Source organism: Aulostomus chinensis, chromosome 5 (genome assembly GCF_037954235.1).
Source record: "Aulostomus chinensis isolate RoL2024-O1b breed Wild chromosome 5, RoL_Achi_v1.0, whole genome shotgun sequence".
Taxonomy (NCBI): Eukaryota; Metazoa; Chordata; class Actinopteri; order Syngnathiformes; family Aulostomidae; genus Aulostomus; species Aulostomus chinensis.
The window spans coordinates 3,526,522-3,597,963 of record NC_141324.1 but is presented as its reverse complement, the minus strand read 5'-3'; the positions used below and the strand labels follow the sequence as shown (position 1 = coordinate 3,597,963).

Below are 71,442 nucleotides of genomic sequence, written 5' to 3'. Positions count from 1 at the left end.
CTCAGTCGTCAGCTGCTTTGTCGCTCAGACCACCTGTCTGCGAAAACACTCGGTGATCTTCTTTTGCTGGTCTACTTTTGCACTGACGACCGTTGCATTGTCCTCAGCATCTTGCAGTCTGACGGCCAAATCCAGTCCTTGGACCTCCATCCTTGTGCGCTTGTCTGTATTTCAAACTACGAATGCGGCGTTTCGATGTGTTCAGGGTTTTGCTGTCAGTCCGTTTTTGATGGTTTTCTTTGATTGCTGACACAAACTGACAGTCTTTGTGATGTCATAATGAGCGACGTTCACATCATAGAGATGAGAGACAGGCAGACAGATGTCTCTGATGACATCATAGAGATGAGAGACACACAGACAGACGTCTCTGATCCCATTAAAAATGGCTCCCAATGGTCTGGTGATGGAGCAGCGCCGCCGTGAGGCTGAATGTAGGCCCTTCGGCTGCACCACCTCAACAGCTCCTCCAGTCATGAACGTGTTTGTCTGCTCGTTGCTGCAGCTGAATGTTTGAGCTTCACTCGCTATGCAGAGGTTTGACATGAATGAAGAGAAAGAGAGAATCATTTACCGATGTACCACTAAAAATAGGACTTCAAGGTTCAGGCCGACCGGCTCCGTTTGTGACACGTTTTAGAAGCTCATCCACTCCGATGTTCAGCATCCATATTACATCATTTAGCTGGAGGAGACGATTTGTTGACACCAGTTCACCGTACAAAATTAAAGAATTTGCCAATCACACATAATATTCTCTTCTGCTCTTTGTTTCCTTTTTTAATCACAGAGATGAAGAAGCTTGGATTTTAAAGCGATGCTTCACCCAGAAAGACTGCCACACCGGAAGCCTCGGGGAGCTCAGGACACGTACTCATGACTGGAAAGGTGTATAAGTACATGTGAAGTATTACCTTCAACAGCAGTGGTACAATTTTACAGTGTACTTGGGGAGTACAATGGAGAACTATCTTTGAGCTTGTTAGGTCAGTTTAAGCCTTTGGGAACCAGAAAAACAACAACAACGACATAAGTTTGGGTGTGAAGTCCTATTTTCTTGTCAAACCCTCCATTTGTGTTCATCAAAATGACAAATGACTCTCCTACCACTGCACTGTGCCAGTTAGCTGCAGGTCATCATGTTTGCTGTGCATCCAGATGTTAGGGTACATGTTCTTTAACAGTAATTTGGGAACTTTCACACTTTTTCAGCATTTTTATTTCTTCTCCCTGCCTCTCTGACTCCCTGCTCCCTCTCCCTGTGCCCTCAGCATGGTAGCACTGTGGTTCAAGGCCTCCCTGCGACTGCTCCCTCTGGCTCCAGCACGCCTGGCCATTGTCGCAGCAGCTCCCACAGACGCCGCTCACTCCTTGTCCCGCTGTGGCCTATAAGACTGCCAACTCCTCGCCTCTTTCACCTGGTGGCAACTCTGTGGTGATGGGACAGCAGAGCCGTTCCATGTGGTGGCCCTGATGAGTCCTCAATCCCCGTCACTCGTATCGGTTCAGACCCTAACTTAAAACGGCAGCCACAGGGAGCCCTCAACAAACTCTCTTTGAAGAGACAGAGGATTTCCAGGATGCCGTGAGCAGCCAGGGAGGGGGACTCCCTGCGGGGGCCGCCACCTCAGCTCAACGTCAGCGTCACACGGAACTGCTTCTTTATGTGGCTGAAAACTAAGTGCCTCGTTTTTCAAGATGTATTAAGAAGCAGTGTGGTTTTGGTTCAGATGGACATGAAGAACCTGACGCATGACGGAAAATAAATGAGCAGAACGGAACTGTTAGAACCTGGTATCATGAACAGAATACAAAAAAAGACCTTTTGTACTGAATCTTGTAGGTACAGATCAGTGACGTGGTGAGGTTCATGGCTGGTGAGGCACCGACTTCATCACAATCAGATCTGTCAACATATGAAAAAAAATGTAGTTTGTTTAGCAAAAGTACTTGAACATTTTAATGGCGCCATAGAAAGAGACAGCAATACGGGCTCCCTGCGTAGCCAGCAGCACAGTTAGCAGAGTCATTGCGCAGTCCCTGGGGAGGCTCGGCTGCCTGCTGCCTCACCGCACGTCTCTTCTCAGTATTTGAACGATGAATATGAAAAATCTGTGATTTTGAATAAAAAATAACGTAAAACTGGTTGAGTTAAAAGCAAAATAACTTTACAGTACAAATCAAAGGATAAATACAATAATTACATTTATGTTTTTCAATTTACATTTTTTTCTTTCCAAAAACAGGTGAGGTACGGCCTCACTTGCCTCCCCTGACCGCACGTCACTGTTGGTGATGACCATGGCGTTATACAGCCACATTCCAACCAGCACACTGAAGCACAACCGGCCGGCAGGGTCCTTGACAAAGTGGGGCTTCATGATGGTGGACTGATGGCTCTACCTGCTGCTACAACACAGGCTTGGGGTTTCTCCTCTGGAGCACACAAGGTTGAGGTGGGTTTTCTAGCCCAGCCTGGAAGGCTCTCACACACTCACCAGAATTCAGTTTCTTTGATGTGTCCTGAGATCAAAGACAGAATTCTAGGATCAAATACACTGGGAAAGCCCCCTGATGACATCATCAGGAATCTGCCGAGCCTCTCCCACAATTTTGGCTCGCCGGAATTGTCTAGTTAATATTCATGTATGTGGAATTAATATTATTTCATTATTAGGGACACTTGAATGACAAAAGCTTAGTCTATGAACTTTATGAAAAAGCTTGACCTGATATGTGAAGAGGCCTGCAATTTGCAGGAAATATTCTATATCAGGCATGGAGAGACCATGGCAGACATGCAAGAGTGTCCTGAAGATCAATTATTTAAGAGTCAGGGACATCCCAGCTGAACCAGAGCGAACAGAGTTTTTGTTGCTTTCATCTGATCAATTCATGAGACAGAATAAACACATTGTGATTTAGGTTGCAAAAAATAGCTGCTTGAATGTGAGACCTGAATTCAGATCATTCATTTAATAGACTATGTCATTGCTTTTGTTCTAATGCTGTTTTTTAGCTGAACAGAACCCTTGCAGTTCCTGTTTGACAGGGAAATCCAAAAGGAGGTACAGTAAATAGTCTCCAGTCTAAGATACCCTACAGTACCTCAAATTATGTTTCCATGCCAAATCTGTGGACATCAATGCACTACTTTAGTGACCTGTGGGAAACACATGCGTATTCATAGCAATGTCCCTAACATAGTATTTAAGGGTTGCATCTCTGAGTGCACAAGAAGCTTCCTCAGATTTGCTACTTTGAAGTCACATCTTTACATCACAAGGAGCCTTCTAGATTGCAGCAGTGTCATGCAGTGGACCTTAAATGCCATGTTGACTTGTGTAGTACAAAATGTGGTACAGTGAGCCGGTTGTACTCCCATCTCAGAGTGCACATCAAAGAGGGACGGACAGTGGCATGCCCCTTTGTTCAGGGTGACAAATCTTTCACTGCAATATCATCATTTCCATCCCACCTGGCAAGACAGCACAACCATTCAACAAGGGAAAACCTGATTATTCCATTGTTGCCACAGCAGAGGTGAATGAAGCTGAGACCTCACAAGATAATGATTGAGATATGACATCAGAACCACAAACAAATGCAGAAGAAGATTTTGAGGTTGTCTAGAGAATGTCCACCAGACCTTTTTTTAAGGAATCTCGCCCTCTTTTATTTGAAACTACAGGCGAAATTACTGCTTCCACCCTCTGTCGTTCAGACGGTCATTGAAGACACCGAGTCAATTCACAATATCAACCAGTCGCACTTACTTTTGAAACTTAATGAGAAGTTAGTTGTACTTGGGGTTCCAGAGGCTTCCATTCATGACATCATTCATGAACGAAAAGCAGAAGATCTCTTCCGGCCAAGCAATAGCCATACATTAAAAACAGACCAGCGCAGAAAAACATTGTACAAGAACAGCTTTAATTATGTTGAACCTTTGCCTGTTTGTCTAGGACAGAATGAAGATGGCAAGGAGTGTTTTGCTCAGTATGTCCCTCTAAAAAAGAAGATTGAAGTGAGGGAACAGTATAGCCAAGTACACAGCTGTACGCAGTCAGATTATATTTTCCAAGATGTGTGGGATGGTGAAAACATCAGAAACAACGTGACAGAGACAGGAAGGTCATCTTTAGGCTTGATACTTTACCAAGATTCATTTGAAATTGGAAACCCACTGGGGTCGGGAAAAAAGAAACATAAAATACCGGCCATGTATCTCACACTTTCAGACCTTTTGCCACACAACCGGTCGAGTATTGACCAGATGCAACCTGTTCTGCTGTGTAGAGAAAAAGATTTGAAGTATCTTGGTCAGGATTTAGTCATGGGATGCTTGATGAAAGACCTAAAACACCTTGAAACCAATGGGGTTGTCGTACCTAATGGGCAGAAATGCAAAGGAATTTTGCAAGCCATTGCTGGAGACAACCAGGGCTCACACAACATTGGAGGCTTTTTGGAGAATTTCAATGGCAAGTACTTCTGTCGCTACTGTGAAATTGAAAAAGACGCCTTTCAGACGGATCCTCTCTCCAGAGGCAACACTCGCACACCAGAGTCATACAAAGAGCATAGTCAAAACCTTGGTGATGATACAGTTCACAGTGGAGGTATACCCCGAGCTCATCATTCAGTTTGGGCCTCTTATACGTTGTGGACTTTGAGATTGGAAAGTAAGCACACATACTTCAAACAGTGTGCAAGAAAACTCCATAACTTCGGAAATGTGTGCTCAAGTCTGGCAGAAAGACATCAGCTTCTGCAAGCACATCATAGTACTGGCAATCTATTCCCACCCACAATCGTTGTGGAAAAAGCAAATTAATTTTTCAAAGAGGACGACAACGATCGCATCAAGGATTCGGTTCAAAGTTATGATTTTCAGTCCACAAATACTCTGATTGCTCATAAAGTAATTGTTAAAGGACCAAAATAAAGAAAAAACCTGTATGTTGTCATTGGCGAGGGTGAGGATGGACTTGAGGTTGGTAAGTTAGCCGCATGCGTTCATTCCATCGCTGGATGTCTAGGTGGTGCTTAGATAACAACGTGGCTTACATAGACAATTGGAGCTCCTTCTGGGGAAAGCCTGGTCTGATTCGGAGAGATGGCGTCCATCCTACTTTGGATGGTGCATCTCTCTTATCTAGGAACATAGGCCAATTTATTAGCAATACTAATCCCTGACAAGCAACCAGAGTTCAGACCAGCAGGCAGAGCTGCAGTTTAACACGCCCCTCTGCTGGTTCCTTCGTGTTGTCACCCACCCAGCCTATAGAAACTGTGTCTGCCCCGAGGCTTTATAAGCCTGCACCCAAATCTGGAGGAGTAACTTATAGCAACTTAGTTAAAATTAAAACCACTGCTCCAGCAAACCAACCCAGTAAAACTATTAAATGTGGTTTGCTTAATATTCGATCTCTTGCATCCAAGTCTCTCCTAGTGAACGATTTAATTACTAATTATCAGATTGGTGTATTAGCACTCACTGAAACCTGGGTGCAGCAAGATGAGTATGTTAGTTTAAATGAATCTTCCCCTCCTGGTTACATTAACTACCATGTACCTCGCACCACTGGCAGAGGAGGAGGAGTAGCTGCAATCTATCAGTCAAATTTGGTGCTTAACCCTCGACCTAACAGTTCATTTAACTCATTTGAGAGCCTTATTGTCAGCTTTTCCCACCCAGACTGGAAAGCAGAGAAACCACTCTTACTTGCTGTGGTGTACCGTCCTCCTGCACCTTATTCTGAGTTCTTAGAAGAATTCCCTGACTTTCTGTCTAACTTGGCATTGAACTCAGACAAAGTCATTATAGTGGGTGACTTTAACATCCATGTGGACGTCAATGATGATTCTCTGGCCACTGCGTTTAAGTCGCTTCTTGATTCTGTTGGCTTCTGTCAGAGGGTAAACAAACCCACTCACACTTTTAATCACATCCTTGATTTAGTACTCACTTATGGAATAGAAGCTGACCGAATCACAGTTCTTCCTCAGAACCCTGTCTTGTCTGATCACTCCTTAATTACATTTGAATTTACTTTAACAAATTATATTCTACCTGGGAAAAAGTCCCGCTTCAGTAGATGTCTATCTGACACTGCTGTTTCTAGATTTAAGGAGCTTATTCCAGCAGAGCTTGCTGCCACATCTTGTAATAATATATTGGGCAGTTATGCTGATTTCACCCCCTGGCAGGTAGACTATCTTGTGGACAGCACTGCAGCAGCACTCCTTGGGACACTTGATGCCGTAGCTCCCCTGAAGAAGAAGGTTATCAACCAGAAAAGAATAGTTCCCTGGTACAGCCCAGAGCTGCGTGCCTTAAAACAGAAGACCAGACAACTGGAAAGGAAGACACATTCCAGCCAGCACGAGGAAGTCCACCAAGCCTGGAAGGAGAGTTTATTAATATATAAAAAAGAACTCCGTAATGCCAGAAGCGCTTACTACTCGTCCCTGATAGAAAAGAATAAGAACAACCCCAGGTTCCTCTTCAGCACCGTGGGCAGGCTCACCAAGAACCATAGTGCTGTTGAGCCATGCATCCCCCCAACTCTCAGCAGTAACGACTTCCTTTCTTTCTTTACTGAAAAGATTGTGAATATTAGAACGAAGATTGCCAGTAATGGAGGACAGACTACAGTCCCCATAGAAGCACCTCCCAGACTTGGTGCATACTTGGACAGCTTCGCCCCCATTGACCTGTCAGAATTAACTTCTGCAGTCGGTTCCTCCAAGTCAGCCACTTGTCTGCTGGATCCCATCCCAACAAGCCTCCTTAAGGATGCCTTCCCTCTTGTCAACACTTCTATATTAAATCAAATTAATCTTTCCTTAGTCACAGGTTATGTGCCACAGGCCTTTAAGGTGGCTGTCATCAATCCTTTACTTAAAAAACCTTCTCTTGACCCAGATGTGTTAGCCAACTATAGGCCAATATCCAACCTCCCCTACATCTCCAAGATCCTTGAGAAGGTTGTCCTGGAGCAGTTACATGAACATCTGCACAGCAACGAGCTCTTTGAAGCCTTCCAGTCTGGATTCAGGGAACACCATAGCACTGAAACAGCACTGGTCAGAGTCTCGAATGATCTTCTTATAGCTTCAGACAGAGGTCTTGTCTCTGTGCTTGTCCTTTTGGACCTCAGTGCTGCATTTGACACCATCGACCACAGCATCCTGCTACAGAGACTAGACCATGACATTGGGATTAAAGGAACTGCCCTAAAATGGTTTAAGTCCTACTTATCTGACAGGTTTCAGTTTGTTAATGTTAATAATGACCATTCGGAGTATAGCAGAGTTACATATGGTGTACCACAGGGTTCAGTTTTAGGACCGATTCTCTTCACTCTTTACATGCTCCCATTAGGTGACATAATCCGGAAGCACTCGATCAACTTCCACTGTTATGCAGATGACACACAACTTTACTTGTCGATGGAGCCAGACGACACAAGCCAGTTTACTCATCTGCAAGACTGCCTGAAAGACATTAAATCCTGGATGTCTTCTAACTTCTTAATGCTCAATTCAGATAAAACTGAGGTAATCATTTTTGGACCTAAACACCACAGGGACACACTCTTGAATCGGATCTCTACTCTAGATGGCATCACCCTAACTTCGAGTACAACTGCAAGGAACCTTGGGGTCATTTTTGACCAGGACCTTTCCTTCAGCTCCCACATAAAGCATGTGACTAGGACCGCCTTCTTCCATCTTCGAAGTATCGCTAAGATTAGGAATATCCTTTCCCAGAGTGATGCTGAAAAACTGGTGCATGCATTTATCACTTCTCGGCTGGACTACTGCAACTCTCTCTTGTCAGGATGTCCTAAATACTCTCTAAAGAGTCTCCAGCTGGTCCAGAACGCTGCAGCGAGGGTTTTGACGGGAGTTAAGAAGAGAGAACACATCTCTCCCACTTTAGCTTCTCTCCACTGGCTTCCTGTAGGATCTAGAATCGACTTCAAAGTCCTTCTGCTAACTTATAAGGCTCTCAATGATAAAGCTCCATCCTATTTGAAAGAGCTCATTAGTCCCTACTGTCCGACCAGAGCACTCCGCTCCCAGAATGCAGGTCTTTTAGTGACTCCCAGTATCAATACAAACAGACTGGGAGGTAGAGCTTTTAGTTACCGGGCTCCTTTACTGTGGAACCAGCTCTCTCCATGGGTCAGAGAGGCAGACACTTTAACTACGTTTAAGTCCAGGCTTAAGACCTTCCTCTATGACAGAGCCTTCAGTTAGGACTGGTTCAGGTAGCTCTGAACCATTGATAGCTATGCTGCTATAGGCTTAGACTGCTGGGGGACACATCAGGTTACATTGAGCCCTTCCCTCCTCTCCTCTCCTCTCCCCCTCTCTCCTCCTCTCCTCCCTGCACATTTTACTTGTTGCACTTTGTAGTTTGGCCTTGGTGTCTCGCAGTCTCTCTGTGTTTCCACAGATCCACCGGAGCCCCAACCGCCGCCTGCATCGCCCCCCCCCCCCCTTATTCCCTACTGTTACACCGGCCTGCGCTCCCCTTCCATGAACAAGTCTGCCATCCAGTCCCCCATCAAGCTGGCTTGCTCTCCCTGCCTCCCCTACCAGAAGCTTCCTTCTTCAGCTGTTATTAACATTTCCGTGTTTCCCACATTTTGTATTGTAATCTGTTTTCTTGTCTGTAACAACATCTACTGCATGTCTGTCCGTCCTGGGTGAGGGATCCCTCCTCTGTTGCTCACCCTGAGGTTTCTCAGATTTTTCCCTGTTAAAAGGGTTTTCTATGGAGTTTTTCCTCAGTCGATGTGAGGGTCTAAGGGCAGAGGATGTTGTTATGATGCCATGTGAAGCCCTTTGAGACAAACTGTTTGTGAAAACGGGCTATACAAATAAAATTGCCTTGCCTTGCCTTGCCTAAGTTTACCACAATGCTGATTCTCAATCGTTCAGAAGTCTATTTCATCACTGAAAAGCATAAGGCTTTGTGTCTACACGATGTAGGTGTTTATTCCCTCACACCAAACAGGAGCTGTTACTACTGGGTTAAGCAGGGGGAACTGCTAGATTATTACCCTCTTCCCGAGTACACAATTTGTGACATGGCACTCATAGTCCTTCATCATTCCTTTCCCTCATTGTAGTGCAATGAGTGCAGTGGTTGAAGAACTGAGGGTTATCATCCTCGGAGCCTTGCCAACGATTTCCGAAGACATCCTACAGACATTAATAAACAAGATAAAAAGCTGTGGATTAGAATCCATAGAAGACCTGAAATGTGTTACAGTGGAAGATATTGTCGGCATACTGCCTGCCATTCAACTCCAGAAGCGACTGGAAGCATTTAAAAATGGTAATGCTGAAGTAAATGCCAATAAATCTGTGTGAAACTCTACTTTAAATTCTTAAATAGTGGTCTAACCTTGTGTATTTTCGGTGAGAACTTCTCGTTGAAGATTCAACATGATTTTAATCTCAAATGCTCGCTTCTTGTTTTCATCTTTTCCATTTCCAGAGACAACGGTGGTCACTTTGGAACCGCAAACACTGCCACACCCCAGCCCAGGAGTCAGCAGTTCGTCACCAGATCCTTTCTCCAGTCCATCGGTTGCGCTGTCACTCTCAAATTCAGAACCTAGCAGTGCAGAAGACTGCGAGTCCCCTTTCAACATCAGGAAAACATGGCCGGAGATATTCCAGGTGCCATGGAACCTCATGCCTCAGGAAATCATTTCAGCCATTTCTAATGGCAAGAGACCTCTACCTGCTGCACGGCGACAGATGATCAGAGTTGTGGCTGTTATGAAGGACTGATGGCTGGTCATTCTCTCGGCGCGTGTACCGCTCATGTCTCCGCTCGGGTGACGAATCAGAGAGCGAGCTGGGCGATGCGCGTGCTGTGGAGTAACCAGCGACAGAAGGCTGCGGACTTTAGTGCGGCGTAACGAAAAGGAGTTGGCTGGGTGTTTCATTGTTGTACAGGAGTTGTGTGCGTTCAAATACCTGTGAGTATTTCATTGCTGTATGTGTTGTTGCTATTAACAGCACTATTTAGCCGATATAGAGTTAATAGATTGCGAGCGCTGGAATGCCACGTGTCGCGGTAGAATGTAAATGCGCATTATTTATTATTTAATTAGCTAAAATTATCGCGGCTATATTTGCCATTTCTTTATGTTGTAAACATTTACTTTATGTTGTAGTCGGTTATGCAGTTAGGTAGTAATGCAAGGCATGCTTCTCTTCTTACAAATATTTAGATATTAAACTCTATGGCTGCTGCATAGTTACGATTGTTACTGGCCTTATATGTATAGGGTGAAGTTATAAGCAAAATATCTTCCTTTGTTTCTTTACAGAACCACACATATATACACCAGCATTCCTACATGCCTATGTTTATCTCCAATAAACCTTATTTCAAGTGGACATCTTCTACTGCATTTTTATTGGATGCACCACAGCGGCTTCTAAGTCATTTGTGACCAGTAGATAGTCTCTCCAAAACAGTGGCTGATGAGATGAGGAGGTATGAGGCAAACCCAACACGCTCACAGTGCATGACCGTCTGTCAAACAATTATCCGGCAGCACCCTCAAAGTTTTGCTGATCTGCAGAACAATGTGGACTCTTGGGAACTGGCTACACGTCACTTTTAATTCAGCTGAAGAACAGAATTGAAAATCTTAACTGGGACAGCAGTTTTAGGCACCACGTTCATCAAAAGATGGACTAAAGAGAGGGCCTATAGGCCCACTCTAAGAAATGATTCATGGAGTTAGTAGGTACAGCTCAAAATCAACAGCTTTTTCTGTATAAAAAAACACATTTGTTATGTTTATACATTATAATGAGTTGATAACTTAATTTAATAAGTTTGTCGAACTGAAAATAAATAAAAAAGTTGTAACTCAACCATGCATGGATTTCTCAACTCAGCTCAACATGTAGGTGTATTCAGTTGGCACAACTTAAAAATCCATGCCCGTGTTACTTATGGCTGAGCGCCAACAGACCATGCAGCAAGATGGAAGTGGAGGACACGAGTGACCACAGCACACATCTGCTAACTTTGCGGTTTGGTGAGTACAAATTGACTTACATTAGTCACAGCGGTTAATCAGTAGTCAGTATAAGAAAAACGTTTTGCGCAACACTAGGTGGTTTTTCTTGGTCAGCAGTGCTACTGTGTCAGCTAATTCGGTCTAACCGTTTTGCTTTTTAGGTTGCAAATGTTGATTGGCACTGGTTAACTTTGTTTCTTTCAAATTTATTTAAAACTTGTATTGTTTGAGCAGCAATCGTCTCATGGCTAGGCCGCGGTACGTTACTGCACTCATTCAGTTTGTTTTAGTCAGCCACTGAAGCACCAAAATCCACATTGACGACGAGAGTATTGACGCCTTAGTTGCTGTTGTTAACAGCGCATGTGTATTTCTCCCTGCCCATTTCGTTGCAGTAGTTTGTGTGAATTTTCTTTTGTTTTCCATCTTGAAAAAAACAGTTAAATCAAATTTATTGTGATTAAGTTGCAAGTTGTAGGCATCATAGCCTTCTGATTGACCTTAATTGAAGTTATTTGAACAGAACTCCGAGTTTTCAAAAATGAAGTGGTCCTGTAAAATGTGCAAATTTGAATCACCAAGAAAGAAGGATCTGCTAAAGCATTATATACTTAGACATGGTCATGGTGGAGAATCTCTCCCTTGCCTTTACTGAGAGTGCTATTGCTCATGTAAAACATGGGGCAGCCTGCGAACCCACCTGTCAAGAAGTCACTCCACCCGTGAGACAGAGACAGTGCCCACTGTACTGTCATTTAAATGTCCATGTTGCCCCTTTAACACTATCTCCACAGAAAGAGAATACTTTGAGCATATTGGCCGTCATTTAAAGAAACGGGAAACCGTGTGTTGTGTTTTTGAAAATTGTCCTTTCAAAACAAACATTAGTGGAACATTTGCTTCTCATAGGAACCGGAAACACACTCCTCACACCATTGATGACTTCAAGCCTGAGCTTTTGATGAGGTATGTCAATCCCCCAAACGCAGGGGATGATCCTGTGGATGAGGTTGATACTGAGGGTGAAGCTGCTGAAGATGATGGAATGAGAGAATTGCCTAATTTAATAGAAAAACATGTAGCCCACCTGCTGCTTAAATTGGAAAGCGTATTCAATGTGCCACAATGGTGCATTGATGAGTTAGCTGAAGAACTGCACTTTAGTTCTTCAACAGCTTCAGGTCCTATTATAAAAGACATTTTACAGACATGCTTCAGGAAACATAATTGTGAGGTTGATGATGTGGTCATCTCAGAAATGGTGACAGACCTATGTGAGTGCAACCCAATTACATCAGCCCTAAAGAGGAATGGTCCTCTTTCCACCTCCTACAACAGAAGAGAGTAGTTTAAGGAGCATTTTTCTGTGGTAGAACCCATTGAGTATATACTCAGTGCCAGGGAGCAGAGAAGTTTCCAGTATGTGCCTATTTTGAAGTCCTTGCATGAGGTTTTGAAAAAAAAAGAAATCCTGGATTAGCTCACACACACCTGTGAAACAGGTAGCAGTTCTGAAAGTCAATACAGTGCATTTCAGGATGGCACATTTTAAAAACAATTCATTGCTGTCAGAAAATAATCCAGCCATTTCTCTTATTCTTTATGTGGATGATTTTGAAGTGTGCAATCCACTTGGCACATCAAGAAGAAAACACAAAATAACTGCCGTGTATTGGGTTTTAGCAAATGTTCCACCACTGCTTGGATCCTCACTGACATCAATATACCTTGCAATTCTCTGCAAGGCTGATGATATCAAAAAGTGTGGCTATAGCGCTGTTTTGGAACCTTTGTTAAAAGATCTTGCCAGCCTTGAAGAAGAGGGACTTCACATTCCTTCATTAGGCATTCAGGTTAAAGGTACTGTCTGTTGTGTTGTTGCAGATGACCTTGGCGCTCACTCCCTCGGAAGATTTGTGGAGAGCTTCTCAGGAACACACGTCTGTAGGTTCTGTAAGGGAGAAAGATCCCAGTTCCAGGTAAGTGAAGTCAGAGCTGGTGCATTTCATCCGAGGACAGTACAAGAGCACAGGGATCATGTTCAGACAGCACAGACAAGTGGGTGTCATTGTAATGGAGTAAAGAGACAGTGCCCACTGACGGACAAGCTAAAATATTTGGATGTTTTATCTGGCTACCCACCTGATTTACTCCATGACCTCTTCGAAGGTATTGTACCTTTAGAATTGGCACTGTGCTTAAATGTCTTGATCAAAAGAAAATATTTCACACTTGACGAACTTAATAAATTGACCGAGGAGTTCCCATACAGATAAGCAGACAAGTCTGATGAACCACAATCAGTTCCACTGACCTTTGCTGCAAGAAAGTCTGTTGGTGGGAATGCCCATGAAAATTGGGCTTTGCTTCGCCTCCTTCCCTTGATAATTGGAGAAAGAATACCAGAGAGTGAACCCTCATGGCAGGTCCTTCTGAACCTTAAGGACATAGTTGAACTTGTCCTGTCTCGTGCTCATACAGAGTCAACTATTTGTTACCTTGAAAGCAAGATCTCTGAGCATAGACATAGATTCATGGAGACGTTCCCACAGGAAAGACTCATTCCGAAGCATTATTTTATAGAACACTACCCACAGCAGATAAAGGCTTTTGGTCCACTTGTGTCGCTGTGGACCATGTGTTTCGAGGCCAAACACAGCTGTTTTAAGCGTGTGGTCAGGCATACCCACTGCTTCCGGAACATTCTGTTGTCTCTTGCGGGAAAGCATCAGTTAATGGTTGCACACCATCTACATGGTGGTGCAGTTGTTCCACCGTCTCTCCAGGCAAAAAACTGTCAATGGTGGATTTGACTGTGCTGAGAGAAGACATTAAAAAAAAGCACTGCAAATGAAATTTCCCAGCGTGTCATTCGTCCAGATGGCAACCACGGTGTGTTGCCGTGGCACCAGTTACTCCACTGGAATGATATTGGCACATGGTTCAACAGGTTGTCTTCCAGATTTTGTGGAGTTGATTCAGATTGCCGTTGTAAATGGGAAGGTTGGGTTCATTGTTAAATGTTTAAATGCATGGTTTATTGAACACCTTAGAAGCTTTGAACTCGAAAACACAGGAAGTGTTAAGGTGATTGAGCCAAATGAGCTGTCTGACATCTTCCCAATGGCAGCGTGCACTGTGGCTGGGAAGCCTATGGTTACCCAGAAGCGCTACATTAATGTTGATATATTGTGGCCATTAGCACAATATCATTTGTTTGACTTGACCTTCAAGGAAATTTGGGAAAATGCAAAATGAGAAATGTTATTCAGTAGTCCTGGGATTTTATTACAGTATGTTTCAATGGGAATCCTTGGGACGCTGCAAAAAGGCCCCTGTTATTTGCCATAGAAATAGAGGATTTAAACATTTAGTCGGACTAAAAGATGCTCAGATTTGCAGGTGTCCGGTTTTGACAAAAAGAAGAAATACAACTTATATACAGTAGTGTGTAATATTAAAGTTGATGATTAGAGACACAATAACCAGTGAAATTACTTACTCCACGCAAGTTAATATTGCAAAGTTGATGAAAAGTCTGTACCACATCACTGGTAATTATCAATGTCAATGTTCTCCTCTGATACATAATGTTTAGTAGAAAAGAAAAATGTGAATGTATTCTGTAAATCAAACTAAAATGGTGTCTTTTCTCTTACAGTTACCCCCATGTCTCATCCAGCCAAACTAAGGGTCATTCTTCAGGACCATGATATTCGGAAACTTGACTTACCTCATGGCCTTCCTGGGACTGTGGTTGAACTTGAATCTGTTGTGAGAGAAACTTTTGGGGTTCAAGGGAACTTTACTTTGCATTATAGAGATGCAGACTTTGGAGATGAATGTTTAAGTCTCACCTCAACAAGTGACATAAAGGACAGAGACACAATAAAGGTGGTTGACATTGAACCTCCCACATTCACTCTCAACTTAACTGAATTGAACACTTCCTTTGAAAGTGAATCAGGAATCTCCACCTATAGTGCAGCATCAGTGCTCTCAGACAGTACTTCGATGACTACCGTCAGTTGCTCCTCCAGTTCCCAGGATACACTGATTCTATCACCTGAACATGGGATTCAGCGATCAGAACAGTGGCCCACTGCATTTCCTGTACCTCGGTTTGCATATGATACCGAGCTGATGCTCACTGCAGGAAATGAGGCTTACAAGCACAATGCAACTCCACTCAACTTCACCTCAATCCTTTCTGACATCCTCGAAAGGCTGGCAGAACGCGTCTCTCAGTATGTGGCCTGTCCATCAAGTTCACAGTTTTCAGATGTTGCTGAGGCGTTGATTTTGAAGTATCCTTGCCTTAAAGAAGCAGGGTCATACAACGGATGTTATGGATGGCAACAGCATCTGAAATATAAGATGGGGAACTATAGGTCCAAACTCAGAGGGCTTGGATGCCCTGAAGTTGATGTCAACTCCCTCAGAAAGAAGAGACCACATGACAAAGCGCCTGCAAAGAACATTAAAAAGCCGAAAAAGTCAGAAGTTAACTATTTACCCCCTATTCCACAAGAAGAAACAGAGGAAAGTTTGGAAGGTGAAAGATTGGAGCTCCTCAATGAAGTGAGGAAGAAGAACAACTCGCAGATCATCGGTGACAAAATAGTTCACTGATTGTGAATCAGGAACCATCCGTCTGTGACCTCAAAGAAAGATGGCCTGCTCTTTTCAACGCAGCTCAGGTCAATATTTTTCCAAGACAATTCACAGTTTCTCCTCCTGGAACCGTCACCTTACCGTGGTGGAGGAGTTTGAGTGCCCTAGTGACCATAGGAGCTATGCTGTCGGGGGCATTTTGCCCCTGGTAGGGTCACCCAAGGCAGACTGGTCCTAGGCGAAGGGCCAGACAAAGAACGGTTCAACAGACCCTTCATGGAAAAACCAGCAAGTGCTACATGTACCCTGCCCGGAGGGGCACCGGGGCCCCGCCCTGGAGCCAGGCCCAGGGTGGGGGCTCGAAGGCGAGCGCCTGGTGGCCGGGCCTTGGTCCGTGGGGCCCGGCCGGGCCCAGCCCGAAGAGGAGACACAGGCACGTCCTCCCTTGGACTCATCACTCATCAGGGGAACCGGAGGGGTCCGGTGCAATGTGGTTTGGGTGGCAGTTTCAGGCGGGTGCCTCGGCTGTCTGAACCACAGACATGGAAGCTGGCTTTTGGGACATGGAACGTTACCTCTCTGGTGGGGAAGGAGCTGGGGCTGGTGGAAGAGGTTGAGCGTTACCGGCTAGATATAGTCGGCCTCACCTCGACACATAGCTCTGGGTCCGGAACCCGAGTCCTTGAGAGGGGTTGGACTTTCTCTTTTGCTGGAGTTGCTCCGGGTGAGAGGCGGAGGGCGGGGGTGGGCTTTTTGGTTGCCCCTCGACTCTCTGCCTGTACGTTGGGGTTTACCCCCGTGGACGAAAGGGTTGCTTCCCTGCGCCTTCGGGTCGGGGAACGGGTCCTGACTGTGGTCTGCGCATATGCGCCGAACACTAGTTCAGAGTACCCACCCTTTTTGGAGTCCTTGGGAAGGGTACTGGATGGTGCCCCGGCTGGGGACTCCATTGTCCTACTGGGAGACTTCAACGCTCACGTGGGCAACGACAGCATAACCTGGAGAGGTGTGATTGGGAGGAACGGCAGGCCCGACCTGAACCCGAGTGGTGTTCAGTTATTGGACTTCTGTGCAAGTCGCAGTTTGGCCATAACGAACACCATGTTCGAGCATAAGGATGCCCACCGATGCACATGGCACCAGGACACCCTAGGTCGCAGGTCTATGATCGATTTTATAGTCGTATCATTTGACCTGCGACCGCATGTTCTGGACACTCGGGTGAAGAGAGGAGCTGAGCTGTCAACTGATCACCACCTGGTGGTGCGTTGGATCAGATGGCAGGGGAAGATGCCGTGCAGACCTGGCAGGCCCAAACGAGTAGTGAGGGTTTGTTGGGAACGCCTGGCAGAAGAACCAGTCAGAACGATCTTTAACTCCCACCTCCGGCAGAGCTTTGATCTCATCACGGGGGTAGTGTGGGACATTGAGTCCGAATGGGCCATGTTCCGCTCTGCCATTGTCGAGGCGGCTGCTGTGAGCTGTGGCCGCAAGGCTGCTGGGGCCGGCCACGGGGGTAATCCTCGAACCCGCTGGTGGACACCAGAGGTGAGGGGAGCAGTCAGGCTGAAGAAGGAGGCTTACAGGGCATGGCTGGCCTGTGGGTCTCCAGAGACAGCTGACCGGTACCGGCAGGCCAAACGGTGTGCAGTTGTGGTGGTCGCCAAAGCAAAAACTCGGGCGTGGGAAGAGTTCGGTGAGGCCATGGAGAACAATTATCGGTTGGCTCCAAAAAGGTTCTGGCAAACCGTCCGTCGCCTCAGGGGGGGAAGGCGGCAACTTGCCCACACCGTTTACAGTGGGGGTGGGAGGCTGCCGACGTCAACTGGGGAGATAATTGGGCGGTGGAAGGAATACTTTGAGGAACTCCTCAATCCCACCAGCACGTACTCCGTGGAGGAGACAGAGTCTGGGGAGTGCTTGGGGGGGGGGTCGTCCAATCTCCGGGGCAGAAGTCGCCGAGGCAGTTAAACAACTCAGCGGTGGCAGAGCCCCGGGGGTGGATGAGATCCGCCCTGGGTATCTCAAGGCTCTGGATGTAGTGGGGCTGTCTTGGCTGACACGTCTCTGCAACATTGCGTGGACATCGGGGGAAGTGCCTTTGGAGTGGCAGACCGGGGTGGTGGTCCCCGTCTTTAAGAAAGGGGACCAGAGGGTGTGTTCCAACTATCGGGGGATCACACTTCTCAGCCTCCCTGGTAAGGTCTACGCCAGGGTACTGGAGAGGAGGGTCAGGGCGATAGTCGAACCTCAGATTGAGGAGGAGCAGTGTGGTTTTCGTCCTGGCCGTGGAACCATGGATCAGCTCTTCACCCTTGCTAGGGTGCTGGAGGGGGCATGGGAGTTTGCCCAACCAGTCCACATGTGCTTTGTGGACTTGGAGAAGGCTTACGACCGTGTTCCTAGGAGCATACTGTGGGGGGTACTCCGGGAGTACGGGGTGGATGGCCCTTTACAAAGGGCCATTCGGTCATTCTACCGGAGGAGTGAGAGTCTGGTCCGTGTGGCCGGTAGTAAGTCGGACTTGTTCCCAGTGAGGGTTGGACTCCGCCAAGGCTGCTCTTTGTCACCGGTTCTGTTCATAAATTTTATGGACAGAATTTCTAGGCGCAGCCGGGTGGTGGAGGGGGTTGAGTTTGGTGGCGGGAGGATGTCGTCTTTGCTGTTTGCGGATGACGTCGTCCTCTTAGCGCCATCAGGCCACGACCTCCAGCTCTTGCTGGGACAGTTTGCAGCCGAATGTGAAGCGGCTGGGATGAGAATCAGCACCTCCAAGTCTGAGGCCATGGTCCTCAGCCGGAAAAGGGTGGTTTGCCCACTCCGGGTCGGGGGGGAGGTCTTACCTCAGGTGGAGGAGTTTAAGTATCTCGGGGTCTTGTTCACGAGTGAGGGTAAGATGGAGCGGGAGATTGACAGGCGGATTGGGGCGGCATCCGCAGTCTTGCGGTTGCTAAACCAGTCTGTTGTGGTGAAGAGGGAGCTTCGCCAAAAGGCGAGGCTCTCGATTTACCAGTCAATCTACGTTCCAATCCTCACCTATGGTCATGAGCTTTGGGTAATGACCGAAAGAACAAGATCGCGAATACAAGCGGCCGAAATGAGTTTCCTCCGCAGGGTGGCTGGGCTCTCCCTTAGAGATAGGGTGAGAAGCTCAGTCATTCGGGAGGGACTCAGAGTAGAACCGCTGCTCCTCCATGCCGAGAGGAGCCAGTTGAGGTGGTTCGGGCATCTGGTGAGGATGCCTCCTGGGCGCCTCCCTCTGGAGGTTTTCCAGGCATGTCCAACTGGGAGGAGGTCTCGAGGCCGACCCAGGACACGGTGGAGGGATTATATCTCTCGGCTGGCCTGGGAACGCCTCGGGATCCTCCCGGAAGAGCTGGTTGAAGTGGCTGGGGAGAGGGCAGTCTGGGCTTCCTTGCTGAGACTGCTGCCCCCGCGACCCGGACCCACCGGATGAAGCGGAGGACGACGAAGACGAAGACGAATTCACAGTTTATGATATTTTGTTCAAGTAAATTGTATTGATTATCATGTTGTGCCTATTTGTGCCTTTTCTTTCCATTCAGATTAACCAGGAATTTTAAACGCATCACGACTGCGAGCCTGGAGACAACATTTATAGCAAAGCTGGACTACTACTCCTCAAAAATTATGTCTTTGCTGTCCTCGAGGGGGGGGGGGGAGGGGGCTTCAAAAATGAAGATTCAGCACTTACAGACCATCCTCCTTAAGGTGTGAATAAATGAAATGAAGTTACTTACAACAAGGTGATATTAGATCTTTGAACATGACTGTACAAGTGACCAACAATGCAATTTAACATCAATTGTAAGATTGTATATTGTATTCAAGATGTAAACAACTCTATTTCATTTCAGGGAATATAATGTCAGATAATTGTTTATGCCCTAGTCTAAGGAAAAAATATATAAATAAGAACTAAATTACAAGTGAGATGACATACATTAGGCCTCACAAACCTCATCATTCTGTCTTTATGTAGCGACCAAAAACACATCTTCCTGTTCAACATTCTTTTTCTTTTTCACAGGACAATTCTGTGGAGGCAAGGAGGGAAGTTGCCATCCGTGGCTTAATGGTGTACCTTAGGGAAAAGGAGGAGGAGCTCTTTAAAGACGGGGTAAATCAGATACTTTGAGGTCACAGAGACAGAGTGTGTTTTTTACAGAGCTGCGCATGAGCAGAGCAGAGCAGCTACTCCCCCCTTGTGGACCCACAGTCTATGGACATTAATGTGAATTTTTTTGAGAGCTAACTGGTGCTGTGTAATGTGTTCTTCGTTAATGTTGAGTTAAGACATGTATGGCATCCTCAAATTTCTGCAAGAGGACATGTTAAATTATTTGCAATGTGTATAGGCCTTGTGCAGTTGAGTTTACACCTATAGTTCGAAGCAATGTAGGCTATAACTTAAAATGTCACACTGCGCAAATGTTCACATCTGAGATGCTGGCTGTTTGAATAAAAAGGTCATAAAAGTGGCATTTCAAGGAGTGATATTTTATGACTTAGATAAATAAGTTCTTGTTGTGCTGGCTCAACATAAAAAAATGAGGTAACAATTTCCATGGACATTTCTGAGTAGAATGAAAGGAAAATAAATAAGTTCGATGAACTAAATTAAATAAGCTTGTAGAGGAATAGGCAAATCATGTTCATTGAACTAAAGTAACTGAGTTTGCCGAACTAGAAAAGTCTTGTGGCATGTACTTAATACTAGCTAAGTTGAAATAACTTAAAAATATCCATGGAAATTTTTACCTCAGTTTTTTTGTGTTGAGCCAGCACATCATTTGTTAGTGTGTAAAACTCTGCCGTTTCTTTTCTTCTCTTCAACGCCTCCCTCTCCACCTGCTTGTGTCACTGTTCAGAGACACTTTGACTCCCTGCCTGTCTGAGGGCTAGGGGTTCAGTATAAGGTAAGAGTACCACCCCAGGGTTTGGGTTAGGTGAAGGAATAGGGCCCTGTCCTCTCTACCGAGGACAAGGGAAGGCACGGTCCTTCCCCCCAGCTCCCCTCCCCTCCCGGGTTCCAAATGACCCGCAACGGTCTTGCCACTGGGGTCTGAAATGCTGTGCTGGCTGACGGGAGCGACCCCTCCTCCCGTAGCGCACAACGGTCCACCCTACATCATCAGTGGCCAGTGCCATCATGAATGTTGGAAGTGTGTGAAATATTTTTTGTATTGTGTTTTTTTCTATTAAAAAAAATTAATTCTTTTTTCTTTTTTATTGTGTTTTGTTTTTGAAGTGTTTTTGTTAAAAATGAATGAGGAAATAAAATAAAACGAACTGAAAAAGACTCTCCGAAAGAGCTATTTATTTATATTATTGAAATATAAAATCAAAATGGCAAAGTGAAATAAATTAAATCAAAAACGTCAACATGTGCCCATGTGAGGTTTCGACACAATTTGTGTCTTCCTCAGGCTGGGTGCAAAGGAACAAAAGTGGCCTCCAAGCACCCGAGCTAACAGCCCCCTCTCCATGTACCTGTTTTGATATGCATGTCTTTTAGGGGTTGAACTTGAGCGTCGGACAACAGCAGAGACGAGTTGGACTTGTATCTGTCCAATATTTGTGAAACCTTCCAGTGTAATTGCACAAGGATCATTTTTACTTATTACTTGACTCATCATCTTCTTTGTATGTATTTCTTGGTGTGTGTGTGTCTGTTAAATTCAAATGTGGATAGAATAGGAGTAGATTTTTGTAGTCCACCGCCTGTAGGTGCTAAAAGGGACTGCCATAGATCCTCTCAACCCTCTGCCTCTGGATGTCATTCCTGACCCAGTTGGAAACCCTAAGCCTCCTAAATCCTTGGTTAGACATTCCCCTTTGTGTTCCAGCGTGATGAAAATTAACCCAGTGTTTCATTAATATCTGTCTATTTCAGTTCTTCCAATACGTTTCTCCTGTTTCTTGCCGCCTCAAGCAGCTACATTTGAAACATTACAGCTCAATTCTCACTCAATCACAAGTTATCACGATAAAGTGGCATATAATCCTCGAACATGTGTTCGGGTTAGGTTAAGGGAGTGATGAAGGTATAAAGTAAGAGTACCAGGGTTAGGGCGTCGGGTCTGAGCTCCTCCCCAAGCGGGGAAGAGAGGCGCACGGTCCTTCCAACCCTCATCCCCACCATCCCCCAGTCCCCTGGAGGCCCACGGGCACGTTGGCGTCTCCTGCCATAACGCACCGTGATCCACCCATCCTCCATGTTGTTTGTTTGTATTTTTCTTTTTTTTTCAGGCTGATGGGTGGGAGTAGACACATTGGAGCTGGATGGGGTGGACAGAACAGGTGTCCAGTGACTGCTCTGGAAAGGAGAGGAGCTACAGGGGAGGCTGCCAGGGTGGGACGCACTGAGCTTCAACCCCAGCAGTGAAGCACCAAAGTTTTCATCCAGGAGGAGCTTTTCAAGTTCCTCAGTGGTCAGCTTGTCCACATTAGTATCCCCGAATGTGTTCTTCTCTGCATGTTTCTTGGTCTCGGAAAGACAATGAGGTCCTTTTCTGGTCTACTAGCAGAGGGTGTAGGTTGAGGAGCAGTAACGGTAGACTTGGACAGTTTTGGTTTTGAGGATGAGGATGCTCCAGAGGAAGACGGGTATGTTGAAGCTGAAACAGTCTGTCTCTTCTCCCTTTGCAGTTTTGCTAGAGCTTCTTCCTCCATGCGCAGGGCTTCCTCTCTCCCAACAATCCCCTTTGGCTGGGGGACATCCAGCTTCAACCACTACCACTTGATATCTGGGCCATTCTGCCAACTGCAGGGTGCCGTGAACATGACAGCCTTAGGGTCAGGTATCAGGTATGAGGTATCAGGTTGGGATGTGGATTTGAAATTCCCCATTCAAGCGAATGGGAGCGAGTGAAAATATGACAAAGTGTTTAGGGGAAGAAGTAGGGAACCTGTCCCTCCTCCCGTAGGAGGTAAAGGATGCACGGTCCATCCCACCTCTACCACCTCCATAATCCTGACCCCCTTTGGGGTGTACGGTTCTGGACAACAGGACAACAGTCCAACCGTCCCCCATTGTTTGTGTGTATGTGCTTCCATTTCTTAAATTGTTTGTTTTTTTATCCAAAAAATGACATTTTTCTTCAAAAATGAAATCAAAATGTTTGTCAATGAAATAAAGTTGTTGTCTTTTGTCTTTTTTTCATATGTATATGTTTTTTTTAATTGACAAATGAAATGACTGAAACGGAGGTTTTCTTTTATCCTTGTAAATAAAAACCACTCCTAAACTAGGAAGGACAAAAAAAACTCAAAGCGCTCTCCCAAAAATAGGAAGGATCAAAAACAATATTTATGTATTTATTTATTAGTTCTGTCTATACATCTTTTTAACATCAGCAACTAAGGAAGGTGTGCCAGCTAAAAACAAAAGAAACGTTTCGACCCGTCCCGGGTGTTCATCAGGTTCGGCACACAGAGAACTACCGTGGCTCCCTTGCAGTAGAAGTGGAGCATGAGATGTGATCTCCTTGCTGTCCAAAAGAAGAGTGGTTTTCTTTATTCTCTTTTCTTTTCTTCTTGTCTTCCAAATACTGAGCCCTCTCGCTCCCCTCCATCCTGATCAGATGGCTGAAATGCTCCGCCGCGTCCTCGTTCTGGTGATGGGGGCATCGGCACACCACGTCGGCCACGTGCTCCGCATTCTGATACACGGCGGTTGCTCTGAGCGCAGCACCCCGGGGGGGGCTCCTTGCTGACCAGCACCTCCACGGGGCTGGTCTTGGCCAGCTGGCAGTAGTTTGTTGAGCAGCTCTGAAAAAGTGAAGTTGACCGACTTGGCCGTGCCGGTCTGCTGGAAGTGCAGCTGAAAGCCGTGTTCTCCCGGATGGTCCGTGGTGACGGGGACAGTGGGGGTCAGGGGGGAAACGCCATCTCGGGTGGACGCGCTATCTCGGGTGGAGACTTCAGGAAGCAGCTCAAACAGTTTCTCGTCAAAGTTTTTGGCCAGTGCCTCATCACTGATGTTCGGCATCTCCATGTTTCCAGCGTCGGGCCTCCCCTCCGCAGCCACAGGGGGAATTGTGCTGATGGAGGCGGTTACCACGCTCTCCCACAATTCAATGAAGGAGTCAGGCAGGCCCTGGCTCAGAGGCAGACTGTTGTACCCTTGCTCTTCCATCCTTTATTGCCCTCTTTTCCCAGGTGAGAGAAAAAAAGTCAGGAAGAGACGATCACTCCTAAACTAGGAGGAAAAATATCCAAAAAAGTAAAAAAGGTGTGCCAACAAAAACAACGTTTCGACCTGTACTGGGTCCTCCTCAGGTTCGACACACAAAAAACCGACTGGCTCGCTTGCAAGGGCAGTGTGGCAAGAGCTGTTTTCCTTTCGCTATCCTTTTTGTCAGAGCAGACTACACGCTCCTCGATCTTGGTTCTGGACTGGACCCGATATTGGATATGAGACACTTTCTTACACGTGGCGAACAGAGGGAGCAGGTGGCAAATGTCTGCAGGGCCCAAACAGAGTGTCTCTCTTCATGTCTGAGCACACCATTCACTCCTCCAGTGACTCGATGTTGCTGGTCAGAGATGCACTGCGGGTTCCCACCTGGCCGCTGCTCTTCTCTTTGTGGCATTTAGCCAGAGCCTTGCACAGGCTGGGGTCGGGACACAGGTCTGGAGGGGACTGGTCCTTCTTGTTGCGAATGGTCAAATCTGCTCCGTTAGCAGCAAGGAAGCAGGCGATGGATGCTGCACTCTTCTTTTCTGCCCCCTGGGTGCCTAAGCCCATGATTAACGTGTTCTTGGAGGGTTCCCAGGGTTCCACTTTGCTTTTTTGTCTTCTTTTTTATTTTTGTTTTTTTTGTTTTTTTTGTTTTCTATGTGTGCAAAATAATGAATTAAATGTTTTTGATAAAAAATGAAAGGAAAAAATGAACTAAAGTAAAGTGAAAAAGACTCTCCAAAGAGCTATTTATCCATTTGGATATAAAACAAGGGCTGCACGGTGGTGCAGTGGTCAGCACTGTGGCCTCACAGCAAGAAGGTTCCGGGTTTGAGTCCCGGCTCGAGCGTGGGATCTTTCTGTGTGAGTCTCCACGTTCTCCCTGTTCCTGTGTGGGTTCTCTCTGGTTCTCTAGCTTCCTCCTACAGTCCAAAGACATCAGGAGGGGACAAGGCTGATTGATTCTCTAAATTGACCGTAGGTGTGAATGAGAGTGTGAATGGTTGTTTGTCTCTGTTTGTTGGCCCTGTGATGGACTGGCGACCTGTCCAGGGTGAACCCCGCCTCTGGCCTGTAGATGCTGGGATAGTCTCCACCCCCCCCCCCCCCCCCACGACCTTACTTGTAAGGAATAAGCGGAAGATGACGATGGACGATGGGATATAAAACAAACTTGAAAACAAATCAAATGAAAGACGTCAACATGTGCCCCCAGGCCACGTTTCAACACAACACGTGTCTTCTTCAGGCTGGGCACTAAGAACAGACATGGCCTCCAAGCACCAGAGCCTGGAATCTCTTGGATGGTCAGAGTCCCAGTGAAGGCACTCTTGTGGTCCCCTATTGACAGGGTTCACCTCTTCTATGCAGGAAAAATCCCAAATATATTGAACCCTTATTGACAGTGATTAGTCTGAAAACAAGTTTATTTTAACCCTTTACATTCATGAACTAATATGCTCTTATTAACTTATTCACTATGAAACAGAAAGTAGTGATCCCAAATATATTGAACCCTTATTGACAATGATTAGTCTGAAAACAAGTTTATTTTAACCCTTTACATTCATTAACTAATATGCTCTTATTAACTTATTCTCTATGAAACAGAAAGTAGTGATCCCAAATATATTGAACCCTTATTGACAGTGATTAGTCTGAAAACAAGTCTATTTTAACCCTTTACATTCATTAACTAATATGCTCTTATTAACTTATTCACGATGAATCAGAAAGTAGTGATCCCAAATATATTGAACCCTTATTGACAGTGATTAGTCTGAAAACAACTTTATTTTAACCCTTTACATTAATTAACTAATATGCTCTTTTTAACTTATTCACTGTGAAACAGAAAGTAGTGATCCCAAATATATTGAACCCTTATTGACAATGATTAGTCTGAAAACAAGTTTATTTTAACCCTTTCCATTCATGAACTAATATGCTCTTATTAACTTATTCACTATGAAACAGAAAGTAGTGATCCCAAATATATTGAACCCTTATTGACAGTGATTAGTCTGAAAACAAGTTTATTTTAACCCTTTACATTCATGAACTAATATGCTCTTATTAACTTATTCACTATGAAACAGAAAGTAGTGATCCCAAATATATTGAACCCTTATTGACAATGATTAGTCTGAAAACAAGTTTATTTTAACCCTTTACATTCATTAACTAATATGCTCTTGTCAACTTATTCACGATGAAACAAGGCAAGGCAAGGCAAGGCAAGGCAATTTTATTTGTATAGCCCGTTTTCACAAACAGTTTGTCTCAAAGGGCTTCACATGGCATCATAACAACATCCTCTGCCCTTAGACCCTCACATCAACTAAGGAAAAACTCCATAGAAAACCCTTTTAACAGGGAAAAATCTGAGAAACCTCAGGGTGAGCAACAGAGGAGGGATCCCTCACCCAGGACGGACAGACGTGCAGTAGATGTTGTTACAGACAAGAAAACAGTTTACAATACAAAATGTGGGAAACACGGAAATGTTAATAACAGCTGAAGAAGGAAGCTTCTGGTAGGGGAGGCAGGGAGAGCAAGCCAGCTTGATGGGGGACTGGATGGCAGACTGGTTCATGGAAGGGGAGCGCAGGCCGGTGTAACAGTAGGGAATAAGGGGGGGGGGGGGTGATGCAGGCGGCGGTTGGGGCTCTGGTGGATCTGTGGAAACACAGAGAGACTGCGAGACACCAAGGCCAAACTACAAAGTGCAACAAGTAATGGTAATGACAGTTCCAAAAATGTGCAGGGAGGAGAGGAGAGGAGAGGAGAGGAGAGGAGAGGAGGGCTCCATGTAACCTGATGTGTCCCCCAGCAGTCTAAGCCTGTAGCAGCATAGCTATCAATGGTTCAGAGCTACCTGAACCAGTCCGAACTGAAGGCTCTGTCATAGAGAAAGGTCTTAAGCCTGGACTTTAACGTAGTTAAAGTGTCTGCCTCTCTGACCCATGGAGAGATGCTGGTTCCACAGTAGAGGAGCCCGGTAACTAAAGGCTCTACCTCCCAGTCTGTTTTTATCGATACTGGGAATCACTAAAAGACCTGCATTCTGGGAGCGGAGTGCTCTGGTCGGACAGGAGGGACTAATGAGCTCTTTCAAATAGGATGGAGCTTTATCATTGAGAGCCTTATAAGTTAGCAGAAGGACTTTGAAGTCGATTCTAGATCCTACAGGAAGCCAGTGGAGAGAAGCTAAAGTGGGAGAGATGTGTTCTCTCTTCTTAACTCCCGTCAAAACCCTCGCTGCAGCATTCTGGACCAGCTGGAGACTCTTCAGAGAGTATTTAGGACATCCTGACAGGAGAGAGTTGCAGTAGTCCAGCCGAGAAGTGATAAATGCATGCACCAGTTTTTCAGCATCACTCTGGGAAAGGATATTCCTAATCTTAGCGATACTTCGCAGATGGAAGAAGGCGGTCCTAGTCACATGCTTTATGTGGGAGCTGAAGGAAAGGTCCTGGTCAAAAATGACCCCAAGGTTCCTTGCAGTTGTACTCGAAGTTAGGGTGATGCCATCTAGAGTAGAGATCCGATTCAAGAGTGTGTCCCTGTGGTGTTTAGGTCCAAAAATGATTACCTCAGTTTTATCTGAATTGAGCATTAAGAAGTTAGAAGACATCCAGGATTTAATGTCTTTCAGGCAGTCTTGCAGATGAGTAAGCTGGCTTGTGTCGTCTGGCTCCATCGACCAGTAAAGTTGTGTGTCATCTGCATAACAGTGGAAGTTGATCGAGTGCTTCCGGATTATGTCACCTAATGGGAGCATGTAAAGAGTGAAGAGAATCGGTCCTAAAACTGAACCCTGTGGTACACCATATGTAACTCTGCTATACTCCGAATGGTCATTATTAACATTAACAAACTGAAACCTGTCAGATAAGTAGGACTTAAACCATTTTAGGGCAGTTCCTTTAATCCCAATGTCATGGTCTAGTCTCTGTAGCAGGATGCTGTGGTCGATGGTGTCAAATGCAGCACTGAGGTCCAAAAGGACAAGCACAGAGACAAGACCTCTGTCTGAAGCTATAAGAAGATCATTAGAGACTCTGACCAGTGCTGTTTCAGTGCTATGGTGTTCCCTGAATCCAGACTGGAAGGCTTCAAAGAGCGCTGTTTCAGTGCTATGGTGTTCCCTGAATCCAGATTGGAAGGCTTCAAAGAGCTCGTTGCTGTGCAGATGTTCATGTAGCTGCTCCAGGACAACCTTCTCAAGGATCTTGGAGATGTAGGGAGGTTGGATATCGGCCTATAGTTGGCTAACACATCTGGGTCAAGAGAAGGTTTTTAAGTAAAGGGTTGATGACAGCCACCTTAAAGGCCTGTGGCTCATAACCTGTGACTAAGGAAAGATTAATTTGATTTAATATAGAAGTGTTGACTAGAGGGAAGGCATCTTAAGGAGGCTTGTTGGGATGGGATCCAGCAGACAAGTGGCTGACTTGGAGGAACCGACTGCAGAAGTTAATTCTGACAGGTCGATGGGGGAGAAGCTGTCCAAGTATGCACCAAGTCTGGGAGGTGCTTCTATGGGGACTGTAGTCTGTCCTCCATTACTGGCAATCTTCGTTCTAATATTCACAATCTTTTCAGTAAAGAAAGAAAGGAAGTCATTACTGCTGAGAGTTGGGGGGATGCATGGCTCAACAGCACTATGGTTCTTGGTGAGCCTGCCCACGGTGCTGAAGAGGAACCTGGGGTTGTTCTTATTCTTTTCTATCAGGGACGAGTAGTAAGCGCTTCTGGCATTACGGAGTTCTTTTTTATATATTAATAAACTGTCCTTCCAGGCTTGGTGGACTTCCTCGTGCTGGCTGGAATGTGTCTTCCTTTCCAGTTGTCTGGTCTTCTGTTTTAAGGCACGCAGCTCTGGGCTGTACCAGGGAACTATTCTTTTCTGGTTGATAACCTTCTTCTTCAGGGGAGCTACGGCATCAAGTGTCCCAAGGAGTGCTGCTGCAGTGCTGTCCACAAGATAGTCTACCTGGGTGGGGTGAAATCAGCATAACTGCCCAATATATTATTACAAGATGTGGCAGCAAGCTCTGCTGGAATAAGCTCCTAAATCTAGAAACAGCAGTGTCAGATAGACATCTACTGAAGCGGGACTTTTTCCAGGTAGAATATAATTTGTTAAAGTAAATTCAAATGTAATTAAGGAGTGATCAGACAAGACAGGGTTCTGAGGAAGAACTATGATGCGGTCAGCTTCTATTCCATAAGTGAGTACTTAATCAAGGATGTGATTAAAAGTGTGAGTGGGTTTGTTTACCCTCTGACAGAAGCCAACAGAATCAAGAAGCGACTCAAACGCAGTGGCCAGAGAATCATCATTGACGTCCACATGGATGTTAAAGTCACCCACTATAATGACTTTGTCTGAGTTCAATGCCAAGTTAGACAGAAAGTGAGGGAATTCTTCTAAGAACTCAGAATAAGGTGCAGGAGGATGGTACACCACAGCAAGTAAGAGTGGTTTCTCTGCTTTCCAGTCTGGTAGGGAGAAGCTGACAGTCAGGCTCTCAAATGAGTTAAATGAACTGTTAGGTCGAGGGTTAAGCACCAAATTTGACTGATAGATTGCAGCTACTCCTCCTCCTCTGCCAGTAGTGCGAGGTATATGGTAGTTAATGTAACCAGGAGGGCAAGATTCATTTAAACTAACATACTCATCTTGCTGCACCCAGGTTTCAGTGAGTGCTAATACACCAATCTGATAATTAGTAATTAAATCGTTCACTAGGAGAGACTTGGATGCAAGAGATCAAATATTAAGCAAACCACATTTAATAGTTTTACTGGGTTGGTTTGCTGGAGCAGTGGTTTTAATTTTAACTAAGTTGCTATAAGTTACTCCTCCAGATTTGGGTGCAGGCTTATAAAGCCTCAGGGCAGACACAGTTTCTATAGGCTGGGTGGGTGACAACACCAAGGAACCAGCAGAGGGCGTGCTAACCTGCAGCTCTGCCTGCTGGTCTGAACTCTGGTTGCTTGTCAGGGATTAGTATTGCTAATAAATTGGCCTCTGTTCCTAGATAAGAGAGATGCACCATCCAAAGTAGGATGGACGCCATCTCTCCGAATCAGACCAGGCTTTCCCCAGAAGGAGCTCCAATTGTCTATGTAAGCCACGTTGTTATCAAAGCACCACCTAGACATCCAGCGATGGAATGAACGCATGCGGCTAAACATGACGTCACTCACAAGAAAGAGGTAGTAATAGGACCAACATATGAATTAAGCTCAAGAAAGAGGTAATAATAGGACCAACATATGAATTAAGCTCAAGAAAGGTAATAATAGGACCAACATGAATTAAGCTCAAGAAAGAGGTAATAATAGGACCAACATATGAATTGGGGGGCCACAGCGAGTCTGGAATCGGCACTTAACCTGACTTTTCTCCTCTTTGGGGTAGAATCAGTCAGAGGGTCCAACACCCAGCACTTAGTGATTATGTAGCACTGAGTGTGTTGTGTGATGTTGTATGGTTGTCAAAAAAAAAAAAAAAAGGGGAGGGGGGGGCGACACTTCTTCTGCCACTAGATGGCAGTACCTGTGACCAAATCACAACTGAAGCACTTTTGCGCACGTTGCTTTGGACAAAAGCGTCTGCTAAATGAAATTGTAGAATTGTAGAATTGTAGAAGTAAGAGAAAATACCCTGCAAAAAGCCAGCTTTCAAAAGCAAGAAAAAAGTACAAAAATATATTGTGTATTTTGCTTAAAAATAGCAAAATTATCTGCCGATGGAACAAGAAAATTTTGCCTCTCATGTCTTCCCAAAACAAGTAAAAATATCGAACGTCAATGAACCCAAAAATACCTCAGAATTCCTGTATTTGAACTCATAAGTGCACTTTTCTTTATTCTAATGACATATTTGTGACCTGTTTTCCTGATATGTTGGAAAATATTCTTAAATTAAGTACATGCTAGAACCGTGAAGGTGACATGCACTCGGCATTATATTTCTTGAAACCGCCAAGTCACAGTGTAAACCACAGTACTTTTCTAGAAAGAGCTAAGCACATTTTTCTCTGCATGTAGAATATTTTTCTAACAATTCTTGGAAGAAGACCATGTGAGTTATAAAGAAGCTTTTAAGAACTTTAGATCCTTAAAGTGTCCTGCATGACGTATTCAAGTTTTGAAGCGATACCGTGAACACCCTAGGAGGAGATCGCGTTTGTTCGGGGTGTGTTAATGTCCTCATTTTGACGGTTTTGTCCATTTTGTGGACTTCCTATTGGTTTTAGGTCAGCGGTGTCACTCAAGGATCTGTGCGTCTTGATGAGACGAATAAATTGGTGTTGGTCTCATGTGTGTACAGCATACCGAGGGGCATTTGTGGTCAGAAACGCATTTTCGTCTTCCTCCTGGCGCTAAAGTGTTGATTTGGTTGTGCTTTTTCAAATTTTGATTCTTGGTTTTTTTCAGCAGAGCGGACGGGGAAATTCTCTGCCCTGGATCACCACATGTGGCCAAAGGAAAGCAGCACAGATGACTCAGAGGAAGCATTTGTCCTCCATGGACGAGCAGACATGGAGTCCCTCTGCCACCATTATGACAGCATCCTTGTGCACAAGGGAACCACAGCCAGCGAGGTACGAAGGAGCCCAACTGAAACAAGCCATTCGTGATTTCTTGGGTTTTATCCTTTCAGTTGACTGCATACTGAACTGTATTTCCTGTACGTTTCCCTGCCAACCAGACACTGGGAGAGTACAGGCTGTACGAGGTCTGGGCAGGAAGCCGCCCTGGGCCCCTCAGAGAGCCACTCTCCTCCAGAGAGGTCTGTAGGACTAAATTGTTTGACTTCTTTGAAGAGGACATGAAACACTGGTCAACGTGACCGGGGTTTGTTTGCAGCTCATCTTCGGTAACATAAAAGTCTGACATGAATTTTGTCCTCGTTGCCTGGGAAACGGAAAATCATTTCGCTCCTTTGCCACGAGAGGGCAGCCATGTTTTATTCATTGATCTGGTGACGTCACCAGCTCAGGCACAGAAGTGAAATGATGGACAAACGTCATGTCAGACTCATGTTACCCAAGATGAACTGCAAACAAACCCCACTCACATTGACCAGTGTTTGGCGTCCTCTTGACGGTCAGTTTACTCCCTTCTGTGCCATAACAGCCGTTCTATTTTGCAGCTGATCTGCAGGAGAAGTTTAGGAACCTGGGCATCTTTGCCCAGACGTATCTCACCGTGGCTATCAGCACAGCTGTATGCGAGAGGGGCGTCTCTTGTATGAAGAGGGCGAAAAGCGACTGGCGATTAACGCTCTCAACACAAAGGCTCAAGCGTCCCGTGTACTTGACCACTGAGGGGCCAAATGTGGAACCCTTTCATGCAGAGAGGTCTGTTGTGAGATGGTGGCAGTCAGGGCCCAGAAGCAGGCGTCCTGGATATCCTGCCTGGGCATCAGGAGAGGGGCGCATAAGTCAGCCAGCTGAGGAGGAGATGGAGGAAGAACTTGCTTCACTTGAGTAATGCACCTTTGGAATCGTGGATTTGCACTTTGGATCTTGATTCATTCATGTTGTGCACCTTTTTTGCTGCACTTTTGGTAAATCGACCTCAAAAATTAAATGTTAATCAAGCAAATCGTTCTATTCGTGATTATTGGAGTCTACGCCTGACGTTGAACTGGGCCAGTGGCCTATTTCCCTGACTGTCTACCCCAGATACCGATGCCTTGCGACTGTCACGACCTCTTTAAAAGATCCACTGTCAATGAAAATTCCACACGGTTTTCGCACCCACCTCTCTACCCCTCCCTGTTGAGGTCAATGAGTTTCTTAGACTGCACAAGTCTGTGTGTTGTTCATCACTTTGTTTTTATATGGCTTTTTTAAAACTTTGTTATTGATATATTTTCTCTTCACTGGAAAGCCTGCACCTTACCTTTTCATTGTACTAGTTACAATGACAACAAGGCTGCACGGTGGTGCAGTGGTTGGCGCTGTCGCCTCACAACGTCCCAGGTTTGAGTCCTGGCTGCAGCACGGGGTCTTACTGGGTGAGTCTCCATGTTCTCCCTGTTCCTGCGTGGGTTCTCTCTGGTACTCCAGCTTCCTCCCACAGTCCAAAGACATCAAGAGGGGACAAGGTAACTGGACACTCTAAATACTCACATTCCCGAGGCTCTGGCCCAGGAGGTGGCGCTGCTGCCATTGTTGACACCAGTTTAGTAATAAATCCCAAACCAAAAGAAGTTTCCATTCCTCTGAAAGCCTGATTCTCAGCTTGTCTCCTCCGGCCTCTCTGATTGATTATTGAGGACCGTCCTCCTGGTCCTAACTCTGGATTCTGATCTGAATTCTCAGAGTTGATACACTGGAGAACATTGCAGCCTCAGTTCATCATGTCCACTTACGACCTGTCTTTAACACAACAAGAGCTGACAAGTTTTGGATTTTCAACTCAGCTTCACAGGTTTTTGAAAGCAAAACTCACAGTTTGTCATTGTGTTGACTATCTGAGAATTTATAATAGGTTACACAGTGAATTCCATCCGAAATAGACACTTTTGCTGTAAATAGACGGAAGGACTACTTCCATCGGCGGAACGAGACTAATTCGCTGACAAACCTATGTGGCGGAGGAATACGATGCTGGCTTGACTGCGTGCAACGAGGAACGAGAGCGGCACCGTGGACGTAGCGGTACAAGGTGAGTTTAAAAATCTCCAATTTAATATTTTTGCACCACTTGTACATGCCGTGACGTAGTCATGGCTGACTGCTGCTAGTTTCATGTGTCGCGGAGGTTTTTCACTCCAGTCGCATTCCCCCTCGAGCTCAATTGGAGCTAGCTAGTTAGCCATCTAATTAGCTAGCTGGTTAGATAGCTAATTAGATGGCTCGCTAAGTCCACCGGAAGTCCGGGCGGTAGGACGGCATTACGTTCCTCCGGAGGTTCAAGTTTAAAGACCGGGCGGCCTGGTCTCGATGTGGCCTGTCCAAACTCCTGAGACAGAGCATCGTGGGATAAAGTCCTTGGTAAGTGCGTTGTCTTCTGTCTGTTTCGGGTTCATATCGGCGGTGGAGGTTCGTCGAGGGGCTTCAAGTTCCGGACATATCGACGGTACTCGTTCTTTGCCGACGTCACCTCGGCACTAGCATGGCTAAAGTTCCCTCAGTAACAAGGCACTGGAGCAGGAATGTGGGGTCCCGGTGACTGACAGTCAACAACCTTGGCGCTCTCCTCCATGTTCGAGCGTTGGCGCTTCGCGAAGGTTCAGCAGTAAATACCTGAATGACATGTGGCAACCTCACTGATGTCCGAGCCGTAAATACTGCAGTATATGAAGGTACATGTACTGCAGTGAGCTTGAACGAGCTTCGTCCTCGAGCCTCAGGAGTGTGACGAAAAATGTGCTCATTGTTTAAAAAAAGAGAGAGAGAAGAACCGGTTGGCGGGTAACCAGATACATGTGGGATAAGTTCTGGTCCTGAGAAGGGACGGAAGCGTGGAGGCCAGCTGGTTGTTGTCAGGAGGAGAGAACGTTCAGCTGGAGAAATGAACGCTAAACTAGACCCTGATCAACGGCAGAAAGCCAGCATTTACCACACTTTCATTGGTGAGCACGCGACTGGATGGTTCCTGTTGTCATGGACAACGTAAGAACAACTCCTGGGTGCCACCTGCACTCTCCGTCATTGATAGTGGCGTTGAGTCAAGGTGAACTGATGCAGAGGAGCGTTCACATGGTTTAACCTGTGATGCTGAATCACTGTGGTGTGTAAAATGACCACAATCGCTACTGCGTTAACATGTTCTTACCATTTTATGAGTCTTTGCTTGATGAAATGATAGTAAACAGTTACTTTTGGCTCCTTGTCTGTTCTGGTGCCAACGCACAGACTCATGGAGAAGAGCAGAACTCCCCTGTGAACAGAGGAGTTCTGCTCCGTCCACACCAGCACAGGAGTTAGAGGCTCCAGTTCCTGCTACTCAGAGCAGGACTCCAACTCATAGTCGACCAGCTCTCCTATCAACCACTGTGGCCCTGATCTGTGCAATGATTGAAGCTCAGAACGTCAGACTCAAGGCTGTACGTGGTGAGGATGACAGTGTTGGATGGCGTTCGCCTCATTTTACAGGTGCACTGTGTGTACAGCATGTCATGTACCGTCATGAAATGGTTGGAACTGTTGGTTGCTGTGTAGCGTGGCTCCTGGCTGGAACCAAGTTTGACTTTGGCCTGTCTTCATGCGCATGTCTGCTCTGTTCAGCAGGTGCTCTTCACATCTGATCACTGTGACTTGGTCGATCCAGAGAGAAAGCAACCGTCCCTCCCACCCTCCTGCTCCTGACCCTCCTTCCTCACCATGAATGAAGTCCATGTGGTCAGAGAGGGCTGGCTCCACAAACGAGGTAAAAAGTACGAGGTACAAACGCTGCTCGCTCAGTCCAGCAGAGGGAGACTGGTGAGCTCAGTGTGGTCCTGTTTACCGCACCAAGTTTCATGAGACATCTCTCTGCTCATTTGTCTTCCTCAGGTGAGTACATCAAGACGTGGCGGCGGAGGTACTTTATCCTCAAGAGTGACGGCTCCTTCATCGGTTACAAGGAGAAGCCGGAACTGAGCGATCGGACTTGGCCACCTCTCAACAACTTCTCCCTGGCAGGTCAGTTGTTTAGATGTTGAACATTTTGGTTCTCATTGTGCCTCCAGTTAGTTGGATGTTTTTACTTCAGTTTAGATGGAATCCAATCTAGGGGTGGAACGGAAGACCCAAACCTGGGCAGCCGAGGTGCAACGAAACTTGAATGCTCCTCTGTCCTTCTTTTATTCAGCAGTGGTTCAGACGACTGGCCTGTCCTCAGTGATAAACTGCAAGGCTGGTGGAGAACATTTAGTCTCCTTTTCAAACAAAGAGAGAGTTGGGATTTTCTGTCAGATAAGTGGGAACTTTGAAACTGTTTCTGGAGACAGACGAAAATACCAGGGGATACGACCACGACGGTAAGAGGAGCTCTGAGAGAGAGCTGACGGTCCACAGACAGGCTGTGCCCTGAATGAACCCCTGGTGCTGTTGACCACCCAACAACATGCTGATACGATGCTGTCATCAAGTAAAACCAGCAGGCCAGTGTGGAGCTTTTCTTGGGATCGAGGTCCTTCAAGAGTGCGTCAGATCATCAGTTTAGGAGTTAGACAGACCGTTGAAGGGGAGGCGCAATTTGTTTTGATCAGTTGCTCGATATTTTTCCAGGGGAGACGTCAACAATTGTTCCCACTATTCAGTGAGTTCTGCTTTCATGTCAATCTGCTCCCAGCAGCGGCGCAGGTGTCTAAGACCTCAAGATAAGTAAAACCCTCACTCGGACAAAAACCTGGGTATTTTCTCATGTCGCTGGTCAGCAGCAACTTGCTGTGATTCCAAGTCACGGGTCTTTGGTAGCGTCTGTTGCTGCTGCAGTTGTCTGGTTCAAGCTGCCATTTGTTGTTGTGCAGCGCTCATATGTGTCCAGAGGGGGGGTTGGTCTTGCAGCATTTGTCCTGCCCCTCCTCCACTGTGATTGGACAACACAAACTCTCTGAAATGTAAGGCGAGAGACCTCTCCAGAAACACAGAAAACCAAAATGAAAAAGTGGAACCCAGCTGTCACCACCTTGTGTGGGACAGCGCTGATGCAGGTAAAACACCTCTGCCGAGTCCATGCATCCACACAGGAATTATTCCTGGGTCGTTACACACGTAGGGTTTCCCAGTTTAAAAAACTGTTGGAATTCAACGTCACGAACGCCATGAAACTCTCATCCATTAAAAAATCCCAGTGGATTTGATGCCTGTAGATATTGAGAGTTGAGTCAAGGGAACCTTGTAAAGCTGCGTGAGGTCTGCCACTGCTGAACAACTCCACACCCACAGCCACTCAGGCCGTCCCAGCCTGCTGACACACAAATCAGACTTGGCTCCTTTTTGACCCCAACTGGTCCCCCAACCTGTGGCTCATCTGCAGGGAGGAGAGCTTTGCCTTGCCGGGGTGCCAGTCAGCACTCTGTCACGTCCCACTGAGTCGATTTGAGCAACAGCTCATGAGCCACTCAGCCAGTCACAACCTGTTGGTGATCCCAGCAGGTTTGGTGTCCAGCTGCTGCAGTGCTGACCACAATGGTGACTGGCAGGCATAAATCAGCTGATTCTGTTCCACCTGCTTCAAACCATGCTGGAGGATGTCCAGTCCTGGTGCACCTTCATTGGTGGAGGCTTGGCGGTGTGGATGAACAAACGGCGTCAGAGGAAGCCCTGTGTTTGGAAGGTTCCTCTAAAACAGCAGCACTGCACTGGCCTGGCACACTGGTTGATGGTGATGGAAGCCCAGCAGGTGGTCCTGGGCAGAGGCTGTGGTGCTGACGCAGGAGTCACTAACCCGTCTGGACATCAGACGTTTGTGTCATTCATGCATCAATCATTCATGTCGCTTGGGTTTTCTCCCGCCCAGAATGCCAGCTCATGAAGACTGAAAAACCCCGACCCAACACGTTTGTCATCCGTTGCCTGCAGTGGACCACTGTCATTGAACGCACCTTTCACGTGGACAGCAATGACGAGAGGTAAGAAGGACTGAAGAATGTGGTAATAATGAAACTCGGTTCATTTGTTTGAGGCCGGCATGTTCACGTGCTCCTAGAGAGGAATGGATGCGAGCAATCCAGGCTGTGGCCAACGGTCTGAAGATGCGAGAACAGGAGGAAGAGGAGCCGATGAATGTGTTCGGCTCCCCCAGCCAGAGCAGCCTGGAGGATGCGGAGGCGGCCACGTCCAAGAGCCGCAACAAAGTGGTAAGAAGATCTGTGGTCGTGGACGATGGAGGTGGAGGGAGCTGACCCAAACATCAGCTAGAAGGGTCTTTGTTTTCCTTGGACCAGTTTGTTTCCTGTTCATGGTGGTTCTTTAATGTTAGCTTCCTTCAGGGCTGTCATTGTGTGTCTGGTGATTGTGATCATCTGGCTTTGCTAAGATGAGGGGCCTGGAGGCTGTAAATGTGGGGGATCTGGATGAATTAGCATTGCTTCCTCTGCAGAGTTGTGTGCTGAAGAGGTTCATGTCAAAGCCCAGCAACGTATCTCTGCAGAGCCAACGTTCTTTTGATTCAGTCGATAGATTTGAAAATAGAAACTTGACGGCAGGTAAGTCAATACCTCATCCAGAGGTGTGGCAACCAAACCAGGAAGTATTCCAGAGTGATTTATGTGTTATCTTCCAGGGGTGAAAAGTCCAAATCCTGCTGAAGTCATTTTGACTTGAGTTACCCAACACCTGCATGAAAATATAGAAAACCCTCACGGTCTGACGGCAACTGTAACCAAGCAAGGTTCCCTGCTGGGGTCTCCTCCAGGTCATGTCTCAAACAGAGGTCATCTGTGTGCACAAAGACAAACCAGGTCATCTAGTCAAGAATATGCTGTCCTCTGGAGTCTCACTCTTCCTGCCCAGGGACTCTTAATTGGCTTACATTTCCTCTGGAGCAGCTAAGGAGCTGGACATTGTCAAATAAATGAATACTAGGATGTGATTAAAAACACTGGTTCATGAAGAAACTCAAGCAGATGAAGACATTGAATTTATAAGTGGATTCTTGCAGTCACGAGGACAGCACTGACTCTTGTCTTGTGGTTACAATTTGCTCAACTCGGCATCTCTAAAGAAGCCTTGTTCTTCACAGACAATGAGTGACTTTGAGTACCTGAAGCTGCTCGGGAAAGGGACCTTTGGGAAGGTGATTTTGGTCAAGGAGAAGTCCACCGGAGTGCATTACGCCATGAAAATCCTGCGTAAACAGGTCATCATAGAGAAGGTAAGTCGGGATGTGCTCCCCCAGCAGAAATACTCTCCCATTGGCTCAACGTTGGGCTCCCGTGTTTCTCAAGTCAGATATGACACGCAGAGGAGGGAGAAATCAGACCCCTTTCTTCCCCCAATAAACTCAACTGCCCCAGATCTTTGAGGCATCCGTAGTTTGATCATTTGGTTGTGTTTCGCCTGTATGTGATACGCCTGCTCTACGCTATATCAGATGGAACCCATCGACTCCCTTGCTCGTTATCTTGCAACAGCAGTTTTGCGCTTGACCCTAGCGTGCTGCCATGTTGTATTTGACACCTTCTGCAAAAGCTGCCATGAATGAGGAGAAATAACTGGCAACATTCCAGCTTTAATGAAGCTGGGCTTCTTCCCTCTGGCTGGCCCCCTTTTTACAGATTTGGACATCACAGTCTTTGTTTTTCTTTGCTGCCAACTCAACATCTCTGTTTGCCATGCTTGCCGCCCGTTAGCGACGGAACTCCTCCTCCCTTTGCTTGTGATTTTTTCTTATTATTGGCATTTCCATCCTCCTTTTATGGTGAAATACTTCAAAATTCCCATCAAAGCAGGGTGATGGAAACCCAGCTCGACGGAGATCAAGTCGACTCAGGTTCATTTGTATCGTCTCAAATGACAAACGGCGTAATCTCATGACCAAGCACGCTTATATCCGCGCTCTTTTAAATCAATGTAGTTTGAAGAGACCAACCATTGCTCACGCGCGAGCTCGCCTACGACAGTGGTGACAACAAAATTGTCGAGCAGAGCCAGAGTCTATGTTGCAGTGACGGAGAGGTTCTGGGTTGGTGTGAAAGAGTGATATGTGAGAGTTGGTGTTTATGCTTGTTGGCAGGATGAGGTGGCCCACACAGTTGCAGAGAGCAGAGTGCTACAAAACACAAATCATCCCTTCCTCACGGTGAGTGTACAAGCCCACCTCATGGTGGAGCAGGAATGCTGCTGTCAGAGAGAGAGCGGGAGCAGCAAGTGTCAGCGCGCTGAGCTCCTCTTTCTCAGCACCAGTGTCGCGGCGCGCAATGTGAGGGATGCCGGTGACAATGTGTTGTATTTGTGAGTTTGTCAGGGATGGGACATGTGTCAATACTAATCCGAATCCTTCACTTCCCCTCTTTTAAACAGCGAAGGAGCAAATATTACATTTATGTGGATGTATCTTACTTTCCTGAGCCGTGCAGCACATCCTACTCCAAGGGTGTGGCAGACACTCGACTCGCTAAAAGTATCCATCCTGCAGTTGTGGTGCTTCTCTGCTGAAATGTGTTCACATACTGAACCTAGCTCAGGGGTGTACAATGATTTACAGCTGCTCTGCATCAGTTCCTGGTGCAAAAGTTAAAATCTCTTCTATTGCAGGCAGCAGTGTGACTGCCTATGATAATTCAAAGTCTCTTCCAGTCAATGGAATGCATTCTTCTTGTCCTTGTGCTGACTGGTCCGGCTCACTGGGGGCAATCATGCACGTACAGACTTTGATGCGACACAGCGGTTTTCATTGACTGGTGGAAGTTTCCACGAAACCATGAGACAGAGCAGTTGAAGGGAAGGTGCAGCGGTGGAAGTGGACCCGCCTCGGCTGGTCTCAGTCAGCCTGTCACTCAGCTCTGGTCACCAGTGACCAGCAGGTCTCAGACCCGTGACGGGCCAACAACAGCCGATTTATCGGCCGACTACCACTTATCTTTCATGTCTCAGTAACAGTGTGTTTTTTTAAATGTAATAATCTGTCATCACTGGTTTTGATCGTTCTTCAAAGTGCAAATGGCAGGCATTTTCTTTCTTCTTCTTTCAGTTTTGACATTGAGCAACAGAATTGTCACAAATCAGGACACGTGAGCAGCCACTATGCAGTCTTCAGTCAATACCCAGCAGTGCAGCCAGTGAACAATGCAAGCGAAGGGAATATAAGAGAGGAAACGTCTGTTTCCTTCACAACGTAAAACACTGGAGTGAAGCAGCTCTGCAGCATCTTTGTGACAACGAGCTGCAAATAATAGAGGTTTATATCATCTGGTAGACATTTTTGTACTGCCATGTCATGGTACGTACATGTACCACCAGAAATATCAAAACATTGCACTACCCTAATTTCAAGTGTCAGGCGATCTTGTTGTGAACTGGGTAAAAATTTCCTCTGGTAACTGAAAATTAGATTTTAAGAGCCCTTAAGTCGTGACATCACAAACGTCCTGGAGGCTGGTCCTGGTCCAATATTCAGGAGACAGACATGGAGAATGACCTTTGCGGTTGAGTTGGCCATCAAATGAAAGAATGTAAGATACTTCAGAGAAGTGACCATATTTGTGTAGGGTGCAGGGTTGTTGAACATGAAGCGTGTGTCCTCTGATGTTCAAGGCTTTGCATGAGAAGAAGGACAAGTCCCTGATAACGATCGTGTCCTTCTGTAATACCATCATTCTCATTCCGCAGACACTGAAATATGCCTTCCAAACCAACGATCGCCTGTGTTTTGTCATGGAGTATGCCAATGGCGGTGAGGTGAGACTCGGCGCACACACACACACACACACACGTGTCAGTCTTAGTGAAAGGCACTACCGTCTCCTGGTATCAGGCGTTTACTGTGACCAAACATGTCTTATCCAGTGAAGGAGTGTGATTCCAGCTGCGCTCTCCTTTCAGCTCTTCTTCCACTTGACACGGGAGCGGGTTTTCTCAGAAGACCGCGCACGCTTTTATGGCGCCGAGATTGTGTCAGCACTGGAGTACTTCCATTCACGTGATGTGGTGTATCGTGATCTGAAGGTGAATACTTTTACAGTCAGTCAGTTTGGAAATATACAATATCAGTCCTGTGGAAACATGTAGGGAACAAGTGTGCGTGCGTGCGTGTGTTTTCTGTATCAGCTGGAGAACCTGATGCTGGACAAGGACGGCCATATCAAAATCACAGATTTCGGCCTGTGTAAGGAGGGTATTACCCCTGACGCTACGATGAAGACCTTCTGTGGAACTCCTGAGTATCTGGCTCCTGAGGTAGGATGCTTCAACAGCACCTCTGTACAATCCCTCCGCTACATATATTTACCGTCAACAACAATTTCTCTCCGTTGGAGCAATGGGACATCTTACCATCGGGGGGCGATATTCAACTGGTTTTAGGAGACAGCGAACCCTACGATCTGCTGCTGCTGCTGACATAAACATGAAGAGGTCATTGCAAAGTTTGGTGTGGGACCATTTCGGATGGAAAAACAACAAAGTTCTTCGTCAACTGTGAAGCCACGTATAAGCAAAACATGACAATGACGTGCCACCGGAGCAGCCCCCCCGCGCTAGCTACGGTTGATGCTAAATGGGCTGAGAAAACTATCCAGGGGATCGAAAAATAAATACATCTGGTAAAAAGGTCTGTGGTTGACTCCAGTGGGTTTCAGTTAATTACTGAGCTTAACTGACGAACTCTCTTATGTGTGTGATGACTGCTGTGAGGCTGGTGTCGTGACTTCAGACACTGTTAGTCGCTCTTAGCAATGCTAAAGCATGGCCGCATAAACAGCATGCAGTGCTACACCCTCATACAGGCGGTGCAAACACTTCTGAGAATCAGCCTTGTAGTTTTCACTTCTTCCTGCTGACAGACGGACTACCCTGGACCTGCTCTCAGCACGAGTGTGTTAACCTGTGCCCTCCTCCAGGTCCTGGAGCACAATGACTATGGCCGGGCGGTGGACTGGTGGGGTTTGGGTGTCGTCATGTACGAGATGATGTGTGGCTGCCTGCCCTTCTACAACCAGGACCACGAGCGTTTGTTTGAGCTCATCCTCATGGAGGAGATCCGCTTCCCCAGGAACCTGTCCCCTGAGGCCAAGTCCCTGCTGGCGGGCCTGCTCAAGAAGGACCCCAAACAAAGGTTCTTCACCTGGAAGGTCACTCTGCTGCCGCTGATGTGGAAACGTCCGTTCAGGTCACGTATTGTCCTGTTCTCACCCTCAGGTTAGGCGGTGGTCCCAATGATGCCAAAGAAGTAATGAGTCACACATTTTTTGTCACTATCATCTGGCAGGACGTGGTACAGAAGAAGGTAAGACTTCCTGAGACCACGCCCAGCTGGACACGTCAGTTTTGCAGCTAAAATGGTGGTTCATATTTACCTGCGTCTCACTGCTGATACTGTTAGGGGTGCAAGGAAATGGTCTACTCAGGAAACAAAATACTCAGGATAGGAAATGAAGACTAAAGAAAATAAAAAAATCAGAAATGCAGAAACCAGATATTCTTTATTTTCTGCCTTCATGCAGACATACAAGTTTTTGCTGCGTCGGTACAAAATAAAATGCGCTTTGCTTTGAAAAAGCAAAATATTTGTAGTTTTTCCCTTACTTTGACTAACGTGCAAATACAAACGTAAAATAACATTGAGGACAACTCCATTCCTGATGAAAAGGAAAACAAATATTAAATAATCCTCAGGGCTGCAGTCTAATCTAGATTACAAATCTGACTACCGTGAGCTGGAATATGTAGCCTCCAACAGGTGCTTGTCCTTGGATCATGCTAGCAGCGCTCGCCCCAGGCTACGCTGTTGTTGACCCTCATGGTTTGACCACGGCTTTTGTTGTATCTGCAATCGTCTCATTGCTGCCTCGTCTTTCACGTGGAAGCCAAAAGAAGTCCACACAGCCCATTTGTTTGATGTAGGAGCGTCCGCTACTTGTTCCGCCTCGTCTTCCTCCATTTTCAAAGAATTGTTTTGCCACTTCTTCTTCTATGGCGTTGCTACAGTCTTCTTCTTCTTCTATGGCGTTGCTACAGTCTTCTTCTTCTATGGCGTTGCTACAGTCTTCTTCTTCTTCTATGGCGTTGCTACAGTCTTCTTCTTCTATGGCGTTGCTACAGTCTTCTTCTTCTATGGCGTTGCTACAGTCTTCTTCTATGGCGTTGCTGCAGTCTTCTTCTATGGCGTTGCTGCAGTCTTCTTCTTCTATGGCGTTGCTACAGTCTTCTTCTATGGCGTTGCTACAGTCTTCTTCTATGGCGTTGCTGCAGTCTTCTTCTATGGCGTTGCTGCAGTCTTCTTCTATGGCGTTGCTGCAGTCTTCTTCTTCTATGGCGTTGCTACAGTCTTCTTCTATGGCGTTGCTACAGTCTTCTTCTATGGCGTTGCTACAGTCTTCTTCTATGGCGTTGCTGCAGTCTTCTTCTATGGCGTTGCTGCAGTCTTCTTCTATGGCATTGCTGCAGTCTTCTTCTTCTATGGCGTTGCTGCAGTCTTCTTCTTCTATGGCGTTGCTGCAGTCTTCTTCTTCTTCTATGGCGTTGCTGCAGTCTTCTTCTTCTTCTATGGCGTTGCTACAGTCTTCTTCTTCTATGGCATTGCTACAGTCTTCTTCTTCTTCTATGGCATTGCTACAGTCTTCTTCTTCTTCTATGGCGTTGCTACAGTCTTCTTCTTCTTCTATGGCGTTGCTACAGTCTTCTTCTTCTTCTATGGCGTTGCTACAGTCTTCTTCTTCTATGGCGTTGCTACAGTCTTCTTCTTCTATGGCGTTGCTACAGTCTTCTTCTTCTTCTATGGCGTTGCTACAGTCTTCTTCTTCTTCTATGGCGTTGCTACAGTCTTCTTCTTCTATGGCGTTGCTACAGTCTTCTTCTTCTATGGCGTTGCTACAGTCTTCTTCTTCTATGGCGTTGCTACAGTCTTCTTCTTCTATGGCGTTGCTACAGTCTCTTCTTCTTCTATGGCGTTGCTACAGTCTTCTTCTTCTTCTATGGCGTTGCTACAGTCTTCTTCTTCTTCTATGGCGTTGCTGCAGTCTTCTTCTTCTTCTATGGCGTTGCTGCAGTCGTCTTCTTCTTCTATGGCAGTGATCATCAACTGGCGGCCCCCGGGCCGAATCCGGCCCGCCGAGCCGTCCAATCCGGCCCGCGACAGGATTCCAAAATTGTGAGGATCAAAGAGAAAATATCATGGGGCAACAGGGTAGCCGAGTGGAAACTGCACTGTGCTATCACTGCGAAGACCGGCTAGGCCTGACGTCTGCACAGACGCAATAGGTGGCGTCTGCGGGAGGGGAGTCGGATGGGGATTAGCTCCTGGTCGCGGCTCCTGTTGGTGGTCGAGGTAGTTTGCGCTAACGAAATGCGACAGGCGGACACCGCATGCCTGTGCATGACGAGGATGACCGTACCTCCCCGATTCTCGGCAGGGAGGAATTGGCGACGACTAATTGGAGAGGGGGAAAATGGCGGAAAAAGAACGGTGGAAAAATACAGTGAAAAAAATATATATATCATGTGGTCCACACTATTAAAGCAACTGAAAACAGAAACAACTAAGACTCTTAACTGTCAGTAATCCCCACCATTTATGACTATTTAGGCTACATTCCGAAATGAGGACAGACTCGTTGCACTGTTTAACATTTATTGTTTCACGCTGTTCTTTTTTACTTTTCCTCATGCCCTTACATAACATTTGGTTTTTATTTCAAAGTCTCAACAACACGCTTCAAAATGGTAGACTTCTCAGGACAAAAAAAGAAGGAAAAACCAACTGGCATAACTTAAAATAGCATGGTTAATAAATTCTAACTTAGTACCAGAACAAAACAGCTCACAAATAATGTTCGCACGTTAAGTGGGCTAGCGATTTCAAATTGAAAGGCTGAAATGGGCTACTCACACTGCTTAATGGCTGAAGTTACATTTCCCCTCTGACACCAACTTTTTCACATCAGGATTGGCCGCTGTCAGACTTATACGCAAACAGTCCTCCAAAGACTGGTCTGACAGTCGGTTCCTCTCGTGTGTTTTTATCGAGTTCATCTCGGAGAACGCAGCCTCGCAGGTGTAGGTTGAACTGAACATGGTGAGCACATACATAGCCAGCGTCTTCAATGTGCCATAGTCCTCGGGATAAGACACCCAAAATGCACTCAGGCTTTCAGCACCACGGAGAGCAGCCTTCATGTCACCTGCGGCCTGGATTTCAGCCAGCTCGCTCTGAATGGCCGCCTCGTCCAACGGCACCATTTTCACCGCGTTTGTGGAGAATTCTCCGCTTGGGCTGATGGTGAATGGGTCGCGCACAAATCCAATGACATCCCTGGAAATGAAAAAGTCATCGAATCTAGCGGAGAAGTTGTCTTTTAATTGTGTGATGAATGTCTTCATCTTGTCTGTTACGTTGCTTTCTCCCACCGTCTTCAGTGTGTTGAAGTGCAGCAGCCTCTCTGACAACAAATCTGCATGGAACAGATCAAGTTTGTTCCCAAAGGCATCAAGTTTTTCCACCAAATCCACCACTGATTTTTCTTTTCCTTGCAGCTGCAGATTAAGTGTATTCAAATGGGAGAAAATGTCTGTTAAAAATGCAACGTTGCACATGTATTCTCTGTCTTGCATGATGCGGAGATGGTCAGCTGCCGCTTCTGATTTACTTTGTTTCAAAAAATCCACTACTTGGGCACGGAGTTCAACGAAGCGCTCCAGTGCTTTGCCCTTACTGAGCCAGCGCACGTCATTGTGCAGCAACAGGTCATCATGAGAAGCTTGGGATTCGAGCACAAATTTGCGGAACAGGCGGTGCTGCGTGCTTGAATTTCCTCTGATGTGGTTAATAATTTGCATAGTTTTCTCCATCACCTCTTTGAGCTCCCCACTTAGTTTTGCGCACAGCACACTTTGATGGATAATACAGTGAAGTGCGTTAGTTTTCGGAGCGACAGTCTTTATTCTGCTCACCAGACCCTTGTTTGTGCCAATCATGGCAGGTGCACCATCTGTTACTGTCAGGTTGATTTTATCCAGGGACAATCCATGGCTTTTAAAAAAATCCTCCAGTTTTCCAAAGATGACGTCAGCAGTGGTGTTGCCCTCCAGCGGAAGCAATGCCAGCAGCTCCTCTCGGAAATCTTTGCCATCAAAGTATCTGACAAAAACACACAACTGTGAAATATCCGTGTTGTCAGTGGACTCATCAATAGCCAGTGCAATGTATCTGGCTTCCTTGATCCCGTCAATAACAGCTTGCTGGACATGCTCTGCCAAGACGTGTACATGACGTGCAGCAGTTGAAGCAGAGAGAGGTATTTGTTTGACAGATGCAATAACTCTGTCCATGGATTTGTCGGGGCCAAGTTCCTCCAGAACGGCGAGCATGCACTCCTTTTAAAACCTCACTTTCCGTGAAAGGCCGATTATGTTTGCAAAGCACCCAGGCAGCCTGCAGAGATGCACACGTTACTCTCTCTTGATCGGTTAAAGTTCGAGTAATAATGCCCCTTGCACGGGAGTAGGCAGATTTCAATGTGGCGATTTTTCTCTGACGGGCCCTCTGACTGCTCAGGATATGAATCCTTGAAATTTGTATGTTTAGTGTTGTGGTGACGGCGCAGATTATATTCTTTTGCAACAGCAACAGTTTCGTTGCAAATGAGGCATACAGGTGACGCATTTCGGAAGGTTGGCATGATAAATGCGTACTTTTCAGTCCAGTCACTATTAAAGGATCTGTTTTCCACATCAACTTTTCGTTTCATGGCCTTTGAGAGTGCCATTTTACCTGTGCTAAGAGGCCGTTTTTCTTTCACTTCCGCTGTGTTTGTTTTTCAAGTGCTCTATTAATAAAGTTGACTTAATTGAGTTGAGGCAAAATATCTCGATCACTCCTGGTGGTTGACTGTGGTATAGGTGATAGGAGCCTAACTCATAAAGCCTAAACATGCCTTCATTTTTTTAATGAAATAGAAAAAATATAAACAATAAACATCAAATAATGTTGTGCAAAATTTTATTTTTATTTAATTTTTATTTGAGGGTCCGGCCCCCAATGTGACTGTCCGGTAAAATTCTGGCCCTCTGACAAATATAGTTGGTGACCCCTGTTCTATGGCGTTGCTACAGTCTTCTTCTTCTTTGGCGTTGCTACAGTCTTCTTCTTCTATGGCGTTGCTACAGTCTTCTTCTTCTTCTATGGCGTTGCTACAGTCTTCTTCTTCTTTGGCGTTGCTACAGTCTTCTTCTTCTATGGCGTTGCTACAGTCTTCTTCTTCTATGGCGTTGCTACAGTCTTCTTCTTCTATGGCGTTGCTACAGTCTTCTTCTTCTTCTTTGGCGTTGCTACAGTCTTCTTCTTCTATGGCGTTGCTACAGTCTTCTTCTTCTATGGCGTTGCTACAGTCTTCTTCTTCTATGGCGTTGCTACAGTCTTCTTCTCGTAATGTGTGTATACAGTTGGCGAGAGGGTCAGAGATCATCAGTGTTTGTGGTTTTCGGCGCTGCTTCACGTTGTTTTTTTGTTTCTTTACATTAAGTTTTATTTTGAGCGTCTTTGAGTTTTATTTCCTAATTTTGTATTTCGTGTCACAACATTTCTTAACACTCCTTGTTAGGGTAGATTGAACATGTCAAAAAGGTCCTAATCTGTGTTTGCCCCTCTGAGGGTAACAGTAAGGTGGACGGTCCAATGTATCCCAGCTCTGATATCAGCAACACAACTACAAGCCATGCTGGTGTGGTTCCTGTCGAATGTTCTTTCATTTAAACTTGTGACGTCCCCCCAAAAGCTTTTACTTAACGGAGTGTGGCTGTTGTGCGGCCAATCAAGTGAGTTGCATTAGAATGTAAAGTAAATGCCCTGACATCTGGAATCTGGTGCTTGAGGGCCACAGTTGAGTTCAGCTCTTGAATGTCCCCTGCCAACTCCATGCAGTTTTTCTGACAAGTACTAAGTCAGCAGAAACTCTGAGTGGATTCCCACTCAGCCAGTGCAGGCGGCCTCCTCTCTTCGTTGCTATGACGACGGTGTGTTGTCTCCTAACTGTGGCTGCTCTACTCAGTCAGGTGCTCTGGTCTGCATCTGCTGGGCTCATGACAACAGTGGACATCAGTCAGGAGTCGCTGGTGTCGTTTCCTGACATCACTTGTGTTTGTTCTCTCACCTCGTAAAGTCACCACTTGAATGGACAGCTTTAGCGTGTTGCCACACTCTCAGCCCTCAAAGTGAGCTCCCGTCCATGAGGCAGCATGTTCTGTGCCTGTGAGTCCCCATTCGGATCAGTGGAGTCGGGTTCACTTCACTCCTCTGTTGTGGTTCGCTCATCTGTGCATGATGAACGCAGAGACCTCGGGTTCACTTGGTTTTATCGCCATCCAGGCTTGCGTAGACAGATCGTGCAGCAGCAGCCATCTTGTTCCAAGTGAACGTGACCCATAGTCCAAAGCCATCGAGGGCTGAGCTCCAGATGGTGTGAACAGAAAGAGGACTGAAGGGGACCAGAGAGAGATCAGTGCCCTCCTCCAGCTAACTGATAAATGTGAACTGGAGAAGAGCTGAATTTCCTTTGGTCCACTTTGAGAGGAATGAGTTGAGGTCTTCTATCAAGGACAGTGTGTGTCCACTCTGTAAATCTGCTCTGCTGCCCCCCAGCTCACCCCACTCTTCAGACCACAAGTCACGTCAGAGACGGACACGCGGTACTTCGATGATGAGTTCACGGCGCAGACCATCACTGTCACTCCTCCAGACAAGTGTGAGTGCCCTGACCCACCTGGTCCACCTGTCCTGGGTCATGGGCCGGGACGTACCAACTGACCTATCTGCTGTTTGTTGCTCTTCCAGATGACGGTCTTGACTGCGAGGACCCAGGACAACAAGCACATTTCCCCCAGTTCTCCTACTGTGCTAGCATCAGAGAGTGAGGTCGTGGCTGCCACACAGACAGACACGAGGCAGGTCCAGCTCTTGGACCAGAAGAACTGTCCTCTAACAAGGTTTTCATCCTGGCGGGATCTCAGTGCCTCGGCTGCTGGCCAGGGTCCACACTACAGCCAGCGCCCGGCCACGCCGCGCTGGCTGTAGTGTGGACCCTGGACTGGCGTACCTCACACGCTCATCAGCACAACTCCACAACACAAGCAGGACCGATGTCAGACCACAACTGCTGCTGCTTCTCCACACTGGAAAAGTGCCAGTAATTCTCTCCCTTCTAAGGTTTCATGAAAGCCGTACGGCTCCTTGATGATGCTGTGATTGACAGGTTCACATATGAGTTAGGAAGAAGTACAGCAGTTTACTGGCTGCAGGTTGTGTGTGTGTATGTGTGTGTGTGGATTTGTTTGTTCTTTCTCCTGTTTTTGTTTGGGAGTGCATGGTCATCTTACCCAGAGTGACTGTCCTCAGTGGAGTCAGGTGCGTGTGGCGGTGGCGTCCACTCTGCGTCAGGAGCAGCTGATGACTCCATGCTGGTCAGCAGCCTTGCCCAGGCCAAACACGCCCTCCTTTTTTCAACTATCAGTTGGACTTTGGTGTGCTCGTCACAGAAGTGGCTGTGATTTCTTTTTTTAAACTTAGCTCTTCAGTGCAACCAGAGCAAACAAGTAGAGCGGTGGAGCCTCAAAGCACAAGGTGCATGTTTTTAGTTTTTAAGTTTGCTTTTTAATTCTGAGATGGTTTGGATCTTTCTTGATCCAACAAGTAAACACCAGCCATTTACTTTAAGAAGGCCATTCAGCACTCAGGGATTAAAATGAGATGCACCGTTTCTCAGATGGGCCGCGTGGAGGAAACTGAAGTCCTGGACCGGTGGCCCGGCCCGCGTGTCAGCAGTCGCACCAGTTTTGTTTTGAGCTCCACATATCATGTGACATGCTGAGTTTGGAGCTGCTGATCGATATTTCCTGGCTGCAGTCACTCTGCTGGATTCTGAGAACCTGGTTTTCATTTTGGGACCTTTCCTCTTCCTTGGTTAGAAGTTAAAATCATACGCGATTGTTTCTGCATTGATACCCAAGGTTTTACCAGCACTACTTTTGGACAACTGTCAGTGAGACAAAACCTTCAACCAAACTGAGTTCACCTCGTCTCTTGGTAGCATTGAAGTCCCCTTTTCAGTTTTCTTTCAACAGCGTTTTGAAAAATCAAAGCTTTAATGTCCCCCTCTGGTCTCAGGCTGTTCTTATATTGATCGCATTAGCAATTGTCAGTTTTTTCCATTTGTTCACAAGCAAAATTCTCTTAAATATTACCTGAATGTACTTTTGAATTTGGTTATGTGGATGTGCAGGTAGAGGTGTGGGTGCTGAGCTCATTTTGCCGTAGCTCTTAGCTCCATGGTCGTATCAGCTGGGCTCCCGGCCCCGCTGCTGCAGCGTGACCCTTCCCGCCAGCTTCATCCCACACAGGTCTCTGATCTGTCTTGAACGTTTCTGCAGCGTGAAGTTGGTGCTTCCGACCCTGTGGAACACTCAAATCCACTCCTGCAAGATCCCTCAAGCCAGGAGAGGGAGAGACGCGTGTTCAGATGTGTTGATGCCGTTGGTCCCTAGCCTGCCACAGAGGCCCACTGGTCCCAGCCCGACCTCAGCACGGAGCCCCGCCTCAGCACGGAGCCCCGCCCCACCTCAGCACGGAGCCCCGCCCCGCCTCAGCACGGAGCCCCGCCCCGCCTCAGCACGGAGCCCCGCCCCGCCTCAGCACGGAGCCCCGCCCCGCCTCAGCACGGAGCCCCGCCCCGCCTCAGCACGGAGCCCCGCCTCAGCTGAACCTCCACTCATTTGACGTGCAAAGCCGACCCAGGGAGCTGTGTGTGATGAACGTGGTTCATTGGGAGATTTTATGTTTGAGTGCAAAGATGTCTCTTGAGGGTTTCAGTTTGTCCCGTCTCCTCCTAAGTCTGTCCAGATCATCACATGGTAACCAGGTTGGTTGTGTGGTGCCACACTTCCTCTACCGGTGCTGTTGAGGAGAACGAACTTGCTTTTGCTGTCTTCTTGTGTTTCCTTTTGTTGATGCTTCCCTTTGTAAATCCTGTACCCTGGACCCCCTTCGGAATGTCCCGGATTACAGAGCGGTATGGTTGAAAGAAGTGTTGTTCAGTTCCATGATTGTATTGAAACAAGTGGTTCCTATTTGTCCATGACTGTAGATTGAAAGAATGACTCAATACATGTTACCTGCCCTACATACCTACACGTGTGGCTGTGTGTGTCTGGACGAGTGCAGAACTTCTGATCTGCTTGTGGTCTCGATGCCAGAGCGAGGAGTCACGAGCAAAGCGCAGTAGAATGCTGGTGAGTGCACAGGAAATTTTCTTGAGGTACAAAACGTACAGTGAGCGGCGGCCAGTGGCTTCTTGTAACTCCTCTGAGTTAGAACAGACTGACGGAGACAGCAGATGCAGTCCACCTGGATCTGCTAGAATGTGGACTCAGGAACCGGGTGGGCGTGCCCTCCTCCCAGCATGCAGTTGATGCACACGACTCCTGTCCTGTTGATACGAGCAGCAGCGGTGCAGGACCTCCAAGTTGTGCCGCGAGAGGCTGCCAGGGTTACGTAAGTAGGCGGGGCTTGTGTGCGGCGTTTGTTAGAAACTGACGATGTGCTGACGAAGCAACACCAGACATGAGTTCAGTTTATTGATGTTTGTGCAGCACTTTCCATACAGAGACTGCTACATTAAATGAAATATAGAACAATACAATAAATGTGAAGAACCCGACCTTCCCAACCTACATGACCACAAACATGCACCCCCTCACACACACACACACACACACACTGACTGTCAGTAGGAACATGGCAGGGCACTGAAAATCCTAGTGAGGAAAGACCACCTATGGGAGCCGTCCTCACCGGGAGGTGCCACAGCCCACCAACTGACAGTTTGAGGGTCGGATTGTTGATGCCGGATCAGATTGAAGTGCTTTGGAAAGGACTTTGAAGATGAACCACAATATCTCACGGGTTCCTGTGCCCAGTCGAAGTACTAGACTTGGGGGTGCAGGACGTGTGCCACTGCTATCTGAAACAAAGAAGTACTGTCAGACCTCATTTTAGAGTGCATTTTTACACACTGTGGGCACCAGTAAAAAAGGCTTACAAGTATTTTGTTAATTACTTCAACTGAGGCAACATGAACGCCGTCATCTACTATACCTGTTCATGCGCTGCTGTGGTTGCAGACGGCGTATTTACGACGAGGAGAAAAGGCAAGTACAAATACAGCATTCACGTGGACTGTGACGTCACTGCTGAAACAGGTGTCTCGGCACAAGAATGGTCAAACTGCTGCGAGAACCGCGGAGCTGCTGTGACAATATGCAATCAGGGGGCGTGGTTAGGCGAACGTCCAAGATGCACGCTCTCAGTCCCGCAACAGTCGGACCGGTGTCTCCGCGCCGCTGCATGGCTCGTCCACGCCACTCCGCGATGGCTTAGCCCAGAAGTTTGGAGGATGGACGTCCTTCCCCGGCGTGGTGAGCATATTTTCCTGCTGATCTTGAACTGACAGGGGAGTCAGGCGCTCTCACGGTCAGTTTAGGAGAAGTTCGTGACGCCGGCCAGCACGAGCTTAGATGAGGCATTTCAGCTGTTGTACTGTGGCCGGAGATGAGGTGTGGACTACTAACTAGTACTGTTACTACAGGCTGGAGATGAGGTGCGGACTACTAACCAGTACTGTTACAACAGGCTGGAGATGAGGTGTGGACTACTAACTAGTATTGTTACTACAGGCTGGAGATGAGGTGCGGACTACGAACCAGTACTGTTACTACAGGCTGGAGATGAGGTGTGGACTACTAACTAGTATTGTTACTACAGGCTGGAGATGAGGTGCGGACTACGAACCAGTACTGTTACTACAGGCTGGAGATGAGGTGCGGACTACGAACCAGTACTGTTACTACAGGCTGGAGATGAGGTGCGGACTACGAACCAGTACTGTTACTACAGGCTGGAGATGAGGTGCGGACTACGAACCAGTACTGTTACTACAGGCTGGAGATGAGGTGCGGACTACGAACCAGTACTGTTACTACAGGCTGGAGATGAGGTGTGGACTACTAACTAGTATTGTTACTACAGGCTGGAGATGAGGTGTGGACTACTAACTAGTACTGTTACTACAGGCTGGAGATGAGGTGCGGACTACTAACCAGTACTGTTACTACAGGCTGGAGATGAGGTGTGGACTACTAACTAGTATTGTTACTACAGGCTGGAGATGAGGTGTGGACTACTAACTAGTACTGTTACTACAGGCTGGAGATGAGGTGCGGACTACGAACCAGTACTGTTACTACAGGCTGGAGATGAGGTGTAGACTACTAACTAGTATTGTTACTACAGGCTGGAGATGAGGTGTGGACTACTAACCAGTATTGTTACTACAGGCTGGAGATGAGGTGTGGACTACTAACTAGTACTGTTACTACAGGCTGGAGATGAGGTGTGGACTACTAACTAGTATTGTTACTACAGGCTGGAGATGAGGTGTGGACTCCTAACTAGTATTGTTACGACAGGCTGGAGATGAGGTGTGGACTACTAACTAGTATTGTTACGACAGGCTGGAGATGAGGTGGGGACTACTAACTAGTACTGTTACTACAGGCTGGAGATGAGGTTTGGACTACTAACTAGTACTGTTACTATAGGCTGGAGATGAGGTGTGGACTACTAACTAGTACTGTTACTACAGGCTGGAGATGAGGTGTGGACTACTAACCAGTACTGTTACTACAGGCTGGAGATGAGGTGTGGACTACTAACTAGTACCGTTACTACAGGCTGGAGATGAGGTGTGGACTACTAACTAGTACCGTTACTACAGGCTGGAGATGAGGTGTGGACGACTAACCAGTACTGTTACTACAGGCTGGAGATGAGGTGTGGACTACTAACTAGTATTGTTACTACAGGCTGGAGATGAGGTGTGGACTACTAACTAGTACTGTTACTACAGGCTGGAGATGAGGTGTGGATTCCTAACTAGTATTGTTACGACAGGCTGGAGATGAGGTGTGGACTACTAACTAGTATTGTTACGACAGGCGGGAGATGAGGTGTGGACTACGAACCAGTACTGTTACTACAGGCTGGAGATGAGGTGTGGACTACTAACCAGTATTGTTACTACAGGCTGGAGATGAGGTGTGGACTACTAACTAGTATTGTTACGACAGGCGGGAGATGAGGTGTGGACTACGAACCAGTACTGTTACTACAGGCTGGAGATGAGGTGTGGACTACTAACCAGTATTGTTACTACAGGCTGGAGATGAGGTGTGGACTACTAACTAGTATTGTTACTACAGGCTGGAGATGAGGTGTGGACTCCTAACTAGTATTGTTACGACAGGCTGGAGATGAGGTGTGGACTACTAACTAGTATTGTTACGACAGGCTGGAGATGAGGTGTGGACTACTAACCAGTACTGTTACTACAGGCTGGAGATGAGGTGTGGACTACTAACTAGTATTGTTACTACAGGCTGGAGATGAGGTGTGGACTACTAACTAGTACTGTTACTACAGGCTGGAGATGAGGTGCGGACTACTAACCAGTACTGTTACTACAGGCTGGAGATGAGGTGCGGACTACTAACTAGTACTGTTACTACAGGCTGGAGATGAGGTGGGGACTACTAACTAGAACTGTTACTACAGGCTGGAGATGAGGTGGGGACTACTAACTAGTACTGTTACTACAGGCTGGAGATGAGGTTTGGACTACTAACTAGTACTGTTACTATAGGCTGGAGATGAGGTGTGGACTACTAACTAGTACTGTTACTACAGGCTGGAGATGAGGTGTGGACTACTAACTAGTACCGTTACTACAGGCTGGAGATGAGGTGTGGACTACTAACTAGTACCGTTACTACAGGCTGGAGATGAGGTGTGGACGACTAACCAGTACTGTTACTACAGGCTGGAGATGAGGTGTGGACTACTAACTAGTATTGTTACTACAGGCTGGAGATGAGGTGTGGACTACTAACTAGTACTGTTACTACAGGCTGGAGATGAGGTGTGGATTCCTAACTAGTATTGTTACGACAGGCTGGAGATGAGGTGTGGACTACTAACTAGTATTGTTACGACAGGCGGGAGATGAGGTGTGGACTACGAACCAGTACTGTTACTACAGGCTGGAGATGAGGTGCGGACTACTAACTAGTATTGTTACTACAGGCTGGAGATGAGGTGTGGACTACTAACTAGTACTGTTACTACAGGCTGGAGATGAGGTGTGGACTACTAACTAGTACTGTTACTATAGGCTGGAGATGAGGTGCGGACTACTAACTCGTACTGTTACTACAGGCTGGAGATGAGGTGCGGACTACTAACTCGTACTGTTACTACAGGCTGGAGATGAGGTGCGGACTACTAACTAGTACTGTTACTACAGGCTGGAGATGAGTTGTGTACTACATGTGAATTCACCTCTGTATTATTTGTTTGTGTGTCACCAAACCCCAACCAAAGTTCTGTCCTGACTCTGTCCAACTACAGCAGGTCCATTACCTCCCTCCTTCAATGAACCTCCACCCAACAATTCTCCATCAGCAGCACATCCTGCAACAGCAGCCACCAGAACCTTCCTTTACCAGCAGGAAGGTGGAGCAGATCCAGGATCAGTGGGGACGGTGAGAGAGCAGGAGAGCAGGACAGAGACAAATACAGAGAATGGAGGAGGACAGAGAGACTGAAGGAAAGAGAGGGACAGAGATAAAGAGGGAGAGAAAGGAGGAGATAGCTCCACCTGCTCACGTCCCCATCTGTCCATTAGTCTCTTCTCCATTCTCTCTCTCTTTATCTGTCCCTCTCTTTCCTTCTGTCTCTCTGTCTTCCTCCATTCTCTGTCTTTGTCTCTGTCCATCACTCTCTCCTCCATTCTCTCTCTCTTTATCTCTGTCCCTCTCTTTCCTTCTGTCTCTCTGTCTTCCTCCATTCTCTGTCTTTGTCTCTGTCCATTAGTCTCTCCTCCATTCTCTCTCTCTTTATCTCTGTCCCTCTCTTTCCTTCTGTCTCTCTGTCTTCCTCCATTCTCTGTCTTTGTCTCTGTCCATCACTCTCTCCTCCATTCTCTCTCTCTTTATCTCTGTCCCTCTCTTTCCTTCTGTCTCTCTGTCTTCCTCCATTCTCTGTCTTTGTCTCTGTCCATTAGTCTCTCCTCCATTCTCTCTCTCTTTATCTCTGTCCCTCTCTTTCCTTCTGTCTCTCTGTCTTCCTCCATTCTCTGTCTTTGTCTCTGTCCTGCTCTCCTGCTCTCTCTCCCCCCAACCGGTCAAAGCAGAAGCCCGTCCCCACTGATCCTGGATCTGCTCTACCTGTAAAGTGTCATGAGAGAACTTTTGTTGTGATTTGGCGCTATAGAAATAAAACTGACTTGACTTGACTCTGCGCTCTGGTGTGTAAAATTAAAAAATGTCCTCCAATCAGTCTTAACTTTGTGAAGAACAATTCCAGATGTTAAACACATACCAACACAGATGCCTCATCATGACATGTCAGCTTGTTTTTTCATTTATTTTGGGGTTTTTCAACCAGCTGTCTCTCTTGCCTCAGTTTTTGAAGCTCTGTCGCCAGCCTTGGCGTCCTTGGCTGCACTGCCTTGCAGGACTTGCAGGTCTTGGGGGCCTCAGAAATCACTCCTTTGCAGTTCACACGGAGGGTTGTTGTGGAACCTCGTGAACTGGGAAGAGAAAACAACCTGATTTTTCCTCATGAATCCAGGCTTTTTAGAACGAACATGCTGTTCTTCTAAGGGTTTACAGGAAGAGACATGCAGAGGAGCCCCTTTGTAGAACGTATAAGAACCCTAATAGACAGGAGGGTTCCCTCTTCTATGTGAAACCGCCACATTCTTTCCACTTCTACTTTGTTGATATGGTAACATTTTCTAACCACTGATTTATTGATAGGAAGTGTTTTTCTGTTGTCTTATTTATTATCTGTTCATGATACTTTGTACTCACGTGTACTTATAAGTCAAGCATATACATGATACAAGTTCATGTGGATCTAAAGACAAGTATTCTTGGAATGCGCTTCCATACAATCCTTATGTGAGTATCTCTTTGTTGTGGAACGGCGCCACCTAGTGTGAGTGCTCAGGAGAGCTGGGAGACCCCCTTGTCAATCACCTTCACTACTTCCTGAGGTTCAGGGGTCTAAATGAGTTTACATGCAGCGATGTCACTGATTCTGCCTGGGATGCACGAGCAGGAGATCCTGGATCCGTCTCCAACATGAAAGAAGAACATTGATGAACTAAATCCGGTGTTGGATCACTTTCTACCTCTTTGGGAACACTAATGTCTTTACTACATTTACTAATTAGTCAGAAGTCCAGCTGATCAGCACACTGAGCTCATTTGGCTCCTTTCTCAGCTTTGGAGAGGAGCGCCCTGTTCCGACGGGCCTCCTAAAAATGAAGACATCATATTTCATGTCACTATTGGTGTACTGAATCGTTCTGAGTCAGCAGGACATGGGGGACGCTGTTCAGGTCCAGTCTGCAGCTCTCAGCTCACAAGAATGTACAGGTTACCACACTGACTCTGGTGAGGTCCATCATCTTGATGAACATCGTCCCTCCACGACTAGGATCCTATCAGAACCCCGGGTTCTTGAAGAAACATCGAAACGGTGGAAGACTCAGAGGTCCCACACCTGAGAACATCCGTGTTCATGGTCAAGTCCATGATTGTTGGTTCCTCCCTTGGTGGGGGCTCATTTTCTGACCACGAAGGCGGTCCTGTCACGTCCAGCGTGGAGCAGAGATGCGGCGTTGGCTCGACTCTAAATCTCTTCCTCTGAGAGTCGAGGCAGGCCACGCCCCCTCACCCCCCCTTCACACATCAACCCTTGGCCGTGTCGTTTGATCAGCTTCCATCATGACCTTTCTCTGTTTCCATGTGGATGCCTGCTTCCTGCGAATTTCAGACAGGAAGAGCGCGCAATGCTAAACTCAGGTTTGGTCATGAAAACGAACATTCCTAAGGGTTGAGAGTTGATCAGAAATGAGGCCTGATGGTCTGATCAGGTGTTCACAATGATGACAATAAAATCAATAACTGATATTCAGCTTTGTTTCAACAATAATCATTGATCAGAAATGAGGCCTGATGGTCTGATCAGGTGTTCACAATGATGACAATAAAATCAATAACTGATATTCAGCTTTGGTCCAACAATAATCATTGATCAGAAATGAGGCCTGATGGTCTGATCAGGTGTTCACAATGATGACAATAAAATCAATAACTGATATTCAGCTTTGTTTCAACAATAATCATTGATCAGAAATGAGGCCTGATGGTCTGATCATGTGTTCACAATGATGACAATAAAATCAATAACTGATATTCAGCTTTGTTTCAACAATAATCATTGATCAGAAATGAGGCCTGATGGTCTGATCAGGTGTTCACAATGATGACAATAAAATCAATAACTGATATTCAGCTTTGTTTCAACAATAATCATTGATCAGAAATGAGGCCTGATGGTCTGATCAGGTGTTCACAATGATGACAATAAAATCAATAACTGATATCAGCTTTGTTTCAACAATAATCATTGATCAGAAATGAGGCCTGATGGTCTGATCAGGTGTTCACAATGATGACAATAAAATCAATAACTGATATTCAGCTGTGTTTCAACAATAATCATTGATCAGAAATGAGGCCTGATGGTCTGATCAGGTGTTCACAATGATGACAATAAAATCAATAACTGATATCAGCTTTGTTTCAACAATAATCATTGATCAGAAATGAGGCCTGATGGTCTGATCAGGTGTTCACAATGATGACAATAAAATCAATAACTGATATTCAGCTGTGTTTCAACAATAATCATTGATCAGAAATGAGGCCTGATGGTCTGATCATGTGTTCACAATGATGACAATAAAATCAATAACTGATATTCAGCTTTGTTTCAACAATAATCATTGATCAGAAATGAGGCCTGATGGTCTGATCAGGTGTTCACAATGATGACAATAAAATCAATAACTGATATTCAGCTTTGTTTCAACAATAATCATTGATCAGAAATGAGGCCTGATGGTCTGATCAGGTGTTCACAATGATGACAATAAAATCAATAACTGATATTCAGCTGTGTTTCAACAATAATCATTGATCAGAAATGAGGCCTGATGGTCTGATCATGTGTTCACAATGATGACAATAAAATCAATAACTGATATTCAGCTGTGTTTCAACAATAATCATTGATCAGAAATGAGGCCTGATGGTCTGATCAGGTGTTCACAATGATGACAATAAAATCAATAACTGATATCAGCTTTGTTTCAACAATAATCATTGATCAGAAATGAGGCCTGATGGTCTGATCAGGTGTTCACAATGATGACAATAAAATCAATAACTGATATTCAGCTTTGTTTCAACAATAATCAGTGATCAGAAATGAGGCCTGATGGTCTGATCAGGTGTTCACAATGATGACAATAAAATCAATAACTGATATCAGCTTTGTTTCAACAATAATCATTGATCAGAAATGAGGCCTGATGGTCTGATCAGGTGTTCACAATGATGACAATAAAATCAATAACTGATATTCAGCTTTGTTTCAACAATAATCATTGATCAGAAATGAGGCCTGATGGTCTGATCATGTGTTCACAATGATGACAATAAAATCAATAACTGATATTCAGCTTTGTTTCAACAATAATCATTGATCAGAAATGAGGCCTGATGGTCTGATCAGGTGTTCACAATGATGACAATAAAATCAATAACTGATATTCAGCTTTGTTTCAACAATAATCATTGATCAGAAATGAGGCCTGATGGTCTGATCAGGTGTTCACAATGATGACAATAAAATCAATAATTGATATTCAGCTTTGTTTCAACAATAATCATTGATCAGAAATGAGGCCTGATGGTCTGATCAGGTGTTCACAATGATGACAATAAAATCAATAACTGATATTCAGCTGTGTTTCAACAATAATCATTGATCAGAAATGAGGCCTGATGGTCTGATCAGGTGTTCACAATGATGACAATAAAATCAATAACTGATATTCAGCTGTGTTTCATCAATAATAACTGATCAGAAATGAGGCCTGATGGCTGCAATAGCAGCTTTGTGCTGTTCAGTGCCTCCTGCTATAAAAAGGAGTCAAGGCGGTCTTAAAGATGTGAAAATGTTCCAAAGATCCTTCTCCATGTTTGTCCTGAACAAGATTGGTGTCAGGCCTTTTTTCAAAAGAGCTCCAAAAGGCTCACTTAACCCTTTGAGGCCTGGCTGAGACATGAGGCCTGTTGACCTTTGACCCTGTTGCTCTTTTGCTCTCATTTGGCCTCTACAGTGGATACAGACCTGAAACTTGAACTGTGAGGCCTCTCAAATTGATCAAATCATAATCTGGTGGAATAACTCTAGAACCCCCTCCCAAACAGGAAGTAGCTTCAGGAAGGAGGTGGGGCTTCAAAGTTTTAAATGTTGGTTTCTGGCAGAGGTGTGAACTCCTCCCAGAAATCTCATCTCATTTGGAGCAACTTTGACCAGTTATGATGCTTCATTGATAGACTTTACTGGACTTTGCCACGCCCTTTACGGACAGCAGAAAGGACTTAATGGGGTCAAACCAGCACAGATGCGATCCTTATGGAGGACAGAACAACACACTAAAATTTCAACTTCCTAGGTTCAAAGAGAAAAAAACTACCCTCTTGTGAAACTGGACAAAATCAGGGTCTGTGACCGCTGCACTCCGAGAGCCTTTTGGAGCAGAATTGAGGATCAAAACTGGGTTCTGGTGTTTCTACTTGGGCTACATACACCAAACTTTACACACATAGTGTGATGCCCCAGAGTAGCGTGTGCTGGGAATCCCCCCCCCCCCACTCAGACTGCTGGGATCTCCCATGATGCACTGGGCTTCTCTCTCCTCCTCCTGTCCTCAGACGTGTTACTAACTCCTCTTCTTCTCCCCTCATCCCAGACCCTGGTGCTGCTGGAGGAGGCTCCAGACCTGAAGAGGCTCCAGCTGCCACCCGTAGCTCCACCTGCTCACGTCCTCGTCTGTCCATCAGTCTCTCCTCCTTTCTCTCCCTCTTTATCTCTGTCCCTCTCTTTCCTTCTGTCTCTCTGTCTTCCGCCATTCTCTGTCTTTGTCTCTGTCCATCAGTCTCTCCTCCTTTCTCTCTCTCTTTATCTCTGTCCCTCTCTTTCCTTCTGTCTCTGTCTACCTCCATTCTCTGTCTTTGTCTCTGTCCATCAGTCTCTCCTCCTTTCTCTCCCTCTTTATCTCTGTCCCTCTCTTTCCTTCTGTCTCTCTGTCTTCCGCCATTCTCTGTCTTTGTCTCTGTCCATCAGTCTCTCCTCCTTTCTCTCTCTCTTTATCTCTGTCCCTCTCTTTCCTTCTGTCTCTGTCTACCTCCATTCTCTGTCTTTGTCTCTGTCCATCAGTCTCTCCTCCTTTCTCTCTCTCTTTATCTCTGTCCCTCTCTCTCCTTCTGTCTCTCTGTCTTCCTCCATTCTCTGTCTTTGTCTCTGTCCATCAGTCTCTCCTCCTTTCTCTCTCTCTCTATCTTTATCTCTGTCCCTGTCTTTCCTTCTGTCTCTCTGTCTTCCTCCATTCTCTGTCTTTGTCTCTGTCCATCAGTCTCTCCTCCATTCTCTCCCTCTTTATCTCTGTCCCTCTCTTTCCTTCTGTCTCTCTGTCTTCCTCCATTCTCTGTCTTTGTCTCTGTCCATCAGTCTCTCCTCCATTCTCTCCCTCTTTATCTCTGTCCCCCTCTCTCTCTCCTTCTGTCTCTCTGTCTTCCTCCATTCTCTGTCTTTGTCTCTGTCCATCAGTCTCTCCTCCATTCTCTCCCTCTTTATCTCTGTCCCTCTCTTTCCTTCTGTCTCTCTGTCTTCCTCCATTCTCTGTCTTTGTCTCTGTCCATCAGTCTCTCCTCCATTCTCTCCCTCTTTATCTCTGTCCCTCTCTTTCCCTCTGTCTCTCTGTCTTCCGCCATTCTCTGTCTTTGTCTCTGTCCATCAGTCTCTCCTCCATTCTCTCCCTCTTTATCTCTGTCCCTCTCTTTCCTTCTGTCTCTCTGTCTTCCTCCATTCTCTGTCTTTGTCTCTGTCCATCCGTCTCTCCTCCTTTCTCTCTGTCCCTCTCTCTCCTTCTGTCTCTCTGTCTTCCTCCATTCTCTGTCTTTGTCTCTGTCCATCAGTCTCTCCTCCTTTCTCTCTCTCTCTATCTTTATCTCTGTCCCTGTCTTTCCTTCTGTCTCTCTGTCTTCTTCCATTCTCTGTCTTTGTCTCTGTCCACCAGTCTCTCCTCCTTTCTCTCTCTTTATCTCTGTCCCTCTCTTTCCTTCTGTCTCTCTGTCTTCCTCCATTCTCTGTCTTTGTCTCTGTCCATCAGTCTCTCCTCCATTGTCTCCCTCTTTATCTCTGTCCCTCTCTTTCCTTCTGTCTCTCTGTCTTCCTCCATTATCTGTCTTTGTCTCTGTCCATCAGTCTCTCCTCCTTTCTCTCTGTCCCTCTCTCTCCCTCTGTCTCTCTGTCTTCCTCCATTCTCTGTCTTTGTCTCTGTCCATCAGTCTCTCCTCCATTCTCTCCCTCTTTATCTCTGTCCCTCTCTTTCCTTCTGTCTCTCTGTCTTCCTCCATTCTCTGTCTTTGTCTCTGTCCATCAGTCTCTCCTCCATTCTCTCCCTCTTTATCTCTGTCCCTCTCTTTCCTTCTGTCTCTCTGTCTTCCTCCATTCTCTGTCTTTGTCTCTGTCCATCACTCTCTCCTCCATTCTGTCCCTCTTTATCTCTGTCCGCCTCTCTCCTTCTGTCTCTCTGTCTTCCTCCATTCTCTGTCTTTGTCTCTGTCCATCAGTCTCTCCTCCTTTCTCTCTCTCTTTATCTCTGTCCCGCTCTCTCCTTCTGTCTCTCTGTTTTCCTCCATTCTCTGTCTTTGTCTTTGTTCATCAGTCTCCCCTCCTTTCTCTCTCTCTCTCTCTTTATCTCTGTCCCTCTCTTTCCTTCTGTCTCTCTGTCTTCTTCCATTCTCTGTCTTTGTCTCTGTCCACCAGTCTCTCCTCCTTTCTCTCTCTTTATCTCTGTCCCTCTCTTTCCTTCTGTCTCTCTGTCTTCCTCCATTCTATGTCTTTGTCTCTGTCCATCAGTCTCTCCTCCATTCTGTCCCTCTTTATCTCTGTCCCTCTCTTTCCTTCTGTCTCTCTGTCTTCCTCCATTCTCTCTTTGTCTCTGTCCATCAGTCTCTCCTCCATTCTCTCCCTCTTTATCTCTGTCCCTCTCTTTCCTTCTGTCTCTCTGTCTTCCGCCATTCTCTGTCTTTGTCTCTGTCCATCAGTCTCTCCTCCATTCTCTCCCTCTTTATCTCTGTCCCTCTCTTTCCTTCTGTCTCTCTGTCTTCCTCCATTCTCTGTCTTTGTCTCTGTCCATCCGTCTCTCCTCCTTTCTCTCTGTCCCTCTCTCTCCTTCTGTCTCTCTGTCTTCCTCCATTCTCTGTCTTTGTCTCTGTCCATCAGTCTCTCCTCCTTTCTCTCTCTCTCTATCTTTATCTCTGTCCCTGTCTTTCCTTCTGTCTCTCTGTCTTCTTCCATTCTCTGTCTTTGTCTCTGTCTACCAGTCTCTCCTCCTTTCTCTCTCTTTATCTCTGTCCCTCTCTTTCCTTCTGTCTCTCTGTCTTCCTCCATTCTCTGTCTTTGTCTCTGTCCATCAGTCTCTCCTCCATTCTCTCCCTCTTTATCTCTGTCCCTCTCTTTCCCTCTGTCTCTCTGTCTTCCGCCATTCTCTGTCTTTGTCTCTGTCCATCAGTCTCTCCTCCATTCTCTCCCTCTTTATCTCTGTCCCTCTCTTTCCTTCTGTCTCTCTGTCTTCCTCCATTCTGTCTTTGTCTCTGTCCATCAGTCTCTCCTCCTTTCTCTCTCTCTTTATCTCTGTCCCTCTCTCTCCTTCTTTCTCTGTCTTCCTCCATTCTCTGTCTTTGTCTCTGTCCATCAGTCTCTCCTCCTTTCTCTCTCTCTTTATCTCTGTCCCTCTCTCTCCTTCTGTCTCTGTCTTCCTCCATTCTCTGTCTTTGTCTCTGTCCATCAGTCTCTCCTCCTTTCTCTCTCTCTTTCTCTCTGTCCCTCTCTCTCCTTCTGTCTCTGTCTTCCTCCATTCTCTGTCTTTGTCTCTGTCCATCAGTCTCTCCTCCTTTCTCTCTCTCTTTATCTCTGTCCCTCTCTGTCCTTCTGTCTCTCTGTCTACCTCCATTCTCTGTCTTTGTCTCTGTCCTTCTCTCCTGCTCTCTCTCCCCACTGATCCTGGATCTGCTCCACCTTCCTGCTGGTAAAGGAAGGTTCTGGTGGCTGCTGTTGCAGGATGTGCTGCTGATGGAGAATTGTTGGGTGGAGGTTCATTGAAGGAGGGAGGTGCTGGACCTGCTCTACTTGGTCAGAATCAGGACAGAACTTTGGTTGGGGTTTGGTGACACACTAATAAACCTGACCTGACTCTTTCTGTTGCAGACTGTATTTTAGAACTGACAGATAAAACCAGAACCATAGAAGGATAAATCAATGAATCAGGAGAGGATGAAAAAGGACGGAGAACGTAGTGAAATGAAGGAAGAACGTTTATTTAAATAAATAAACTTTTGAATGAAAGGATAAAAAGTCCACCAATGAAACAAACAACTAAAGGCACTGTCAAAACAAAAGATAAAAAGAAAAACCCAACAAATTCTCAGTGAAATTAAAAATCAAACAACCAACAAATGAAGGAGTGTCAACAAGTAAAGCCACTCAGCAGCGGTGGTCTTTATCCTACTGGTTCCAAATGGCACTGCTGCCTCCTTTGGTCCTTGTCAGGAAGGAACCTCCCAGCTTTCACAGCCTCCCTGTAGGAGAACCGAACCTGTCAGTTGAGCAGCCCTCAGGCCTGAGTGGTTGTTCAAGGCTGCCTGGCTGCAAGGGCCTGTCGAGCTGTGGCTCCGGGACCGTCGACAAATTATGAGGCTTCCTCTTTATGTCTGCTCATTTGAGGAGCGCTATGGACAAACTTCATATGGAAGCTAAGACGGACCTGGGAGCATCTTCCATGTCTACCTACCATCCCCGCACAGAGCTCAGTCCATAGGGTCAGGGTGCGGGTCCTTCCATAGGGGCAGGGTCTAGAGGCCTCGTGTATCACTACTTGCGTGGATCTCATACTAAAAAACTGCGGTTGCAACAATCTTGAAAGTTGCTTCTGCAAAAAAAACTCCGGATGTCTCAATCTGTGTGAGTGCTGGAATCCACGCACGTTTCCTTGATACATCCCAATCAGGTGTCGGAGGACTGGGCCCGCCTCCGTTACGCCCACCTATAAATACTCAAATTCATTTAAAGAGGGTCTCAGCTGTCGGCGCTCTCAAAACAATGTTAAAGAAAAAGAGGTTCACGGCGTGGAGCTGGAGGTGCTGGTAGGAGAGGTGGAGGAGAGACAGCAGATTCTGTTGGTCAGCCTGTCCAGTGGTGTCAGGATGAACAATGAAGGTTGAGAGTGGAGAAGAAGTGAGAGGGTGAACCAGGTGGGTTCAGAGCCACGCCCCCCGCGAGATGAAAACAGTGGTGGGACCTGTTATTGGCTGAAGTTCCCTTCTCATCAGCAGTGTTGTTGATCGTCATGTTCATACATCTGAACCTCTTCTACTGACGGGAAGAACGAGTCGCTACGTGTTTGAGGTTTGATGACGACGGTAGAAAAGTGTTGGCTCCTCCTTTACTGAACATCAAAGTGATACAAAGCTCAGTTTTCCTCTCTAAACCTGCGCCAGCATCACTACGTCATCAGCTTGCACCTCTGCTGGCGCTCTGAAAGATTTCCTCTCTGTTTCTAATGCAGGTCTGCAGTTCTGACTTCCTGAACAATGCAAGCTAAAGTAGGACTACATTCAACACTGCACAATCACTAAATGAACAACTACAATCATCAACTGGCTTCACTTCAACATGGAAAATGGCACTAACAGGACCTCAAGGTGGAGGTCAAGCGGCGTTCAGCTGCCCTCTGGAGGAGTGCTGGCCAGACAGGTGGGGGTCAGGGAGAGGGGCACCTGACGGAGTTTGAGCAGCGGGTGGTGGCAGTCATGGGCAGCACCTCTGTGGGGGGATTGTCACCACCACCCACGCTGACTCCGAGAGCCTGGAGGGTCAGTGGCACCTCCATTTCTTAGCAACATTTCCACCTGCTTTGCCACAGATGTGAAGGCAACAAAGACACAGAATCAGACATTCAATAAACCAACATGTTTAACAGAAACTGATCCGTCAGACATGCCGCCGAGGTGCAGCACCCCTGCTGGCTCAGAGTCATCCGCCAGGACCAGCGGCATTCGGGCAGCCCGTCCCCCGGCCCCAGCACCAGCACCAGGCCGACAAGTGGCGGACAGTCCTCCAGCCCACCCGGACCAAGCGGCGCATCCTCCGGCCCACAGGGATCCAGAGGGAGGGTCCTCACACAGGCGGTCCTGCAGGAGGACATTATTAGGGGAATAACGGGGATCAGTGATCGGCTCGACCGCCTGATAAATGTTCTGGAACGTTTGGTGGACAAAATAAATTAATCTGGCTTCATGAATCGTGTAGCAGCTTCTTACTCATTCACACTGTGGAAATGAAATTCTGGCGTGCGAGGACGGCTGCCCGGCCGGGATCGGCGTCCATCCCTCCAGCCTCTGCGCATCGATGGAGTGGAAACCCTTACGATGGACGGAAGCGTGTTCCTCAAGGGACGGTGCTTTCATGGCAACATGAGTGCAGTCATTAGAGAATCAGACATTAGAGAATCAGGCTGTTGCTGCAAACTGCGCTTCAATATTGACCTGTTCAACCCCCCCGGAAGGGAATTGAATGTTTCTGTTTCTTTCTTTTTTTTAATTTTTATTGAAATTTTCAAACTCCATGTGTAGACAACAAGACGAACACACTGATCCATGAGTTACTCTGTCCATGAGAAGTCAGCAGTGGACAGTTGGATAAAAAAGAAAAACCATTAGAACCGTCATGGCTACATGTGTCCAACATTAAAATTACACCGTGCACAGATTTAGAAAAGCGCTTGGAAACATGAAGGGGTTGGTGGGCAAACACGGGCTCACTGCGTCTAGGTTTCCCTCGTGATGTCACCCAGCGGGACTGGCTGGTTCCCGGCTGCTCGGGAGCTGCTAGCGGTGGCTAGGCTAGGTGGCTCCGCACCCGCTAAGGTGGACTGAGCAGCTCCTGAAGGTAAAGGACTAGCGCTAGCTTCCATGGTGCGGAGCCGAGTCTCTAACTCTCTAAGCCTCGCCTCCAGGACTACAAACAAACTACACTTTTTACACGTACCATTAGCACTAAAGGAGGCAGAGGAGTCACTAAACATCTGGCACATGGAGCAGGAGAGGGAGGGAGAGGTGGGGGAGAGGCGGAAAGAGAGAGAGCGGCCATAGCTAGTATGCTAAGGTGAGCTAGTGGACCTGTGGCAAATAGAACAAATAGAACGAGGAATTTCAGAGCAAAGTCCTGCTCAAGACTGAAGTGACAGAAACCTCTGTATTACACCAAAACGTCGTATACAGTGGTGCTTAAAGCGATGAAGTTAGCAGTACACCTGAGGGAGCATTGAGAGAGTGAACAACACAGCGACAGGATTACAGGCAGGAAATGACGTAACACGCTCACCGGAAGTCTCCAGGAACAATCTTCACCAACAAAGTAAGCACACAAGTATAAAATACTTCAAGTTAAGGTCTTGGAGAAAAAATATCGAAGTTTGGAAAAAGTCTGGAATTTTTCTTTGGAAAAAAGAGCAGCACCCTGCCTGTAGCCACTGGGTCAGTTTGCTCTTTGAGCAGCGCAAAGTGGTTTGACACAGGAAGAAGTTTGAGGCTTGAGGACATCGTCCAGGAGGCTCTCCATGGTGTGGAGCTGGGGTCTCAGACTGGAAGCTCTGGCTGCTGAGTTGTCCAACCAGCCGTCACATCACCTCCTGAGCTCTCAGCCTCCTCTTGACCAGGTTCTGGATGCTGACTCAGCAGGAGACAGGAAAGTCATCAATGTTGAAGGAATTCCAAAGCGTCCATCGACCTGCAGGACAAACTCCTTCACTGTGTGGGAGGTTCAGAGTCCCTGGTTTGATTGCAGCTTTGACCTGAGCAGGTGTTCATCCTCATCTCAGTAACAGGGGACACTTTATCACAGCAGTGGACAAACATCAGCATTCATCACCCAGCAGCTCCTCTGATCAACAGAACAAGCTGAAGTATTCTGAGAAGGAGGGCATCCATCCCTCTACCTCTCACATGCTAAGCTAGCACTCTACCATTGGAGCTAAGTCCCTGCTAATGAGCAGCAGATGATGGAGGTTGACCTTCATCATGGTTGGATGACCTTCACCAGTTGGAGCTCCTCTGGTTGACCAACATGTGGACTCTCTTCAATACTCCAGTGGAGGTTTAAGTGATGACAATATGGGTTAGTGACTGGGAGTGTGTGTGTGTGTGCGTATGTGTGTGTGTGTGTGTGCAAATTTTTCTCTGGAACAACGGATTTTATTTGAAGCAAGAAAGCAAGAGCCTCCAGATCCAAGTCAGAATTGAGGATGATGTCATCAGGGCTTTGATAGTGTCTTTATTTGTACCTAGAATTCTGTCTTTGATCTCAGGAGGACATGAAAGGAACCCAACTGAGGAAAGTAGAGAACATTCAGCTTCATCAGAAACACTTGAACTGTTGAACAGGAGAGTTTGTTAGAAACCGTTTACAACACTGAGGGACAGGATTGAAGAGGGAAGGTTTTTCTACTTTTCTACTTTCTATTGAATTCTAACTTCAAACTGGGATGAACATTTTTAGTAGTTCATACACTAACACACAGAGGAAGTCATGTCATTCCCTTTTGAAAAAAACAAACAAACATGTGAAGCTCCTCCCCCAGGTCCAGATGGGACAGACAGATATGAGAGTGGCCAGGAAGCAAAGAAGTGCTCTGGTGCTCCTCTCCAGTGCTCTGGTGCTGTTGTGTTCTTGTCAGCTCCATCATGAAGACCTGCTGGCACTGGGCGCTGGTGGAAGTTTGCAGCTCTCACTGGAAAGTCCTGAGGCTCCTCCCACTCTGAAGCAGGCAGTTGCTCCCAGCCAGCCCACACTTTCACTCTCTGGTGTAGGAGTGAAGAACAAAATCAGAATAAAGAACCATCACTCTTTCATTGGGGCTCCTTTCTCCTTGTTCTGATACAGGAATTCAACAGCTTCTATCATTGATTTGACAGGAAATGTTGATGACACACTGGGAGTTTTGGTGTTCATGCTGTCACTGTCAAGTGCAGCTTCACATGAGAGGTAGCAGGATCATTCATGTGTTCATGCTGTCACTGTCAAGTGCAGCTTCACATGAGAGGTAGCAGGATCATTCATGTGTTCATGCTGTCACTGTCAAGTGCAGCTTCACATGTGAGAGGTAGCAGGATCATTCATGTGTTCATGCTGTCACTGTCAAGTGCAGCTTCACATGAGAGGTAGCAGGATCATTCATGCATTCATGTGTTCATGCTGTCACTGTCAAGTGCAGCTTCACATGAGAGGTAGCAGGATAATTCATGTGTTCATGCTGTCACTGTCAAGTGCAGCTTCACATGAGAGGTAGCAGGATAATTCATGTGTTCATGCTGTCACTGTCAAGTGCAGCTTCACATGAGAGGTAGCAGGATAATTCATGTGTTCATGCTGTCACTGTCAAGTGCAGCTGAACATGAGAGGTAGCAGGATCATTCATGTGTTCATGCTGTCACTGTCAAGTGCAGCTTCACATGAGAGGTAGCAGGATCATTCATGTGTTCACGCTGTCACTGTCAAGTGCAGCTTAACATGAAAGGGAGCAGGATCATTCATGTGTTCATGCTGTCACTGTCAAGTGCAGCTTCACATGAGAGGTAGCAGGATAATTCATGTGTTCATGCTGTCACTGTCAAGTGCAGCTTCACATGAGAGGTAGCAGGATAATTCATGTGTTCATGCTGTCACTGTCAAGTGCAGCTTCACATGAGAGGTAGCAGGATCATTCATGTGTTCATGCTGTCACTGTCAAGTGCAGCTTCACATGAGAGGTAGCAGGATCATTCATGTGTTCATGCTGTCACTGTCAAGTGCAGCTTCACATGAGAGGTAGCAGGATCATTCAAGTGTTCATGCTGTCACTGTCAAGTGCAGCTTCACATGAGAGGTAGCAGGTTAATTCATGTGTTCATGCTGTCACTGTCAAGTGCAGCTGAACATGAGAGGTAGCAGGATCATTCATGTGTTCATGCTGTCACTGTCAAGTGCAGCTTCACATTAGAGAGGTAGCAGGATCATTCATGTGTTCATGCTGTCACTGTCAAGTGCAGCTTCACATGTGAGAGGTAGCAGGATCATTCATGTGTTCACGCTGTCACTGTCAAGTGCAGCTTCACATGTGAGAGGTAGCAGGATCCATTCATGTGTTCACGCTGTCACTGTCAAGTGCAGCTTCACATGAGAGGTAGCAGGATCATTCATGTGTTCATGCTGTCACTGTCAAGTGCAGCTTCACATGAGAGGTAGCAGGATCATTCAAGTGTTCATGCTGTCACTGTCAAGTGCAGCTTCACATGAGAGGTAGCAGGATAATTCATGTGTTCATGCTGTCACTGTCAAGTGCAGCTGAACATGAGAGGTAGCAGGATCATTCATGTGTTCATGCTGTCACTGTCAAGTGCAGCTTCACATTAGAGAGGTAGCAGGATCATTCATGTGTTCATGCTGTCACTGTCAAGTGCAGCTTCACATGTGAGAGGTAGCAGGATCATTCATGTGTTCACGCTGTCACTGTCAAGTGCAGCTTCACATGTGAGAGGTAGCAGGATCCATTCATGTGTTCACGCTGTCACTGTCAAGTGCAGCTTCACA

General features: G+C 46.5%; 1 protein-coding gene and 1 pseudogene across 4 annotated transcripts; one reads left to right on the top strand and one right to left on the bottom strand.

Moving 5' to 3' along the window:
• Nucleotides 1-23,146: 23,146 nt before the first annotated feature.
• LOC147260927 (cellular tumor antigen p53 pseudogene) lies at nt 23,147-23,844 on the bottom strand (annotated as a pseudogene).
• Nucleotides 23,845-33,200: 9,356 nt separating this feature from the next.
• Nucleotides 33,201-51,678, top strand: LOC147260926 (RAC-beta serine/threonine-protein kinase-like). 4 transcript variants are annotated; one of them, XM_086205145.1, is made up of 15 exons: nt 33,201-33,348; nt 33,437-33,585; nt 35,154-35,292; nt 35,418-35,546; nt 37,369-37,480; nt 37,558-37,708; nt 38,593-38,724; nt 39,586-39,651; nt 41,181-41,249; nt 41,394-41,516; nt 41,619-41,747; nt 42,410-42,624; nt 42,708-42,795; nt 49,144-49,246; nt 49,336-51,678. In XM_086205145.1, the coding sequence occupies exons 3-15, from the start codon at nt 35,247-35,249 to the stop codon at nt 49,413-49,415; spliced, it is 1,443 nt and encodes a 480-aa protein (XP_086061271.1). In that variant the 5' UTR covers nt 33,201-33,348; nt 33,437-33,585; nt 35,154-35,246; the 3' UTR covers nt 49,416-51,678. The 4 variants fall into 4 exon arrangements, with proteins under 4 accessions (XP_086061271.1, XP_086061270.1, XP_086061273.1 ...); XM_086205144.1 differs by having other exon boundaries at nt 35,151-35,292; XM_086205147.1 differs by lacking the exons at nt 33,201-33,348; nt 33,437-33,585 and adding an exon at nt 33,682-33,914.
• The last annotated feature ends 19,764 nt before the right edge of the window (nt 51,679-71,442 follow it).

Excerpts from the sequence above, each read along its gene's own strand:
- LOC147260926 (XM_086205145.1), top strand. The coding sequence starts at position 35,247 with ATGAATGAAGTCCATGTGGTCAGAGAGGGCTGGCTCCACAAACGAG. Across the intron at positions 41,250-41,393 it reads AGTATGCCAATGGCGGTGAG|CTCTTCTTCCACTTGACACG; the intron begins GTGAGACTCGGC and ends CTCTCCTTTCAG. Across the intron at positions 42,796-49,143 it reads AGGACGTGGTACAGAAGAAG|CTCACCCCACTCTTCAGACC; the intron begins GTAAGACTTCCT and ends GCTGCCCCCCAG.